At 40.9% G+C, this 71,394-nt stretch overlaps 3 protein-coding genes across 3 annotated transcripts; 2 read left to right on the top strand and 1 right to left on the bottom strand.

The window, feature by feature from the left end:
• The first annotated feature begins 44,105 nt into the window (after positions 1–44,105).
• CCNG1 (cyclin G1) lies at positions 44,106–49,653 on the top strand. The gene is made up of 7 exons (XM_059483676.1): positions 44,106–44,285; positions 44,693–44,950; positions 45,959–46,212; positions 46,801–46,879; positions 46,962–47,060; positions 47,306–47,500; positions 48,107–49,653. Exons 2-6 carry the CDS (start codon positions 44,693–44,695, stop codon positions 47,495–47,497), a joined length of 882 nt encoding a protein of 293 aa, XP_059339659.1. The 5' UTR covers positions 44,106–44,285; the 3' UTR covers positions 47,498–47,500; positions 48,107–49,653.
• Positions 49,654–52,290: 2,637 nt separating this feature from the next.
• NUDCD2 (NudC domain containing 2) lies at positions 52,291–56,520 on the bottom strand. The gene is made up of 4 exons (XM_059483525.1): positions 56,229–56,520; positions 54,898–54,946; positions 53,531–53,682; positions 52,291–52,626 (listed from the first exon to the last, which is right to left on the bottom strand). The coding sequence occupies exons 1-4, from the start codon at positions 56,415–56,417 to the stop codon at positions 52,543–52,545; spliced, it is 474 nt and encodes a 157-aa protein (XP_059339508.1). The 5' UTR covers positions 56,418–56,520; the 3' UTR covers positions 52,291–52,542.
• A 261-nt stretch (positions 56,521–56,781) lies between these two features.
• Positions 56,782–68,937, top strand: HMMR (hyaluronan mediated motility receptor). The gene is made up of 18 exons (XM_059483477.1): positions 56,782–56,836; positions 57,297–57,395; positions 57,994–58,070; positions 58,633–58,713; positions 59,387–59,575; positions 59,812–59,898; positions 60,179–60,279; positions 61,341–61,415; positions 61,549–61,727; positions 62,485–62,633; positions 62,924–63,138; positions 63,749–63,865; positions 64,662–64,820; positions 65,950–66,102; positions 66,212–66,311; positions 66,551–66,727; positions 67,221–67,383; positions 68,014–68,937. The coding sequence occupies exons 1-18, from the start codon at positions 56,782–56,784 to the stop codon at positions 68,031–68,033; spliced, it is 2,196 nt and encodes a 731-aa protein (XP_059339460.1). The 3' UTR covers positions 68,034–68,937.
• Positions 68,938–71,394: the final 2,457 nt, after the last annotated feature.

The raw sequence follows: 71,394 nt of genomic DNA, 5'->3' as shown, positions 1-71,394 counted from the left end.
ACAGCAGCTCATTCTTGGGCAATTTACCATCCAACCAGGCCATGACAAAAATTTGCTTCATCTGCCAAGTGACAACCACTTATATTCCTAAAACCAAGTACTCAATTTCCACAAAGGCAAACAATTTGATAACAGAAACCATCTGTCTGATTTTTCTGTCCAAGCACTCAGCTCTTGCACAGCTTTAGCAGTTTCACAGGTATGAAGAAAGGAAGGTGGTGGAATTTTTTTATTTTTTTTTTACTTAAGGACGAATGTTATGATAAACCTGAGGCACATAAGCCCAGCTCTGTTCTTTGGAGGGCAAGAAGGCAGATGGCCAGTCCTAGAGACAGAGACCAGAGAATTTGGTTCCAAAAATCACTTCAGCAGTCATCTAGACCAAATGAAGAGCTCTCAAAGCTGTGAGAGCTGGCTGGCTGTGCTGCTGGCCCTTGGGAAAACGCAGCTGGGATTACCTAGAAGGTGATCAAGCTGACAGGACATTTGCAGATTTTACCTCTCCAGTTTGCCATCAAGATGGTTTTCCAAATAGAAGAAATGTCAAGTTTTTACACATTATGCCTTTAGTTCTTTCTCTCCAAGTTGCAAATGCTGTTTTTGTCAAAAGCTTTCAAAATCTACCAAAAAATTAATTCTGAGCTCATAACACCTATTTAGAAGGTAACAACCTCTTACTGCTCACATTTTTTAAGTTTTCACTGTATCTCCACAAATACAAAAATTTTTTTTTTCCTTCTCATGGCAATTTAGCAGGAAGCTGAGTCACAGTACCACAATGTGAACTAGTTCCTTCCTCAGGAGGAACTCTGAAACACCACTCCCCCTTTTGGTTCTGCAAGCAGACAGCAGTGCTAATTGCTTATTAAGTAATTCTAATTAAAACCAAGCAGGTTCATCCTAGATTCCCTCAAGTTACCTCTGATTAGTGGCTTTACACAGACTGTACATCTCTGCTGAAATGATCAAAAGAGAAAATCCCTTTAAGCAGTTACAAAGTACATTCTCCACTCAGAGGCATAAAAGCCACTTATATTTCACTTAAATACTACCTCTAACATCCAACTTCTGCTGTGTCATTTCTCCTGGCTCTTGCATGGGGTACTTTAGTGCACTCCCAACACCTGCAAGCATGAAGCAAGAAGAATTACAGCAAAAATACTCTTATTCTGCAATGGTTTAATATGGGAAGAACCCTGTATGATATGCATGCTACCAAAACCTGGGACACTTCCTAGAGACATTCAGATGTTCCTTTAAAAAGCTGACTTTTCTCTCAAAACTGAAGAGTATTCTCTTGCCCTCAAAATTCACACAGACTAACAAATTCTAGATGCAAGGAAACAAACAACTTTTCAACTCTAACTAGTGGGTAGACACACACCATTTTGTCAAGCCTTCTTATACCAAGTAGGTTTTTTTAAGATAAACCACAGCATTTCACATACTCTTGTGGCTTTTTCCTCTCAGATTAATCCCTCACATTTATCCCTTTCAAGCATTCTGCTACAGAAGCAGATTTCTCATTAAAGATATATTGCCTTGTAGGATATATTGCCCTTACTCAAATGCCTTCCTTTATTTGGCAAATTGCTAGAATTCCAGGGGAAAAAAAGCAAATCACTCACAAAAATGCAACAGCTGGTCTAAGCACGAGGCACTTAGACACCCTATCACATCCTAAAAATAGAAGCATTTCAATATAATTATTGCACATTTTCTGCAGTGGAAATATAGCTGGTGTGCCATTAGTTACAGCCCCTGGAGCCAGACTGGAAATTCTGAACCAATGCAGGGACCTGCCTCTGTCACTGAGACAAACCAATTTCAATTCTACATTGCAAGTGATCTTTCAGCAACACCAGCAAAGAGGGGATTTTTCATCTAAGAAGTCACACCTATCTCAAGTAAATAGTCTAGAACAACAGAATTATAGCAAGTAAAAACCATCTTTCCATCTGATTAGAGCACAAGAGTCTTTATAGTTTATCAAAGGTATTTTTCTAGTTCAGTTTGCCAATCTCACTCCTAACTCCAAAACCCATCACAGAGTGTTGTGTGAACCCAGCCTGATTGAGAAGGCAGCCAGGGCAGCTTCTCCCTTCTTGGAACAGCTTCTGGTCTTGGAGAAAGAACACATTGAGCCTCAGGTGGATGCAATGCACACACAAAGATTTGTCTGAGCAAAAGCAAGATACACACCCAAAAGATACAAATGTAGAATGGCCTGTAAAAACACCCATCACTGCTCTCCTGCTCTTGTAAGGCAACACAACAGAATATGGATCAGGCCCAAAGAGGACCTGTTCTTACACAGGCATTTTTACCCCAAATCATTTTTTTTCTAGAGGATATTACTGAAAGTGAAAGCAATCAAATGAAAAGCATCAGACTACTCAATTACTTCCTAAATTTACATTAAAACAGTTAAGGTAGTAGAAGCTTCTGAATTTTCTGTATTGTCCTTGAACAGTCTTTTATGGCAAAGACAGTTTTAAGGAACGTGGAATGAAAAAGTAGAAAAGTACAATTTCCTCTCAGAACAGGAGTGTCAGCAGAGCTGTTACTCAGCCACACCAGCTTACATCTCCTCTTCTCCATCCCTGTCACAGAATATTTCACTTTGCAAGCAAACTCAAGGCAGAATCAGTTTTAAAACAAACAAAAACCTCCACAAGCAATTTTTTTCAAGTTTCTACTCAAATGTCTCCATAGCAGAAAGTGTCACTTCATGCAAGTGTTTGACACCTGCCATAAACTAAATGCTAAAATACACTTGGATCACAAAATGCTGGCACATATAACATTGCATTTTGCAGCAAAGAGCTCATTTTTTCTAAGACTGGGATCTCTCATCACCACATAAGAGCTGAGATTGGTTATACAAGAAACCTCACATGGAACAAGAACATGAGAACATTCCCCCCAAGACCAGACATGGAAATTAAGTGTGTCTGAATTGACAGGAACATACTAATTTATGCCACATACATTGAGCCATTTTTCATTATTCCAAAATTCAGCAAGTAGGACATAGACACTGGATACACCTCTTACAAACAAGGCCATATTTTAGTCTAGATTTAAAAAAAAAAAAAAAAAAACAAAAAACCTTGAGACATGTCAAGAAAAAAGCAGTTAATCTCATTAGATATGTTCTTCAAATAGTTATTATCTAACAAGCTCTTGTCATCATGGCAAATGCTGAAAAGACTGATCTGAATAAAATGTGAAGCTTTTAAATAGCAAAAATAAACTGTTTCGCTTAGATTTCATTTGTTGATTGAGTTGCAAAAAGCAGAAGTACTACACGACATGTACATACATCTGAAGCTATTTGAGTACTGAAACTTGATGCTAAAAATCTGAAAGGTGGCATTTAATGACTTCTCTGAAGCTTACAGTGGCTGCTTTTCATGAATTGTCAATTCCTGAAAGAATTAGTATTTAGAATACTCGCTCCACATATTACAAAGCAGCATTGGTTATGTAATCACAATTTATATTGATTACAAATGTCTACATCACCATTCTTTTAATTTACGTGACAATGTCTATTCTAAGCATTTCTAGCTACTTTAGAGATTCTATGAATACTCTATGCACATCTTTCCTTGAAATGACCAAATCAGCATCCTGTTGTCATAGCAGCAAGTTGATTTTTGAAGCCCAGACCAGGGAGGTGGCTGTGACTGAGTCCAGATAGGTAAAATTACATCATGCACCCATCTGCTTCTGCCATGGAAAAGCCTGAAGAGTTTCTGTTCCTCCCACACCTCCTGCATCTCAGTCTGATATTCATATGTCTACAGACCACAGCTACAAAAACAGCATCATCTCTGCTATGTTCCTTCACTCCCAGTTCTTAGAGATCCCAATTGGTGGTTAAAAAAAAAAAAAAAAAAAAACCAAGCATACAAAAAGAATGGAGCTCCACCAGCCCCTTATTATTCAAAGCACATATTTTTAAACAAGGATATACGTACGGTAACTATTTGATATCTATGCTTATACTATACAAGTTAAAAAACTCCAACAAATCCACTATGAACTCTTTATTGAACTAACCCATCCCAAAAAACCTCCTAACAAATACATTTTCAGCATCATTTTGCTATAAATAACATTTGCCCAAGTCTTCTATCTCCTAGGACTGTATAGAGATATTAAATTTTTCCTCCACTTGCAAAAAGGACTTGCACATTTTATTAGCTAAAACTTCACTCTAGTAATCAGATTTGATTTTCAGATAAAGTCTAGCTCATAGAAACCAGAAATACATGTATGTATGTTCTAAAGAAAAAAAAATAATCTATGTCAAATTCTGTCTCAGCTCCCCTTGTTCTCCTTTCAGTGTTTGGGTTCTCCCCCCTCCCTGGGGCCCATACACACAGCAAGAAGAGCATATCCCAAACACTCTATAGCCTCAATTTCAGAAAGAGAGGTGTTATAGAATGATTTAATTACTGTGAAGATGCTTGGTCCCATTAGGGTGACCCAGAGTACACAAGGAATTTGCACTGTCAACACAGATAAGAAATTTCATCAGCTCTCAATCAGTTAAGATTTCACCTTTGACTTAAATTTCCTTCTACTCTATTATCACAGCCAAGCATTTTATTCTACAGGGGGTCTAAACCATTCATGCAAATTTAATTTATGGCAATTTAAACTGTGTCAGAAAGTTAATAATGTAGGAATAATGCATGTGTCTCTCACTGAGTTTAATCAGTGCCCATTAACATGCCTGTTATTTTGCCTTTTTGTTATTCATGCGTTCTAATCTGAAACCACATTTACATTGAGTGGAAACAAACTTACCCAGCTCATCAGAGCTCAAAGTAAAAACATAACTTGCCCAAAAGACTGATTTTACTCAAGTGATTGATTTTTCTTAATAGAAGTAAATTACAAAAGTTCCCACACAGATGTAACAATTACAAATATTTGCAAGTGCACTTTGATTCCACCTGCCAAAAAAAATAAACATCACTCAATTGTTTATTTCAGCAAACTCAGTGAAATACAGCGCATTGCTAAATTAAAAGTATTAACATTAATAACTGCTAACAAAGGAGAAGAAAATCTCAGTAAACGTTTTTAACAGTGGGAAGGGAAACAGAGCATTTCAGTGCACAATTGTATTTTCAAAGAGTTTCTTCTAACCCACAATGCCAGAAGCAGCAGATTAACCTACTTTCTGTGGGCACAAGACTAGAATCTATTGCTGAGTGCAGCTGCCAGAACCACCTGCATATCTCTGGCTTCAGTCAAGTCTCACAAGTAAGCCAAAGGGTGATTTCAGGATGCTGCAGTGTCCATTTTAATTTCTTCGCAAAAAGCAAAGTGAAAAGATGACCAGTATAAACTGGGAATGTTGGAAGCTGCTAACCATGTCTGCCTAGAGGCTTTCATTAGACCAAGCTGGTTTATTTTGTGCTTGTCATGTTTTTCCAGAATGTGCAATGATGCCAGTTCGACCTTTGTTTTCATGTTTGCCTAAAATGGCCTTTCCCACCTGAAGCTGAGCAGATTTGGGCTAGCCAGGGAGGAAGCTGCTACTGCCAAGAGTTAATGGCAAGCAAAGCCAATTGTGTGGGGGAAATCCTAAATCTCACAGGTAGAGGTAAAAAAAAAGTTAGGGACTTCCAGGTACCAGCAAACTACCTTCAAACATTTCAAATGAGTACTGCAAAGTTCAGGTGCTTATCCAGACCCTTCCAGATATCCCCCAAATTTAAACTTAGAACAGTAATTAAGCTGACTCTTCCTGAAGGTAATCTGTTCAAACTCAGCATTCTCTGCTTTAGTGAGAGAAACCCCACTGGGTTTAGCTATGGACTATCTAGACTCTCTGCAGAACACACAAGAAGGACAAGTTTCCTTTATAGCATTCAAAAGACCTCCTAAGACTGTTTTGTTTCCACTGCTTTGCCCACTGACAACTCAATGCAGCAGCCACCAGGCTGAAAGGACATGTTCCACAAAACCTTCCTCAGCAGACAGGATCTGTTCCTGGGAAAATGCCTTTGTGCATTCTGGGCACACACAGAGAAACAGTAATTTTTCATTTTCTGGATCAGGAGTTCATGAACCCTGAGCAAAGGAAAGTTTGGCCAGTTCACATAGTCTGAGTAATATCAGAATATTCTGATAAGAAGAACTCCGATATTCAAAGTTCAAAAGTTAGAAAAACAATTAAGTCGTCTTCAAGTTTCCCAGATAAAGTGAAAATGCTGGAAAAAATATCCAGGATGACATCTAAGTCTATACCTACAAAGAAATATTAGAATGGCTCAGAAAGTGACATTAGAAACACTTCCATTAGTTGTTTTTAATATCCCACATCACTGTAGAAATCAAGATTGTTTCAATGGCTAAGCCCCTGCTATTTAATAATCCTGCTGAACCCTGCCCATTTCTTGCCTTGTGGAGCTGTATGACAGGACACAGCTCGAGGTGCTCACCCAGCAGCAGCCAATGATTCTGTGTGTGCTACCCCAGCTCTGCCACGACAGCCCCCAGAGGGGCTGAGCTGCTGAGGAGCTGCTGTCCCTGTGCGCAGCCCTGCTCGCTGTGACACAGCCCTGAGCACGGGTTTGGCATCAGCCCTGTGCTGCAGACGCTGAGCCAGCTTTGGGTACCAGCTGAGAGGTAAGAACCAGCACAACAGCTGCTCCTAGTACATATCAAAGTGAGTCATCCTTTTAAAAAACTCTTCAGGAACTTCCCACTAGGAAAATGAAGGCTTGTGTGCTCAGACAAGATGAGGAGCGTTCACACAATCCAGTGTGCCAGCTCCAGTTTGTGAGCAAGCTCTCAACAGGCAACAGCTCTGAAAACCCACAGGTCTGTTTCTGTAAGGACAGCCTGATTTTAATATTACACACCAATATTACAGCTCAGCAAGCACCTGTCTATTGCAGTGACTTGTGAGGGTTCCTCAGGGTGAGAGAGATAGACGAGAATCTTGCTTCATGATCAGAAGGCTGGATTTATTAATTTATGATATATAATACATTATGACTATACTAAAAGGAATAGAGAGAGAAGTTGCAGAAGCTGCTAAGAATAGAATAGGAATCTAAACACAAGGTTCTGTGTCCAGGCAGAAAGCAGGACAATCTTTCCTGTGAGTGGTCAGTAAATCCAAACACTCACAGAAGACCAATCACAGAGGCACCTGCTACATTCCACAACAGCAGATAATAATTGCTTGCATTTTTCTTCTGGGGCCTCAGCTTCCCAGAAAGGACAAATCCTAAAAGAAAGGATTTTTATGAAAAGATGTCTGTGACACCTGTCATTGTCTCTGTCTCCATGGGAGAGCCACAAAGGGAGCATGGAGAGAGCTGATCCCAGCTCTGGACACACAGCTCAGGCACTCAGGGGGCAGTGAAAGCTCAGTGCTGAGCCAAGGTAAAGCCACTGCTCTGAACAACCCAGCAGCTTCCTCCCAATAACCAACTCCAACTCAAATTCCAAGTACTGCCTCTGTTACCCTGGCTCTGGAGTACAACTGCAAATTCAGTACTAAAAACACATTCAGTACTAAATACACATTTGGTTTGCTTGCTCACACATTTATCTTTATTAACTGGACACCAAACCCTAATCCACATCAAGTAATTTGGACATGGTTCTACCCCAATCCATAAAGACACCATGCTGCAGTCTTCTACTGTCACAGACATCTTTTAGGAAAAACCCTTTTCTTTAGGATTTTTTTTCTCCTGAGAAGCTGAGAGGCCTCAGGAACAAAATGTAAACAATGGTTATCTGCTGGTGTGGAATGCAACAGGTGCATCTGTGGTTGGTCTCATGTGGTTGTTTCTAATTAATGGCCAATCAGTCAGCTGGCTTGGACTCTCTGTCCAAGCCACAAGACTTTGTTATCATTCTTTCTTTTTCTATTCTTAGCCAGCCTTCTGATGAAATCCTTTCTTGTATTCTTTTAGTATAGTTTTATTATAATATATATAATAAAGTAATAAATCAACCCTTCTGAAACATGCAGTCAGATCCTCCTCTCTTCCCTCAACCTGAGACCCCTGTGAACACTGTCACATTCTACTACTGCCATGAAAAAAGCTCAACATGTAAGCCAGATCAGAAACAAGCTATTCAGCTTTTGCTTATTCTTGTTGATCAGCCCTAACTTCTTAAAACAACAGGTTTATGGGGAATAAAGTTTAAGACATAACTTCTACTCAGGATTCACACTTTGCGTCCCACAGGGTGATTCTTCAATATTTTCAAAGCTGATTCACCTTGCTTCTGAGGCATTTGTCTTCATTTACTCTAACAGGATGGAGAAGCTCTTCATCTGATGCATCTTATTTTTACAGATAAATTTCAAGTGTAAACACAATTTATAATCTGAAAGATGTTCGGAGTTTTCTTATTTGTAACACCAGCACAAAATACTACTTGAGATTTGTGCTAATATGCACACATGAAATTCATGGTTTGTGGTTTTTTTAGATTTATTTTACAACTTCAAAAAAACCTAACTGAAAATAATAATTTAAAAATAATTAATTTTGTGTTTTGCTTACTTGTAAAATGATTGTGAATTCAGACACAGAAAAATATTATATTATTAAAACTACTGAGAGCTGTCTTGGGTGAAATAACTCATCTATTAGCCTGGGATCAAGGCAAGTTAATCCACTCAGCACCATGAAAAAGGCTGCTTCTGCTCCTTATGCTGTATCAGAGAAGGAAAAGGTCTGATAAAGAATGGATGAATAGGCAGAACAAATAATTTTTCATACAACTTGCTTTTGGCAGCACAGAGTAATTAATTTAGATAAATTATATCAAGTTTCCTGCATTTTATATGAGAATTTCATTACAGTAATGATGCTTTGATTAAGGCCCCCTCTAACATGCATTATCTACAGGAGGAAATTAGCATTTAGTTCCCCTTTTCTCTTCAGCACCATAACAATCCCTGGCTGTCACCAACTCAGAGGCATTGGCCAAAGCAATCCCTGCTCTGACTGAGCCTGTGGAGGATCTGTGACATTACTCCTGATGTGGTATCATCACAGAGCAGGGCACACCCACTGACATCTCTGCAAAGATTCCTACCCAAAGAAATTAGAAATTAAGACCTTTAGTAATGTCACAAAAGCATCACAGTCATAAGAGCTGGTTTGGATGTCACAAGGTTCCTACTTTGAACACTTATACAAAATTAAACTCTTGCTGAACCAAGACCTGAACTCTATTTCTGGAACAACTCCTGTAAAGGTAATGGCAGTATGGTTACAAGAGTCCATTTGTTTTCTACTTATTTCTTCATATGATTTCTGTGAACAGCGACAGATCCTTGGTATGCTAATGAAAACACAGAGCAACCAACCTCTCTGTGCTTGCTATGGAGGGATTGCCACAGCCAGGTTACAAATGTACAAAGCTTTATGAAACCAGAGTCAATGAATTCAGTCATTGACTGGAAACTCAGTCAGAACTAAGTCACTCTGAACATGGCACCCAAAATCATCACATCAGGCCATCAGATTACTGTCCAAAATCCCAGAATGACACAGTAGCCAGCACTCTGTCCTTCTCTGAAAGTTGATTTGAAAGCCTGAAATCATAAGTGTTCAGGTATGCCACCCAACTGAGAGAGTTCTGAGAATCCCAGATTACCTGTATGCCTCAGGAATAGGGAAAGCAGGTTTGGCATAATATTTTAAAGTGTGATAGTGTAAATAGCTCAGGCTAGTTTTCCAGAGGCCTGAGTTTGGTTTTGCCAGAGTATCACAACCTATAAACCCTGATCATTTGCAGTGCCATTTTCTATCATGATTCATGGCACAAGCAAAGAGGCGTCTTTCACTTGTGGTCTCTTTGCCTTCTGAAAGTAGAATTTATCTCCATTCAATGATGTTTGAAAATTACTTTCTTCATAATTCATTTCATGTTCTTACCTTTTTACTAGACCCTCTTCTGACAAGAAAAGGAAAGCTTGTTCCAGCAATAGTCAATCAATGAGCAGCTAAATTGCAAATGTCATTTCCACATCATTGAAATTAACATCTTTCAAAATGTAAACCACCAGCTAATCTAAAATAACTTAATAGAGGAGGGTAAAAAGCAAAGTTTTTTAATTGATTGCAACATCAATTCTGGGGTTTTTCCTCCCCAGTAAAGTGAGAAAAGCCACATTTAAAATAAATAAATAAAGACTACAGCACCATTAAGAAAGCTTTTAATCTCTCAGTAAGATAAAGGGCTATTCTTGCTCCCTACATTTTAAAGGAAAAATGTATTTATTTGGCCAAAAACTAATCTATCAACCTCAATCACTCCAATTACAGCTCACATTAGAGGAAATAAACATAACATCCAAAATTGGCTGTTCCATCCCGTTCTGCATCAGTTAAAAGACCTAAAGAGCACTTTGTCTTGAAGAAAATTGTGCCTTCATAAAATGGAAAAGTGAAACAAAACCATCAAACTGAAGAATAATCTAGATCAATCAAATGAGCTAAGAAACAACTTAGGCCAGAAAAACAAAAAAAAAAACAAACTAGCTTTAACATAGTTGCTTAAACAGTCACAAGAAATAGGGTGCAAAATAGTCAGGTTTTTCTTGCTATAAGCAAGGAGGCTCCCATTCATCAAGATGTTCCACTGCTCCCATGTAGAGCAAAGGCTTCTTGTCCCAGTTTAATTTGTGGGAAAAGGGAGAGAAATTACTTTTTTCATGCAAATAACTTCGCATTAACTTGACCAAATCCCACATCTTTGATGCCTCCTGGAACTTTCAGCACCATTCACCACTTCAGTACGGCAAGGATTTCAAACGAGATCAAGTGTATCAGCTGGAAGCAAGAAGTTACACCCCCAAATTTCTACCTGCTTTTAACTGAACTGGTTGTTGCATATAATTTTAATTCAAGTCAAATAAATAACTTAGAATTTTATCACAATATCATATGAGAGTTGCAATGTTTTTTCTTATTAGCTTTTTACAAATACTCTAGGCGTTAAAGAACTAATTCCCACATCACTTAAAATAACTCAGTTCAAGCTGACAATAATTCTGCTAGACCATTACAAACCAGATGATTTTGAACACATTTCTCCCTCCCTCCCTGATCCCAAGTACAGCTCACAGGACTGTTGGGTTTTTTTTGTTTTAAAGCTCCTTGAAAGACTGCAGCTTCAAATGCATCCATGGGTACAAAATTCTGCAGAACGTCCCAAAGCTCTTCAGGCAGGCTACAACATGACTATGGCACATGCTCAACAGAAGGATATCACTTACATTGAAGAAAAAAACCAACAAAAACCATAGAAAATCCAACATATATGTCTTATTAATAGAGATTGCTAGAGATCTAGTAGTTAAGACCAGAATTTGGATAGCTAAGACAGAGACTATTCCCCCTGTGTTGGTTTGAACTTTATTTTAAATCAATATTTATGTGCCTCAATGTATGAGGTGAAGGACTCCAGACACCTAGAACAATGAACAAGCACAAGGTCAAGTATAAGCTATTTCTGGATCCTATTCCCAGTTTTGAACAAAGCTAATTAGGAATTTTCTGGCAGAAAATGAGATGAAACCTAAATACCTTCTAACTTGGGCACTCAAATACCTTTGATTGGAGAAAGAAGAAAAAACCCCACAGTGTCTTTCACTCCTCATGTTTTCAATGAGCTTCTTTTATTTGATACTCAGAGAGAAGTGCAGGGAGAGATTTTATCTTGAAAAGATGGAAATTCTATTTAAATTATGGAGCCAAGTCGAAAGAATAAATTTCCCATAGCAAAATCCTGGAGGTTCCAAATGCCGAATCAATTAAAGCAAAAACTCACAGATTGATATTTTTCAAAATATTTTCAGTTTTTTCTCCAGTCTTAATTCCATTACTACTTTTTAGTTTCTTCAAAACTGGCTGCCTTCTCTGTGCCAATTTCTACTCCCTGCCTTCCCCACCTACCTCTTGTTAGAAACAATGAGATTAAATTTCTACTGCCATTAAATAAAACTGCTTTCTGTGGTGTAATAACATTTTTTAAACCACAACAAAACTCTAATTGTATTTGTGTGGTGGAAAAGCACTAATACTTGGAGCAGCACTTCTGCAAAGGACCATGGTGGCACACTCAGGCACTAAGAAACACCTTCCCTTTAGATCAGTCTCAAAACAGATGTCACATACTCAACATCTGAATTATTCAGGGTTCATAATTAGCCTGGTAGCCCTGAAACTGATCATTTGATTCATCAGTTGCCACAACATTCTTCCTACTAAGAGAATGAGGGGACACGTGTCTTCAAATATCCAGCTTTCCTATCTGTGGAGGGAATACAGTTCATCTTTGCAGGTTGCCCCGGAATGCATCCAGAGGTCAGCTGTCAGAGGTATAAAATTCCTCAGAGTACCAAACTGATTAAAAAAAACCCTATATATCAGTTTCTTATGCAGATAATTTATGGTACAACTTGTCCCTGATGCCTTACCAACAATATTGTCAGAAAGAAATTTATAAAAAAGTTTTAAATAATTTAAGCTATTGCTTTACCTGTCATCACATTCTAAGATTAGAGGAATTGGGAAAAGATGCTACTAAATATTGAAGACTAACTATCAGTTTACATTTGCCGTCTCCTCCAGAGACTGCCAGTGATTGACCAGACTGATCCAAGAGAAGAGCTGACACTTTTCCTCCTGAATCTGTGTATCCATAAGCAATTAATTAATGGAGCCTGAAATCACTACACTTAGTCTCTCAATTTAGGTCAAAAATAAAACCTTAACTTAGGCATGTCAGATTCCTTCAGTTATCTGTACCTTTCTTCAGGAAAAAGAAAATAAGAGTCCAATATTTTTGTCCAACACTTTCAAGGTAAGAGTAACTTCGCTCATCAGTAGTATCCAGTTTGCATAGTTAATCAGAAAATGTTTTATCATCCAGTAACACCTTCCCCCTGGGAAGCAGCACATGCACCAAGTGTGGGGCTGGGCTCAAATATATTGAGCAGCACAGACTGTGGTGTGGAGACAGAGGGATGTGATTAGAGGAGATGGGGCATGAGCACATCCTGCTCCAGCAATTCCCCCACTGCCCCCTAACCCAGCAGAGCATCACCAGCTGCATTTGGAAACCCACAAAAGTGCAACCACTAAAAGAAGTTGCCTGGACATTGCCTGGGCATGGCAGACCCCTTGGATTTACCCACACAGAGCAGTTCCATGTCCCAGTCTTTTGACAATGTCTGTCAGTGGGAGCTCTTGAAATGTTTTTCAACACATGTGTGACACTTGTGCAGAAGTAGGAACAATATAGGCTTAGATATTGATCTGCAAACATTGAAAAACAAAAACATTTTTACTTTGCTCTCACTGTACCCCCATCCCATCCCCCAAGAGCTGGTAATAAAACAGAGATCACTGTGCTGTAGGTCTGTTCCAGGAACAAACACTGGAATTAACATTAACACAAGTTGGACTATTGGAAACCCTATTTTAATTTCATGTGCCTCTTAATTTGAACTTATATAGAAACAGTAGACTGAAAGGATTAAAAACTCATTAAAAACTCAACTACCATTCCCCTACCACTTGCAAACATATAAATAGAAGTCACTTGTTGGCCTTCAATAATCCTCCCAACATCAACATATTCTCAAAGCCCATCATAAGCCAATATCACCCTTTAATTCTATCCCCAGAGAGAACAGATCCTTGATCAAATACCAGGCTGTAACCTTTCAAAAGGTGAGCCTGAATTCATAAAGCAGACAATTAAAAAAAAATGAAAACAGATTTTTTTCAAGAAGCTGGGCACCAGCATAACTCCATTTAGTCACTCCACAAACAACTTCCTCTCTAAGCTGCCACAGAAATCAATACAATCCAACTCAAAGCTAACATTCTCTAAGTTGCTGACTACTGACAAACCTTGCCTTCTTTTAGACAAATCAAACATCACACATATCCAAGTCTTCTGTTACTCAGCCCTATACCAGATGCTATCCTAGTGCTTTAAAATAGATTCTCCCTTCTGCAAGCACAGAACCAAACATAGGCTTGAGTTGGAGTTGCTTTGTAATAAATTCCCTGAATTGCTCTGTCTGCACATGTGTGCCAGAACATTCAACCTGCAGCATTTCTGCTTTCTTCTACCAAGGACCTCTAGGGAAGAATCCAGCGCTTTGCTCAATCATGTCAAATAATTTTTGACATTTATGAAGACCTGATATCTTTTAAAGAAACTATATTAAGTGTTTCACTATTATTCCTAATTTTTATCAAGAGCCTCCATTAGGAAGGAAGGAAAAAAAAAAAAAAAAAAGAAGAAAATTCTTGAGCTTCCATCAAATTTATTAGAAAATTAATAGAACTAAAGTTAAATCTAATCATCTTCATCTTCCAAAACCTGCATTGTTTTGGACATGAGAAAGGTGTTAATTTTTAGAAATTGGCAGTGCTTTCCACTCTCCAGTGGTTTTTGCCTGTGGTTCCCAATAGACACCAAGATTGCATATCTTATTTCTTCTGTACCACTTCACTTCAGGTGGGATTTTCCATTTTTCTTTTTTTGCTGTTTGCAGTAAGACACACTATCCAGAGAGACAACCCTCCAGTCCTTTGTAAGATACATTGTTTTTCCCTCACCTGACAAACAGCCACAAAATAAACCTTCTACCAATCTGCTAATAAAGTTATTTTTGACAAATTCTAGACTAAAAAAGGAATAAGATTTAATCCACAAGGAGTCTGCATATCAGAGAATCATTATAAGTTGAAAATAACTCCAAGATTAAGTACAACCTTTGCCTAAAACGATCAAAAAGCATCAGCCTGCCTTCAGCACCTCACAATAAACACAAGCACTGACCAAAGGTGGGACTGCAGCACCCCACAGCAGAGCACCAGAGGGAGGGCACTGCCAGGGTCGAGGAACTTCAGATGCCAAAACTTCTTCAAGCAAGTTCTCCAGATGGCCCCAATGGGCCAACCTCTAAATGCCACTGAGAAAGTAAAAATATCATCCCCAACTACATAAAAATGAAGAACAAATGCATTTTGTTAACCTCAGCACATACTTTTAAGTGAACTTAGAGCAGGAGTCCAGGAAGTTGCCCAGAGTCACACAGAACACGAGGTAAAAGTTCTTTAAGTCCTAAAAAAAGCTTTGCCGCAAGCCTAACCTCCTTTCCTTCAGTTTCCTTTTTCTCCCTTCCTTGAGTCACTGAGACATGAGCTGAACTTCAACCCAAACTTAAAAATACTTCAGGCAAGAAAATTACAGAGCTTGCAAGTTAAGGTTGCATTCAGATGGTTCTACTGGACTTAAAGTCTTATTTGTCCAACTGGGCAAAACTTAGGGACAGGAAGCAGAATAAGAAGGGACAATCAGCATTTGCAGTGTCCTAGAGCCATCTAAAAAAAAAAGTGACAATATAGGAGCTAAACAGAATGAAAACTATCACCCTGAGGCTTTCTTTGCTGTGCAAAGTTAGAATTGACATCTCCAACAAAGATTCCAAAAAGTTTCTTAGCTGCTTTTAACATGTGAACAGCTGTGCAAACTGAACCCACAGCAATAAACTGCAACAGGGTAACATCATTTACAGAACTCTGCAGGAGCTGCTTGTAAAGAAGAATACAGGAGAATTTTGCATTGCAAAGGCTGTTGGAAATCTAATAAATGGGTATTAACTGCCAGAAAGCAATCAGCAATTTCACAAGACAGAAATGATAACACAATGAAGATCCAGTCAAGGGGTTCACAAGACAAAACCAAGTTATCCCACAAGATGTTTGTTAGCATTGTTAATCACTTCCATCAAACAGACCAAGCCCAACAGCAACCACACATCCCAGAAAATGGAGACTGCTGGAATTCAGGGAAAATAGAAGGTACAACTTGACAGTCTAAGTAGGAATAGTTGAAGCATTTAGAAACTATCAAAAAAGAAAAAGCAAATTCTTCCAAAAGTTCTGCTGTAGGAACATTATCTGTATAGATAAATCATGAAGTAAATCACCTTAGCAAATTGTTTATTTCCTACCAGCTGCAGCTAGAACAATTTTATACATAAAAGACAGAGCAGTCTCTGAAGATGAAAATCAGAATAGGTCAAAGAAAGTTAAAGATATCTACTTTAAAAGACCCATTACAAGTCTTTTTCTTCACAGCATCTCAGAAAAATCAGACAGAAGTTTTTATTAAAATCACCATTTTCCCAAAAATTATTTTAAAAACCCTGTACTCTCATTTTATATTTGTGACCTAAAGTGCTCAGACCCTTAGGAAGTATTTTATAAGAACTAATAGATTGCATAAACGAGCCATAATGGCTCTCATTAACTGGTCATTACAGACACATTCCATCACTTACCAGATTACATGGCTTTTTTTTCCCTACTAAAAGACAGATGAACCTTCATGAGAACTCCAGTGTTATCACAGTGAAACAGAAAACATTTTTTTTTAAACCTACATCCATTTACAAAGAAAACACTGTAATACATATAATTGTGTTAGGTTATGATTTAAGCACACAAATTTACCAAGCAGCATTAAGTGGAAAAAAAAACATTTAAAAAAATGCCTCCAGCATATTTTTTCATAGCAGCTTAAGTTTTAAAGGTGCTTTAAACAGGAGCAAGGTGAGTTTTGGGTACACTCTGTTCCAGCTCCCCCAGCAGGCACTCTGCCCACCCCAGCAGCTGCCAGCTCTGCTCTGACCTCTCACAGAGCAGCCCAAACCCAGCTGCCCTTTCAATCCTGAGCCACTTTCGTGACCACAGAAAACTCATGTTTCCAATGGTGAGAGGAGTTATCACCAACTCCATGAGAGGATGAACAGAGCAAAAAGGGCACTGGCTTCTGTCACAGCTCTGGATTTATTTAAAAGCACAAGGGCTGAGTGCAGACCTGCTCTCCCCAGGCCAGTAAGGTTTGCACTGTTTCTGTCTGGACCTTGACTCCTTCCATTTACAGGTGACTGGCAATGAGCAAAAACCAAAGCCTGCAGCTGGAAGCAGAACCTGCACTGGAGCAATGCCAGGGCTGCCTGCAGCTGGCCAGGGCACATCCTTCAGTCCACAGGCACAGAAACCTCCCTTTTGTCAGAAAATAAACTGCTATAGCATCTCTCAACAAGGCAAAGCACCATGAATTACAGGGTTAACTACTTTCATACAGGTCTCAGACCTGAAATTTTCATTTCCAGTTCACGGACAATTTGCTTAGTTCATTGCCCTTTGTTAGATCCAGACTATAATTTTGCTTTAGCTCAGATTTAGTGTAATTCTTTGCATGACTGTAGGAGAAGTTTAAAATTCCATTTCAATGCCAGGCATGGATGCACTTGGACTACAAACACAGAGGGGCAATGAAGTTTCCCAGTCTAAAAGGACAAAGAATACTTCCTTTTCAGAGATCTGTGTGAAGACCCTTCCATTTGTGTTTTGCAAGACATTTCAGGCCCAGAATGACAGAGGTAGCACTAATCCACCCACTAAAAAGTAAATTTTTCTCTGTGTTTATTCAGTAACAAGGCAGAACTCTGTTTTCATCAAAGATATCAACTGAAAGAATCAAGTAAAGAAGTCATCCATTTTCTCTGGTGGAAACATTCCTATAGAGAGTATCTTTTAAAAAGAGAGAAACATATCATAAGAAAGAAAAATTAAAAAAAAACCTATTTAGTAAAGAACAGCCATTAGGAAGAACTCACTTAAGAACTGTTTCAGCTTTGAGTTGCTCAGCACAGAACAAACTGCCTGCTGTAGCACTCAAAGTAAAGCCTGACCTTTTCTTTTGCTCATTTCCTATGAAGGGAAAACCAAATCCATACAGAGTGTTTGAAGAGATCTTCTAGAAAAACAAGTTTCTTTAACAGGTTTATTTGGGCCTGCCTGTTGAGCCCTCCTCTAGAACATAGTTTATGCTGGAAGCAGATTTCTGTTGTGGAAGAAGAACAAGATTAAGAATGTCAAGCTTCACTAACACTTTAATGAAAAATTACCCACTCAGGCTTGTTAGATCTTTTTCCCTTCAATTGAGCTGTGCATTGGGATAATTCCTTGCATAGCTTCCAAAAAAGCTTTTAGTCAGCAGCACTTCTGTCCACCTTAGGGTAAGAAAAGCCTCCTGCCTCCATCTCCCATGGAGTTTTAAAAGCAGGTCTGATTTCTCTTCTTGTGGAGAGCTGCCATTTAACTTTCACTAAAGGCCAGACTGGGATTAGATCTGAATCTGTGGCTAGTCAAGGAAAAAAAACAACACAGGAATGAATAATGCCAGCCTGAGGGAGATGCTAAACAATAAAAACACTGCATCATGCAGCTTTCTTTCCTTCCTCCCAGTGCACCAGCCTCTCTGGAGTTCACTACACTGCAGATGTTTGTTATTGCATCACTTCTTTCCCCACTCTCATTCAAGGGGTTATCTGTAGGTCCAGATGAAAGTGACCACAGGTTATCACTTGTGTTGCTCTGATGCACACACCAAAGCCTAAGGTGTGCTGTCATAACAGCCCACTCCACAAAACCACTCTGCCTTCTCAAGGGAGGTGACATTTGTGTGACTTGGAAACAAACAGCTCCAGGATCCCACTGAAAGCTAATCACTAGTGAGGAAAAGCAAAGGTGGCCTGGACCAGTTAAGCCAGCTCACCTTAGGGCCAGACGCACAGCAGGGAAAGTGGACCTGTAACCACACTAAAATCCAGCTGGCTTAAATCACTGCAGGCTCGTTCCATCAGAATCCCTTTGCATGCCTAGACCAACTGCAGATTAAGGGTGCAAGTGGCCAGATGATTAGATCCTCATTTCATTCCAAACCTGCATCCCCATTTTATCTCAAAATTAAATCAGGCCCATGCTTACTCCCTTCAGGTTTTGAAATTCAAGTGATATACTGATATGAGAGCAAGGATGATGATCTTTTGCTGCATGATTTACATCCAGACAGGACTGCTATCCCTTATTCTGAGCTCTGAATTCACTCACTTTACTGCAACCACATAAATTGATTCCCTCTACTGAACTGAACAGAGTTACTGCTCTGCAGTTCCCAGTCACAGGTTTCCTCTCCCAGATTTCCCTGGTGTATTGAGTGTTCTGCTGAAATATGCAACATCAACTAAATATTTATTCGCAGAGTTGAGTCTAAGAGATTTTGGGGGTCTCTCCAGCCTCCTCACCCCCCCAAAACAGACTGGGGGAAAAGAAAAGACTATCCAGGGATATGAAATTCTAGAGTCAGGGAACCTCTAACATCCAATCATAGCTGCCAAGATTTTAATCCTCATGTAACCCTAAGATAGATATATAGTTATATATATAGAGAGAGAGATAATCACTTATATAATTACAGTAGTACATAAAATCCAGCAAAGTCAATTTTACTCTAAAAGAACATAGGCAGGAAACTACTTGCAAATACAGTGTTAAAAAGTCAGGTTAGCCCTGTTTCTCTTAAAACTGATCACTGAAATACTTTTTCCCCTTCTCTCATTTTCATCTAGAAAGTTATTACATTTTCCAAAGCATATTCTAAATTTCAAACTTTCACTCTTCTAGGTCCTCCTGATAAAGGTTAAAGATGAATAATCCCCAAACCCTAGAACTGGACTGGACCACATCCTCCTCAGCCATCCTTCCATGGAACAATTTCCATTGCACACAAGTTAAAGGAAGTTGTGAACTTAGCAAACATCAGTGCCATGCTGCATAAGGCAAAACAAAGCTGAGACACCTTTAGTGATCCCACTGGAGCCTGAAAAGCTGCAGGAGGGAGGTTTGGGTGCTGAGGCAGGGACAGCATACCCAGCCCAGCCAGCAGCCCCTCCCTGGCCAGCTAATGGCTGCACTGAGTCCTGGGCATTCACGAGTGCTGAGGAAATATTGAGGGATGCAAGACTTAAAAGATGAAGAAAAGAAGTGAAAAAAAAAAAAAAAATTCTCTTTTCCTCTGCTGCCGTCCCCTCTGTCTCGCCCTTAACCCGCAGGCTCCCAGCCCAAAGGGAGCGGCTGGAATCACATCTTGCAGACAGAACAAGATTGCCACCTGCAGGGCTCGGGGGCCAGGAAAATGGCAGAGAGCAGCTCGGATCTAAAGAGAAAAGTACGAAACAGGTTATATTTTCCATGAAAATTCACTCCATTTTCTCCTCTTTTCCTTCTCAATACTCTGCTCAGAACATTAATTTACTGTACTCAAGTGGAGGAAAAGTTGTGACACAGAGAGATAAAATAGACATGATAAAATTCTTCTACATATTTATGCTCCATTTCTTATCATTTTCTTATAGCTTCTGGAGATTGTGATATGCTCTTACTTTTTATTTTTTTATATAATTTTACTTTCCCTGTTCATATTTTGGTAATAAAGCAGAAGCTGAGAACATATCCACCAGGACTCTCGTACATGGCAGACAAGATAATAATAAAATTGGCTTGGTCCACACTGACTTTCAGAAGGAAAAGAGGTTTTTATTACTAGCTTTATCTTGGACTAACACTGAAATGATTTTTACAAAAACCATCAGCATGCCTGCTTCTGCAGACAAAAGCCTATATACCAGTGCACACACAGGGAATACCAATTCCACCTAAGCAGGAAGGGAGGAAAGACACTAGAGATTTGCCTCATATATGCTCTGGTTACTTGGAATGGAAAAAAGTTTGGAAAAATCCTTTTATCATTACACTTTTCTCTCTAAGACACTGTAGAAAAAACTGGCAAAGTGATGGCCAATATGTGGCTTGGTAGGAGGCATGTAGGAGTCAAAATGGCGATTCTACACACCTCAAACACAAGGAATAGTTAAATGCTGAACACTTTTCTGCTTCAAGGACCAAGCAAGCTGGAGGAAAAGCCCTTCACAGCAGCAAATCTAATCCTCAAGACAAGAGCTACATTAAGTTATGGCTCGGAGCATACACTGAAGCTCAAGAAAAACAAATGCTACAGGGATACCAATACCCTCTACAAACCAAGCACCACAAATATAAGATTTTCAAAACTAAACTAACTACATTTAACATGATCCAAAACCCTGTAAGGGTAAGCAAGTACACTGCTAATGCATCAAGCAATTTCAAACTCAGCCTGAAGCAAAACCATACCAACAGCTGGTGTTTCTGGATTTACAACAGTACTGTGACTTTCTGGAGAACTGTATTTCCTGTATTCTTGTGTTTTATGAAGAAAAGTCAATCAAGCCACAAAACCTACTTCTGGCTACCTCATTAAAATTCCAGAAGCTTGGCAAGTAAATGAAATCATCTCCATAAGGAACTCTTCACTACCCAGAGAAGGCAAATCTTCTAAAATTAAGAAATATGGAACCTAGACATGTAATTGAGTATATTTTCTATTTCCTTTTTCACTGCTTTTTCAACTTCTAACCAACCATTAGGGATTTCAGTTTACCTGGAGCACGGAAATAATTTTTTTTGCTCAACAATAAATCAAGTATCAGAAATCAGTGATACATGAGTAACATGGCCAATAGGATGATAACATGATTTTAAGAAAACAAAGCAAATCAAGTGTACTTCAGTGTAACACTTGAGCTAGTTTAGATTAAGCCACTTCAAGGATGGATAGAGAGATGCAATTCTAGATTTAGAGAGGGAGTAAAATGGTTTCCTTTACTAACCTTAGAACTGGGGCATTTTTCTGGATATGCTGGCTTGCCTGTTAGTGCCTTGTTAGCAAGAGGTGAAAAGCTCAGTGAAGGCTCCATGACTCCCATTTCACATTCACTTATGCTATAACTTGCTTATTTTCAAACAGATAAATAAACATTACCATGGACAGGAACAAAACAGGCCTTCCTGAGCACTCAAAGCTTCAGCTGAAATAAGTGGTGACTCTGAGCCCTTTTCAGTCTTTACAGTTTTACCTAGAGATAAAAGCAGGAAGATTTCTTTTAAAAAGCAGGAGTGAAAAGATTGTCACTAGCAGAGTAGGAGCCTTTCTAAAAGAAAAAAAAAAACCACGCACTGAGCAGTATCAGTGTCAAGAGTGAAACCAGATTGGCAAGAAGTCACCTGAAGTGAGCTCTGTGTCAGCACATAAACAATTGTTATTTACTCTGTATGAGTGAAGACTGATTCCTGTTCTTCCCCAGCCACCACCCACATCCAGAAAGGACAACACTAATCAAAAGGAACAAGCAGAAACAAGGTGCAAAGAGAAGAATCAAGTGATTGCTACTAGGAATAGCAAATGGATTCACAACAAATTAACAGGAGACAAGCCTGATCAGAGCCAGGCACACAGATAATGGAATGAAGTTACAGATGGGCAGAAAACCCATCCCACAGCCACAGCAGCAGATGGACAAAGCAAGTGACAGCACAGAGCCCTGAAACTAGGAAAGTCATCATACTTTGTTTGAGCTCTAAAAATAAAAAAAAATACCACTAATTTTTTTTTAAAGCAAGGTAATATTATGCTCAGAGGGATGAGAAAATTCTAACAGGGAAGAAATGTGGGGGTTTTTTGACTCAAAAGGAGGCAAAAAAAGAAAATGAGAGACCTGAACTGCAATCCCTGTGCCTTTTACCAATTCTTCCTCCTTCTAGATGCTGGGAATTGTCAATAGCAAGCAATGTCTTATGAGAGGAGAAGCAAACATTAGTACTTTGTTCTCTAGTAAAGAGGGCAAAGTATGCAAGAGTTCCTAAACAGATTGGATTGAAATACTTTCCTTATTTTCAAGCATTACCTGGGATCAGGTTTCCCTGCACTCATCATGAATAAGATGATTCTAAGCCCAAATGGAGCACGTGGCCCAGATTGCTTGTGAGTATCTGAAGACAAGCCCAGACCCTGGGGTGTGCCCCAGCTGTGGGCTCCCAGCACAGCCTCCCCAGCAGCTCTCCTGCAGGGGGACAGCTCCCCTTCACCCATCAAAGAGAGCCAACAGCTCCAGTCAACCAGCATCATGTGTGATTCATGTTTAACCACCACAGCAACTTCAACAGCTCTTTAATTTCCCAGTGTTTATCAGAAAAACACATCAAAATACCCAGGAATAACAGGAGCACAGGCTGAGACACAGACTGGGTAATAGTTAATACTTTGACAAAAGCATGACCCTCCTTTCACCCTAGATAATTCCCAAGTATTTTTGGTAAAACTGTCTTACATAATAATATATAAGGAAAAAATTTATTTCATCTACTTTTCTTCTTTTACCAGGAAGGGAGCAAAAAATTACACACCGAGCTCTATTTCTAGTTTTCTTTCAGAATATCAGGGACCTTTGCTCTTTTCTCAAGAGCCATAGCTGGAAATAATGAGGAGGGATCAAGGGCCACAGCAGTTAGTTACAGCTGGTAAACCAGCCCCATGAATGTCAAATCTGTGCAAGGCCTGTGTTCCTTACTCACAGAGGGTGCATAACAGATTTATGAACATTGCAGCCCCAAGGGAGGATCTCACCTGCCTCTGCTTGACAATTGCTTTCATTTCCTCAGCACTGGCTTGCTTGGCCTCTCAGTTCCTATTACCAACTGATCCCTACATCTCAGACTGGAGAACACAGGGTGGGGAAAATAAACAAAGCAAGAAATCACATGTCCCTTGCTTACAGGTAGCCAGCTGCCTTCTCCATATCCAAGGCTTCTGACCACCACCATTTTTATTAAATGTATTGACACACCTGCTCAGCTAAGGTTAATAGTATTTCCATCAAAGAACTTCATACCTGCCTCCTAATAAATCCCACAAGAGAGACTAAGTAAACACTATATCCCATCATAAAACCATCTCTGGACACATTGTGAGAGCCTGATGGGTTTTTTGCACTGAGGCACCCAACACTGCAGAGCCCTCAGGGTGGGCTCACATCAGTGCAGTGCAGTTATTGTCATATATGTTGGAACTTCACATCATGTCTGCTTCCAGAATAACATACCGTCTTCAAGACACATCAATTTTCTCTGTATAAAAGAAAACTGTAATATGCAAAACTCAGATGAAAAGCCACATTATTAGGACGCTTAAAGCAACATCTTCTAGACAACCTGCATAATTGGGAACAAGGCCCAAAAGGCACAGATGCCTTCCTAAAATTATATTCAACCAAAACTTTTGCTCATAATGTCAAGTTTGATCATAATTAATACTTGCTGGCACTGCAGGCTGAGAAATCCAAATTACATTAACTAGCTGTGAGTCAAACTGACCTCAGCTACATGGCTAGAGCTGCCAAGTGACCCTGGCCACACAAGCAAATAATTCCCACAATCAGAGACCAAAGTCCACTACACCTTCCAAGGAAGGCGAGATGGTCAGCAATAAATCATTCATCCTACAGTAGGATACACAGGATGACAGCTGCCTTGCTGCAGTGTATTTTCCTGCAACCATTCTACCTGTTGTCCTAGATTTTATTAGTCTAAATACCATGACAACCCTGTAGCCTTGTACTGACAGAAATCCTTTCTACCACATCAGCATTTTACATAATGTATTTTTAATTCAGAGTATAATATCAAATCATTTGGGGAAACCCTGCTCAGCTTTAATCTTTTCTGTGAATAATTAGCAACTTGACAACAAAGGACGCTCAGCTCTCTCTGGATTGACATGTACTCCAGCATCAAGATAACTGCATTTTCACCAAGGGCCTTGGTAATACTCTGTTCACTGAATTTCAATTTTTTTCAAGCTGAAAAGTAAAGTGAAGTTTCAAGGAAAAACCCAGGCCCAGTTTAAACCATGTTCATTTCCCAGTATATCAGATTGGTTTGGCTTCCTGACACCCAGCTGTAACACTCCTGACACAGAAGCAGAGCTGGAAATAACTACCAGGTGCCAGAGTTTATAGAAAACATTCAGTCAACTGCTGTTGATTTTGGGACACTGTGCAGACAACTGCACTTCTGTGAAAGGCAGCTACTCTTCCCAGACATCAGCAGGGCACAGTCTGGGACAGGTTTAGTGTACGCTGAATTCTTTTGGCATATCTGAATAGCATCTCTAGAGAATCCACCACGGGTGGGAATTTAAAAGCTCTCATTTGCTGCTCCTTATATGAAGTTGGGATTGACAAAGATGTCTGTGACTTGTGATGGGGATGCCTTATACCTCTTTTTAATTTATAGCAATGAGATGTCATTTTTCTTCCTTGTCCAGCAAACAGGGAAAGCTCCATCTTCTAGTGTTGTCCAAGTTACCATATAAACCACATACTAAACATAAAAACCTCTAATGGCTGGAGCAAACAATCCAAACTTCTGCCAAGTGCTTGTGGACCTGTGGTCCCAGAAGGACACAAAGTTCAAGAGAAGTTCACCAAACAGTTCTGAGTTAAACACCTCTCACCGTTAGCATATTTTATCATAGTATTCCCTGAGAAATCCAAATTCCTACCTTGCAGGTAGGTACCATCCTGCAGAAAACACCCTTGGCCTGAAAAGCATCAATTGAGTCATTAGTCTCTTACAAAGGTCAAGCCTGAAAATACCCATTTTAATATTTTTAGAATTTCCTTCTTTCCTGGAGGAAAAAAAAAGGATAAAACCAGAATCAGTCTTGGATAGAGAAGAGGTTCAGAATCACTGCCATGCAGGCTCTTTAACACAGCCATGGCAGGGAAGCAGTGAAAGTATTTTGGTTGACTGGCTTCAGGTGGGGTTTTAAACTGAGAGCCATTTCATGATGTGATAAAAACAAATCTGTAGCAGCTCTCAGGACAAGGCTACTGAAGGTCAGGTATAATTTAAAACAGCTGTCCATACAAAGAAAAAACCCCAAAATTCCTCTCCAATGTGACATAAAGATAGGAAAAGGAGGGTTTTTTTTTCCTTTTATACAGCATGCAGGAGTACTGAAAAGACAGCAGTAATAATAAGCTACAATGCAAATTGGTAAGAAAATGTCTGTGCTTAGGATACACCAGTGAGATGACTGAACTTCCTCCCCCACATCTCTTGAAGAAGGCTAAGATTTGAATAATAATAAACCAAACATGGATTCTAAAATTCCTAGAGGTACTAACCACCTTTCAGATTGTTGGGAGAAACATCAGGAACACCTCATCCCCCTGCATCCTGTTCTTCAGCTGGGGTGCCCTACAGCCACTGCTCAACAGGCAATAAGGGGAGACATGACAAATGTAATTCTGGGCAATTATACCTGAGGCAAGGGAAATGAAATTACCAGAGCTACACTTTGATCAAGTTACAAAGATGCCACCATTGGTAAATGTTTTGTGATAAACAACAAACAGTCTGAGGGTCATTCTCTTCAGCAGCAGCTCCCAGAAAATGTAGGGCAAGATGCAAAAAGAGAATAACAATTGCAAATAGCAGCAGTTGCTAGAAAAATGACAAGAGGCAACATGCCATGGATCACTGTGATCATTCACATTTATTGTGTAATCCAGAAGTCTGAAGATGAAAAATTATAGAAAGGCATCTTTTTTAATACCCTTTAGTATTCAGTATGTTCTCCAAAAGTACAAATAAACAGAATCAAGCTCCCCATTCTTGAGTATCTCCTTTAACCTGTGATAGCAAAAATTGAGTCAAAACTATTTAAATGAAGAAAGTACTACCTAGATTTGAAGCACCAATATGAAATCATTTCGTACACCACACTGTGTTTCTGTAGATGTCTTGCACTCATTGGTAGATGACACATGAAATTAATTTTCAGCCAAATAAAGGTACAGTGCAAACACAGAGAGAGAGAAGGAAAGGGGAAATAACAGTGTGGGAGCCTGACTTTGTCCTTCCCTTGGCCATGTGTCAGACAACCTTTGTGCAGTGCCTGAACTGTTCATGTTACACCTCCCTCAATCTTCTTTTCCAATGGTATTTAACCTGTAAAAAGGCACTGGTGTGTTTCTTTTGATTCTCAAAAAAAAAAAATCCTATGAGAGTGAACTTGTCAAGGCTTTTGTGCCATAAACAGCATCTTCCTTAACACTAGCTACTGCAAATTTTTCCACTTTTCTTTCCACACATCTAATGCTGCCTTCCTACTTCCTCAATTACAGATTCAAAAAAGGAAATCCTTTGTCAGTCTCTACACAGGCACTTGTAAACCCTCAATAATTAACTGACATAATTAACATAAAATACTGGGAATTCAGGACCAAATAATGAGAAAATTTGCACAAAAATCACTTTGAGACCTTCCTCGCCTTCTCCCTTCCATAATTTGATGTGTAATGTGGTTGATTTGTGTTTTTAACACACTTAAATGCTTGCAAAACATAATGACTAATAGTTTTTACACCTCTTTTACCCTTACAAAAAGCTGAAATTTAAACTGCAATCCTTCACTGCTCAGGAATTGTATTTCAACCATTGCATAAAATAAGCACCCAAAACTGATCACCACTGCAATTTCTCTTTGGAGTACCTAAAAATACAAATATGTCCAATGTCCATCTGAAGGAGCTTAAGTTAACACACAGTACCTCCTTTGAGAGCAAGGGGCTTCACCTGAATTATAGGTTAAAAGAACATGGACTAACTAAATGTAAGGTAATTTTTGGTGGTGGTTTAGTGTGGGTTTAAGTTTAGCCTTCAGTGAAATTACAGCAAATTTGCACTTAAGTATCAAATCAGAACTTCATCCACTATCTTCTACTGAATTCAAATGAAAGCTTTTGTTTCCAAAGACAAGCAATCACACTTAGATGCCACAGATTAAGTCAACACCTCTCCTACTCCTTCTGATACCATTTTCATTACCAAGATCTTCTCACTAAATATATAACATGTGGACACGCAAATCATGTAATCATTCCCAAATCCCTTTAACATTTTAAGTTTCTTAGTTCTGTGGTTGTTAGTCATTCATTTGTACTTGCATTATCCCTAGCCTTTGGAGCTCTGGAAACCAAATACAGACTTTCTACTGCCTATCCTACTACTTTTACTACTGAAATAATGAAACCTTATATAAGTTAATAATTTCATTATAAAAGTTTATTTCACTATATCTTCCAGAAAAGCCATTCAAGAGAGAAATATGCAGTCAATTATCCAATAGAATGAAGTGGTAATGCTAATTACCAAGTTAATGTTCAATTAGATTTAACAAAAATACTGCTGGGAACTTGAGAAGAGCCATAATACTGATGGCTCTTTATTAATAGAATGATAACATACAACAAAGCAAAACCTGCCAGCAATGAGATGTTAGACTATAAAAGAGTCCCAAGAACAGATGACTTTTCCTGAGATTTAAGCTTCCTACAATCCTCACAGCTCCTTAGGGAGCCATGTCAATTATACCATCATCAATGCAAATGGCATTTTAAAGAGTCTCTGCAATGAACAGGGAATGCAAACGCTGATCAGAGGTGCTGGTGTTCAGCACATTTCTCCCAAAAAGAAAAAGCTCTGGCACCTCTTGTGAGCCTGTTCACTCGGTTCTGATGGTGTCATTTTCTGATGAGCCACTGGTGCCCCCTGTGCTTTTGTCAGGCAAACATGACCATTAAGAAAAGCTCATTTTCCACCATCAGAGCAGTGTGGAATGCAGCAGGGGCAGCAGCAAGTTGAACTCCTGCACACAGAGTGTGATACTGTGAAGTCTGCTGGCTTTGTGCTTGATAGGCTGTTCTTATTAAGATAAAATGTTTTCTAAGGAACTACCATAAATAGAAAAATAATAAAGGAAAAAAACAAGTGGCAGAGCATGAAAACACTTAATATTGCTACATGGTATGGGCAGGAAATGAAACTCTGCCTGAAATTAAATTACCACTACTCAAAAAAAAAAAAAAAAAACCAACAAAAAACCCCAAATGCTCATTTTCAAAGGGCATTTGATCTGCATCCTCTTGATGCTCTACTCAGCACATAACAGGGCTCTTCTGGGAATAGATGCAAACAAGTAAAAGAAGGAGCCTTACAAGTCAAAAGGAAAACCCAGGATTAATGAAATAAACTAGCATATAAATCTGAAAATAAATTAGAACCCAGCCAGTCACCACACTGCAAACCCATTCACATGTGATATATCCACTTCACATTTACATATCAAGCAAAAGCCAAAGAAACTCTACACTTATAAACATCGAAGACTATTCTACAATCACTCCCATTTTTCAAAATCCAAAGCTCAAAAACTTTAGAAGCCATAAGAAGTGAACTTTGAAAGTCCTCCATGGAACAGGAATCCCTGCTGCAGATAGCTGATTTTAAATTAGTTTTTAAATTAGTGAGATAATCCCTATTTTTAATTTGGTATTTCAGTAAAGGTTTCCATCGATCTCAGTTTTCCAAGTGCACTTGAAAGCTTCTAAGTAACAGCAGTAGGCCGATTTTTAATTTTGCTTTCACACCACTTGATTGGATTCAAATTCTGTGAGGCAAAATGATATCTGGCAGCAAATGACACAAGATGCCACTTGGCATCGTATTTTGATTTTTAAGCAGAAACTGTTGGAACGCTTAAAATCATTTCCTTGTCTTACTACAGAGTATCTGAAACACAGGCCTAATTTATTAATGACTCCAATGTCAAACAGAGGAAGCCAGCACACTAAAACCTCCTTTTTCTGTAGATTGGAAGGATATTGATTAGATTAACTGGGGGAAAGTTCAAAATACTGCATGAAATGTATGAAAAAGAAGATCTACTACACAATCAAGCAATGCTACAGACAAATAGAGACTTTACAATGCAGGGACTCATGATGGTCAGTTCAGGAGGTACATGCATATTTTACAGACCACTGCAACCTCAAAACAGATTTTCATCAACCTATGGTTATATCATGAACACCATTTAAATCAGGATATTTGACTTTATTACATTCAGCCCACATAAACACTTATTCTATCTCATTTGAGCTGCAGTACCACTGTATACTACAAATGTTATTTTCATGCTTCCCCCATCCACATTGCACTACTCTTTGTTACCCTCTCTCATCTCAGTGACTTTGCCATTTGTATGGCAATTTCCTCTAATAGCTTTATTCAGATTCCAAACTGTACAAAATGCTGAACAAAGCAGAATAAGTAATTCAAGCACCTTTAAGAGGACTACAGAGCCCTTTAGCAAGCATTAGATAAGCTTCTGAACAAACAGCATTTATTTGGCAAATTATCCCTAAGGTCATTGAATTCCACAACAACCAGAAGCAAACCCAACAAAGAGGAATGCACAAGGAACACTTTTACTGTTGGGGAAAACCTCATCTAGTTGGGATACACAACCACACTTACATAAATGGGGTTTCATGCTTTAAAGCAGCACTAATTCTTATTAATGCTTGCTTCTGGTAATCAAGAAGCTTATGAGAAAGAGAGAAAAAAAAAAAAAAAGAACAAAGCAGTGACAACACATCTCCCAGAATTCCTCTGGTACTCCAGGGAAGGATCCATCACTAGAAACTCACATTACACAAGGTAGAAATGTTTAGCATCTCTTGATATTCACACAACACAGTGGTCAAGGGGTACAGGTTTTTGCATCTGTTTTTAGCCAGCATAGACTGGCTAAATATATATTGAAGATGAGACCTTCCACAAGCAGTAATGGAATTTGGTTCTGAAGCTCCAGAAGGACACAATATTTCTCTGCATTTCTCTGGTTCATCAGAGATTTAAACAAGGGATTCATCAGGGCTTTCCATCTCTACTTCAGAAATACCTAAATTGCCAAGGCTTTAGGCCAAGTTCTTCATAACTAGAAGTACAAGAGTAAGGAATATGAGCTGGTGATGTCTGGGGCTCATCCTCCAACTTCTGACCAGAAGCAACATCTCAACCTTTTCAAAACAAACTTTCTGTTGAAATTAGCCTATTATAAGAAAAGCATTTTGTCAAAAATATCTTAACCAGCTCTCATTCATCAGTTAAGCATTTAGTCTCACAGAGACAGATTATTTTGTTCTACTTCTCTTCCATAGAGCTTCAGTAAGAACACCCCTGGTTCACTCATGCAGTTCAAGACTAACACATCTTCCACACAGCTGCCTCAATTCAGCCACACATTTGAGCATTAAGCATGTTCACATGAAAGAGTGAGAAACAAGAGCCCGGCACTTGTTGAGTTTATAGACAAAAAGCAAGATTTCTTTTTGATAGCTGACAAAACTGTCAACAAACATAGATTTAGGAGCTTGAACATCACTAAATAAGCAGCAGGAATGAAAATACACCATCCGTTCAGACTTGCCAAACATCAGCTTCATTTGTGATTCTAAGTTATAAATCTTTGATAGTTTGGGGCTGTGGAAGTGCCCAGACTGTAGTGAAACACTGACTCATGCAAACAAAGCATGAAACAAACAAATAAAAAACCCCCAAACAACAAACCCTTGTGCCTACAAGTGGCTGGGATCCCATGGCAACTCAGCCTGTGAGGTGTGGAGCAGGAGCTGTTTTCCACATGAGAAGATGTCAAAGTTACACTGCAATGTTTGCTGCTGGATCAAAACCCCCTGCTCTGCTCCTTGCATTCAAAAGGGATGTAACAGTATTATTCATCCACTCCAGGGTTTGCCCAAGAGTATTGAGAAGTCTCTTAGGCTCATCTCCTGTAACTACCCTTTTGAACCCTGAGCAGAAGTCCTGGCTCAGACACACTGTGTTGAGCAGCACATTAAAAATAAACTTGGAATAACTGTGGAGAGAACAAGTGCAAAACAGTCCCAATGTGATTTTATGTTCACTTACTCTACAGCAGGGGCCTGTCTGCTTCTGTGTCTCAGGAAAAATCCTACAGAACCAACAATATTCAAACCAAGAAACAGCACACTTGAGTTTCATCATTTTCCCCAGAACAGCATCAAAAAGACACAAACAAAACATGGCCACTCACACACTTACATAGAGTCTGTGCCAGAAGGAGCTTTCAAAATGCTAAATTTCAGAGTGCTAAAATGATTGTTCACAGAAACAAAGCCAAGCAACAGAGGCACAGAGCACAGATGAGCCAGCACTGGAGCTGGGCAGGAACCCAGTATTTCATTACATTCCCACTCTGACTTTAGCCTCAAAAGACTTTTTGTCCTCAGTCCAGCTCCCACTGCTGCCAGCCTCTCCACTGGTTTCAGCAAAGGTTGATTGGGCCTCAGGGCTTAAGTTTCAGACATGCTGGATGTGTGTTGACCTCAGCTGTCGTGGCGAATGCTCAGCAACACATCTGGGAGAGCAAGTCCTCGGCATGCAAAACAATTCTGGTCATGTCATCACCTCACAGGACTCACAAAAGCATAGAACTGCTTTAACTAGAAAGACAGCCCTGAGAAGGATGGTAACAGAGAACTCCAACAAATCAGTCAAAAAGATTAAGCACAGGCTGCAGACTTGCAGAAGGTTTCAGAAATAAATACACATCCAATTCATCCAAATAAATACACATAAAATTCTTCTCTTTTAAGTGAAGCATTCAGTAAACTTCAAACTATAAACCAAAGCATTCTACAAACTGAAACAACATGAATGAAGAGGTGGGAATTTCAACATACCTTAAAAGACAATTCAGTTCTGCATGATTTGCAGTAAAACTTCTTCTTCCTTCCCCTGGTTTACAGGGAGAATTAAGGCAGAACTTACATTTTCTTCTCCAGCCAAAGATGCCTGTCCTCCATTGAAATTCTTGTTTCCATTAAAGCACAAGTCACTTAGGTACTTAAAATGTACTTCTGCAATATTTTGATTGCATTTATCCACAACACATTGAATAGCACATCGGTTTTATCCTTAAAATACTATTTTTAATACCTGAGAAGTTACACAAAGGCATGGAGGAGGCCATCCAGAAACAGTAGGTATTATAAAGATAATTTCTTTCCTGTTTCTTAAGTGTAGGACTTGAGAGAGCTATAATACACAGAGCAACACCAGACAACTTCAGAAGGCATCAAGCATCTGCCTTTTACTGCTCTTCAGCCCAGCCTTCTATCCCCTCCTGTTGATGCCCTGCACCTGTGTGCCCTCTGCTCCCTGTGTGACTGCTCAGTGCCCCTGGGCTCTCCATGCCTCGTTATCTCCAATATCATTCACCTGAGCACACAGCTGTAGACAATTAGGGATGAGGCTGGACCAGCCCCACTCCCAATCACCACAAACTGTGTACCTACATTTAAGTACCTCACAAACTCAAACTGCAATTTTTAAGGGCTAGGAAGATTTACAGGGCGTTTGGTTTTCCAAACCTACTGGGGAAAAGCAGCTCCCAATAACTACCTACTGTAAATAAATAATTTCTATCACATGGAGAAAAAACTTGAGATTTTTCTCAACAGTTCAGTAGTTCTCTGTTCAAAGACTTTTATTTTTAAATATAATAAATAAAATTTGTATCTTCCTTTCTAAATCCTTTTTTATTGCCCATAAGGAATAGCCTTTACAATTACAAAGTAAATGCTGTGATGAGTTGGAACTTAGAACCTCCCTGGAGCACTTTATGAAAGTGACTGGCTTTCAGTGCTGTCTCAGAGATCTTCCACATAAGAGTGATTAAAAAAATAGAAAGAGAGGCAAAGCATGATTCTGATGAAATACATTGAATGAGGATTTAGGGATTCACCAAAAAAAAGAGTCATTTCCCCTTCATTCATAGCTAAGCTTTGACTTGTTACCAGCTATTAAAGCTGGGAGCTCTTGCATTATGTCTGGTCAATGCCTGGTGCAGTGAAGACTACAGGTGCTGTTAGAAGGGTGGGGCTGCAGACATCAGTATCATAGCTCCTGCCTATACCCTACAGGGTTCATAACTTTCTATGCCCAGGAAAGAACTGAATATAAATGCTCAAAATGGTTTCCTTCAGTAAATTCTTCATTATCTGTGGCCTGGTAACAAATTGTGCTGTTAGCATTTGGACGTGCTGCTGCTTAGCAGAGAATCAGCAATGCAGATTTTGGGCCAAGGCCAGGGTGAAAGGGAATAAAAAGGTAGAGCTGAAAATCTTTGGCAGGGCAGAAATTCCTTCCACATTCCCAGCAGCAGCATGGGCCTTCCCTACAATGCACAGCAGCTCTTGACTGAGGCAAACAGGTCCAAGAAGCTTTATCAGCGCAGCAAGCACTGGAAATCACAAATGTAGGCAAGAGATTGAAAAGAAATCGGACCACGAGAGACAAAAGCAATTAACATTACACCATCCTGACTATCTAGTCCTACCAGAGGACAGAAGTTTAGCACCACAGGACCTTAGAAATTACAGGTTATATTGTTTGAAGGTCACATTAAAAACACTCAGATTATTTCTATTAGCCAGTGTTTCAACTCATTCTTTTCTTAAGTAAATCAAGACATTAGTTGCTAATGCCAAGTTTATGGAGGTAGCTGTTAACAGTCCTTTGATTTCTGCTTGAAGTTCTAAAATACTTTCTAACAAAACCATACTTTTTTTTACAAGACAAGCAAGAAACACATTTTCTGTTTATCTACTGGGATAAACAAAGCAGTAATTGGTAATTCATATCTTCCTTAAATTATTTTCCTCAGTAGGAACTGAGACACACAATAAGTGAGCATTGAAAGGAAGAAAAACAAACATCTGAAATGCTGCAGGTCTTTATCTCACAGCAATGATTATGAAGACAGCCTTTATAGGTCTTCCTCTGTCAGTCTGAAAAACGTTCCATGTTACAATTAAATCAAATCAGATGTAAGAAAAAGAAAGGTATGAAACACTGAAGTGTAAAGATGCTCATTACCCTGAAAGAAAAATGAAACTGCATACAGAGTAACTGCATAAACCACACATTCTTGTGTCACCAGCAAAAACAATCTTATTGATATATATTTTTATATCTGACATTAGCTTGTAATAACATTTTCAAACAATAGTTCTTTCCTATTGATTTTCTGTGCAATCCATTAGAGAGAATGCTATCACCTTTGAGTCAGCTACAGGGCTTTAACCTTTCAAGAAGTCTGGGAACACAAATATGACAGTTTTTCTGAGCAGCATTGATTGCTGCATATTTTAAGTTATTCTGTAGAGGAATACCAGAAAAATAGCTTCTAGATGCATAATGTATAAGCTCATTTACAGGAAGCAAGGAACAAATCAAAAAGGGAGAAGTGACACCTAAGAAACTGATAGAAGCAACAGCAATTTTGTCAAGATAGATAACAACATGGAAAATTTAACCTTATGGAAAAACTCTCTTTATTCAAAGCAGGCATTTTGACAAACAGCCTTTTATTTTGCAAACTGTACTTCCAAAAGGTAATGAAGAGTACCCAAAATGAAATAAAGAGCATTGCCCCTTGTCTCTGAGACCTCAGCACACAAACTGCTAAAGCTCCAAAATGTAGATTTCCCTCCCACAAACATCCAGTGACATGGAGACAGCACTAAGCTTCCTGTCCAATGCACATATTCACAAACCTCGTGGTAAATGTGAAATAGAAGGTTTGCAAACACAGTGTTACCATAATTCTCCATTCCTCTGCAGTTCCTCAGACCTAGGCTCGTGCTAGATTCAGATCAGCAGCCAGCTGATCTGTAAATGCCTCCTAGGGAAGAGTTTCCCAAGCCAAGATCAGAATCAATTTTACTTCACAGCTTTTACCTGAAAACCATACTATGTTACAACATAATACACATCCAGCCAGGAGTCCATAAATATTTAACTAACTAATACTAATCAGTATTGGTTTTGTTTCAGGCAGCTTGAGAATTTACAGCTGTGTGCTTAGTGAAGCACAGGTTCTCCAGGCTCAGTAGAACACAAGAGGGGTGTTTTCCCTGTCCACATTCCAAGAAGAGATTCCCAAACTCCTGTCACTGACCACTCTGTTCTAACCATGCATGTACCAGTGGCCTCAAAGGAAGGAGCCAGTCCCTGCTGGACCCCACTACTTGAGGCACAGAAAGTGACCAGCAAGGATGCTTTAACCTCAAATTCCTTACAAAGAGAACATCTGCAGAGTGCCTGAAGACATGCAGGTGCCAAAATGGCTCCATTCAGCACACAAGGTATATTTGTACTACAAACAATCCCTGCACAAACGTGCAAGTTCAGTTGGAAAGTGCCATTGCTCCTTTTGCACATTGAGAAGGCAGCAGCCACACAGCACAGCACATTTAGCCTGCAGTTACCCCTTGGACAGGGCCTGTCTTCTTTCTCTGAGGCCACTGGTAAATACAGACCTACTCCTCCAACATCTCCCTCATCTCATCAGAAGTTTGCTGCCTACATACTTTGAAAACATGATTATGTTTTATACAGGTTGAGTTTAGACTCCAAGGCCCATCCATGCCATTGCTTACCAGGCATAGAAAGCAGGAAGCATTATTCTCTGGTACAGACTCCATTGGCATACTAGAAGATAAATCAAACAAAAAAAAATAGCTGGATAAATTTCTTAAATTACAGTTAAAATTATTTGCAAGCAAAGCTAATATACTTGATCTGCAGCTTAAAAGCTTTGCGTAGCAGTTAACACTCAGACCTGAAGTGTGGATGTGCTCCCTGTCACCTCAAAGCCAGTGACTCTACCACTTTGCACCAACCAGGGATTAGATATCTATCTTTCACATTGCTCTAGTGAAGCCTTCAGGAAACTCTCATCATGAGCAGTGGTGTTAGCAGGCACATAAATACAAACAACCCACCCTTCATCAGCCAGCAGCAGTTGTTCTTGCAAGGAATTACTCTTTCAGTTCATTTAATAATCTGCCAAGTCTTCTGCAGAGACCTCAGCTCACTGTTCTGCACCGTTATTGGCTTGTGACTGCAGAGATTCCAGACTCACTGGAGCACAAGCTTATGCAAAGCTGTGCAGACACAGAGAACAAACAAAAGCAGACTGGACATAATATCAGCAGATTCTCAAAACCATAATACCCAATTACATAATTAATTCTCTCATTCAATCCAGTTCTTCTGCCACTTCAGCAAGCTATCTGTCGAGTTACAAGCTTATCTTCATTGCTACACTACCTGCCCCAAAACCTGTGTCCCTAGATGTCATGTCAAAAAATCCTCAATTGGTAGAGAAGTCACACTTCAAAATACAACATCCATCAAAACCCCTACAACAACACATTATTCTCCTGCAAATCCCTTAATATTACTCAATACTGAAAGCCAATTAAAAAAAGCATGATGGGTCTTATGTTAAGGCAAAGAGAGGAGAAATTACTCATCTAAAACTTCCATAACTGCTGCTGCAAAGCAGCCACACGAGGATGTAGCAATTAAAAGTACAAGATTTAAGTGCATGTAAATAGATTTGCTGGGTATCGAGCTAAATGGTAAAATGAAACACTGTGTATGGAAAACAATCCTTCAGAAAAAATTACTTTTCATTATTGTAAACTTGATGATTTGAAAATCTAGAACACTTCAGATATAGATTTGCAAACTCTATTTGTCAAGTGAGTGCATCTTATTCCCTTCAGCAAGTTGTCCTGATTTTCTTCAAAATTCAAAAATCCTTCTGGCGGGAGGTTAAGTTGAAAGTTCTCTATATAAAAATATCTCCCTTCACATTCTTTTCTCGTATTTCTCAGCCCTGAATTTATAAAAGTAATTCCACAACACATTCGCTGAAACTCCTAATATAAATACAGCAAATCTCGCAGTCTGTAATGAGCGTCACGTGAAACATGAGCAGGGACTGTGCTATCTGTGAGCCACCACTGCCCTCATCTGGGAGAAGGCTGAATCTCCCTTTCTACCAGGACAGATTTTAATTTTCCACATGATTGTTTGTTTCATTAGTTTTGGTACTACAGATCTGAGAATACATGCTGTCATTTACATTTTCCTTCAAGTTTAAGTGTCCTCTCTCAACGAAGAGATTCCTTTTAGATCCCCTAGCAAGACAAGGAGAAAAACCTGCTAGTACACCTGGGCAAACGAACAAATCAAATCACCAAGCCAAGAAAACCACAGCACTTGCTTCCACACGAGTGGTAACAAGTGATTTCAGTGCTGAATCCATCTACATACAAATGCAAACACCAAATATGCAGTGCAAACAAATCAAAAGCTGAAAACAACTGGGATTGAGATCAAATAGAAAGAGGTAACAACAAAAATAGTGACAATGGGAATAGCTTAAACATTCTCCACTGTTATTCATAAAGGAATAACTACTCAAGGGTGGATGAAAAACCAACCTAAAGGGGGCAGAAGGACAAGAACTGCTATTGAACAGATCTGATTTCCAAAAAAGGCAAGGAAATGGAGTCATGACAAGAAAAAATTTATTAACCATAATTTAAACCAATCAATGTGTCAAAAACAATAAGGAACCAGATCAGTTTAAAGGAGCAGAAGGACTCACACAGCCTTGACCCAGTATGACACAGAAACAGAAAAAACCCAACTAACAAACCAACATTATTTTGCTCTCCTCTTAAGTAAATCACAGCCCTATTGAAATAGCATTTTAAACAATAATTTTGGCTGTTAACCTTTAATTAATAGCAAAAAACTATTTGAAATGCCTCTATTCCACAAGACATGCATTCATAAAGAGCATTCTGTGCCATTTAAGTTGATTTTTAAACACTCCCTCCAGAAGCTGAGGTCAGGATGATATTTTTAAGGAAAATAATTAGTTAGCTGTTTAGTCTAAATCAATCCCTAGCAGTATCATTAAATATTTGCCTATTTATGCCTTCAATGCACTACTCATTTGGCCCTTTCCACAAAAAAAAAAGCTAAGTCATCCCTTCTCAGACTGGAAACCCAGTCCCTAAAACTGGCAGCAAGTTCTGAGGCTCACAAGCTAAATTTTAACTGTTCAGTAATCAGTGCTGGTTTCTGCAGAAATTACTTCTCTCAGCTGTTTCAGATCTTGCAGTGGGAGGGTGACACAAGCAGAAGTCAGTGAGGCTGCTCACAAGCATTTCTTTATTTAAGCAAGAAGGAATGTGTTCCATGTTTTCAGCAAACAGCTTTGGCCAGCTGTGAGCAGGTTGCAGGGCATTTGGTCTCACTACAGGATTACTGAGTAGTTACAACACTGTTTGAGCCTCCACAAAGTGGTATCAGAGACCACTGACTAAAAACTTGGAATTCTATATGCCATAGTTTAAGAAAACTATAAAAATAGTAGAGGCACGTACAGGTCAGAGGCAAGGTGAGAGCAGCACTGAGGGGACTGCAGCATCTCTTTCAATTACCAAATTTCACAGCACCTCTCTCACCCATATATTAAAAACTAAAAAATAGACTTTCTTCATCCTCCTCTGGGATCTGCTTTTCAAATGTGCAGCACCAGACAAGCAGCACAACAGGGCTCATGTTCCCCTCAGAGACAACACTGTCACTCCAGCTACATTTGTCTGACATTTTACATTCACACATTAGGAGACTATGACTATTTCTGGACTGCAAAATACTATCTGAAGGACAGATAGATTATATACCCTGCATTCTAAAGTGGCAGGTTGCTATGGTTTCTCCTTGCAAGAACAAAATTCACTTCATTAGGTTATCTGAAGATCTGCACTAAAACCAAAAGGGGCCATCAGGGAAGCAGCCTGTCCTTTAATCACAGCTCTGCCTTCCTGAACACCAGTCCATTTTTCTTCTGAAACAGCTTTTGAAAAGAAGGATGTAGTTCTGCACATGAACTGAAATATCCTGATACTCCATATTCTGAGATGAGCTCTAACCACAGGGTTGGCACAACAACATGGATCCTGACTGAGTGGAGACTGCTGTACTGAAAACCTATGGTTTAGAAAAAGATATTTAACTCCTGGTTGTTTAAATTACTACATGAACTACTTAAGTCATTTGGTAAATCACATTAGGAATTAGCAGAACCTCTTTTCTTGAAAATAAAACACAGATAACAGGACAAAATATTTATTTTTTAAAAAGATACAAACCCAGCCGAGGCAAACTCCCATGATCAGGTATCACCCTGCTTCTGGAGATTGTGGCAGGAATAATGTATCCAAGTTACTTTTTTTTTTCCCCAGCAATCTTTTCTGTGTATTTTTGCTTATCTCCAACTCCTATGTGATCCATCAAACAAAAATTACTTGCTCATGCCATCTCTTTGGGCTCTTTAGCCAAGCACAGTGCCAAAGACTCCCAGTACTGCTTTTAGCAAATTGTTTTCAACCACTGAGATCTCCTGAGCCCTCAATTAGTGCATTCTTTTGGGATTTATTGAAAAGTTGACTTTCTAAAAAAGAAATAACATCTTCCAAGTGCAAGTGATTGACTTCCTATTTTTTTTTCTTAACAAAAAAAAGACAAACCATGTATTTCCATCTTGCCAAGTCTCAGCTTAGAGGGCTCACCAACTGTTATTCCAGAGTAGTCAGGAACAATGAGCCCACTATCAGTAAGCCTAAAGCAACTGTGCAGCACCCACACAACCATTGGAAACATTCAGTCCATAAGCAAAAAAAATTAAAATATTGAAACATGAAGCATGACTTTGTACTGTCTTGTAATGACTCAAGTATTTCTAACAGTTCTCTCTGAAGGGAACTGACACTTTCCCCAGGCTGCTCCTCCCAGGGTGATTAACAAAAACACACTTTTGCAGGCCTCTTAATCACCACAAGTGCCCAGTCTCAGCTTTCCCTGTCTGTTCAACAAATTACTCTTTGTTCCAAATCCAGCTGACATGACACTTCCTAAAAAAGCACTCCTGAATCTTCTCAAAGTGGGAGAAAATACCTGGCTGAAAATTATCAGGGGAAAATATGTAACCATGAAGAGCACAGGACTGCTGCTAGTTTTTAAGTTTACACTGCAGATCCATGATTTCATACCTCATCCACACCCTCTTCTTGTAGGGCAGCTAACTACACTCCAGTCATATTCATAATGCTTGCTGATGCTCTTAGCAAGGGCTGGGGGAAAGGAGTGTGAAACAGCAAAGGATTTTCCGGAATGGTGTCAACAGAAACACCATGTCAACACGGGAGCGTGTCTGGCCAAGCAGGAGAGCAGGCCAGCCACAGTCCTTCCTGGACCCTGAACTTACTGAGGCTCCTGGATCCTTGGGTGTATGGGTGTGTGAGAGCATGGGTGTGTGAGAAATGACTGGTCACTTTTAAAATTTCAAAGGTTTATTAAATCTTAACAAAAAATACAACAGAAGGATCAAATACGGAAAAAATACAGCACTGAGAGCCCCTGTGACTCTCAGCCACGTGCTTGTCTTTGAAACAGATGCTCTGCCTTTTATACCACTAGCCCCTCCTAAAGTCTTGTCAGTCAACTCCTTCCTTGCTGTCCAGTGGTGGAGATCACTTTCTTACACCTTGATTTGGGGTCAGGTGTTACTGCAGTAGAGAGCCAACCCTCCCCTAATGCCCCAACCACCAAGGCCATCCTGTGCTAATGCAAGGGTGAGGACATATTACAGTAACATTACATTTACAAAACTTCTCTTAGCATGCATATAATGTTCACCCCCTAACTGTGAGAACCAACCATGTCATTACTCATCTATAACAGGTGGAAATCTCAGGTGAGCCAGTGCACATATTTACACCCTGCAGGTGCTGACTGTGGCAGTGAAGATTAAACAAATAAATTTCTGAAATACATCTGACATGGGTTAAGCAGACAAGAGGTGAAGATACCACTCCTGCAACTATCCACTCTGCTTCTGTGGCAGGCTCCCCACCCAGCCCTGCAGCACTGCCAGCGCTCCTCAGCTTGGCACAGGCACTGGGAGCAATGGGGGAGTGCCCTCAGCTACCAGACCAATCCACAAGAAATGTGTGTGTCCTTGTCTCAGGCATGACACCCACTGAAGAGGCGGAACAGACATCTAGGAGAGAAGAGGTAGCATCTTTGCTATCCAGTCTGAATCCTCCATCTCATCTCTGCCCTCTCTTGAAGCAGCCTGCAGAGCAGATGGACTATGAGCACTCACTGCAGCCACTCCAGTGAGAAGTCTGGCAGCTCACAGCAAGACACTTCTCAAGCTGCTGCCCAAGTGCCCACAGTAGCCCCACAAAGGTGTTTTGGGCTTCTGTTTGCCAAATGCCTAATCCCAAATTTTAGAATCATAACTTATATGTTATATTTAATCAACATGAACTGCTTTTCCTTGCTGTCACCTCAGTCCAGAATCCTTCTGAAAGAACAAAAAGCAGTGTTGATGAGTTTGCCTGCTGTCAGTGGCTTCAAACCAGATCCATGGCCCTCTGCTTTTTACAGCACTCCCTTAGTCTATTTTTAAGAGCAGTTTGAGAAATAAAAAATAAAAGCTATTTAAAACAAGCAGCATGAAAAGAAGTATCATTTGCTTCACATGATTATTATGTGCATAGTAATGACAGGAAGAATACTGCAAATGTTTTCCAACTCTTAAAAAAAAAAAAAAAGAAGAACACTTCCTTTGCAATATATAATTTTGAATTTTAATTTAGATAACTCAGACTATTTACTGGCAACATAAATATCCATATTCATGACATCTGATTTGCTATAATCTTTATTTCTGATGTGCTGCATCTGTGAATACTTGAAGTACTTGAGTTTGCTTTCATGGGCAATTATATGGGAATGTCATCCAATAGCAACAGATTGATTTACAGTTTAGACTTCATAGCACCAAAAGACAATTCATTTTCTCTCAGATGGGCTGTGGCATGAGACCTGGGATTGATGCTTCAATTCTCATTTTTTTAACAAATTACTTTTTCTTGTCCAATAGACATGCAAATCAAGGGCATTATAATGAAGGTCAAACCAGTGCCTTTTCAATGCATTCTCTAAGTGCATCTCAGTGGTTTGCAAAGGTCAGAGGAAGGAAGTGAAATGGACAGCAAGTAGAAGAAATCTTAAGTTTCTACTTCAAGTGTTTTGGAGGGGAAAGAGGCACAGGTATGGTATTTGGTCATTTCACCTTCACACCCAAGGACTCCCTCATTCTGACTTCCACTGAGCCTTCCAGAAATCCAAGCTTTTGCTATGAAAAACACATTTTTCTTAAAAACTTCTGCATCTCTAACTATATTTCCTTCCAGTCCTGCCTGCTGGAAGTTATTCTGAAGTAGAAAGGTTCTTCCAATAAAACAAATTTTAATTAATTTCCACAGGTGACAGGAAGAATTAAACAAACCCACAATAAATCCGCAGTAAGTACAATAGGAGAAAGTAGTATGAATATCACTTTTGATGCATATATTGTCAGAGGGGCTGGAAAGTGTTAAAGACATGAACCCTTTAATGCCTTGTACTGGAGAAGTTTCAGTCATGCAGGAGGTGGGAGCAGTAAAGCACTGAACCTCACCAGCCTTCAGCCCTGGGGCACAGCATTTGCCCTGGCCTGGAAACCCAGCCAGGAGCCACCCCAGGGCTGAGAAGCCATTTATGCTTTAAGAGCCATTTGTACTGATGCCTTACCAAGGCTGGCCTAGAACAGAGGCTAGACAGACTTAAAGAGTAAAGCGGGTATTTATTAAAAGGCCTCAGTGGATCCACCTCGAGCAGCACAAGAGCCCAGCCAGGACTACACTCAAGATGAACCAAAGTGGCCACAAAAATATGGATGACTGGTCACAAGATCTCTCACTTTTATAAGTTCTGGTCCATTTGCATATTGGAATTAATTGTGCCATTACAGCTTTAGGTTATGAAGTCCCATCCTTCTTGTTTTTTTCTTTGTTGTTTGGCCACGTTGTTGTCCATGCTCTTGGGCCTGAAATCTGGGTGGCTGTCCTTAGTCCCAAGCTAGAGAAGGAACTGTTTTGTCTCCCTACTCTGTGAAGAAATCTTACCAACACTTAAAATGAAGCTCAGAACTACATACTAAAGCAGCACAGAACCTGAAAAATACAAAAGTTAAAACCTAAGCGTTTTAACTCTAAGTTAATACCGCACGCTCGGGGAGCTCCAAGCGCCCCAACGAGCGGGACTATCAGAGCGGTCGGGCCGGGCTGGGCCGGGCCGGGCCGGGTCGGTCCCTCTATGGCCGGGCCGGTCCCTCGATGGCCGAGCCACACCGGGCCAGTCCCTCAATGGCCAAGGCCAGGCCGATCCCTCAGCGGCCGGGACACACCGGGCGGCTCCCTCCCGGTCCCTCCCCGCCTAGGGGTGAAAGGAGCGCGGGCACGCTCCCCCTTCAGGCGCGGGAAGGGGCGGGGCCAGCTGGCGGGGGCGGGGCCTGGCGCGGCGGGGCCGCCAGAGGGCGCCACTGCGCGGGCGGGGCGCGGCTCGCGGGCTGGGGCTGCGCGCCGGTGCCGCGGGGCCGGACAGAGCCCGGCCCGACCGCCGGCCCCAACCGCCCGGCCCTGCTCCCCCTCCGGACACTCCAGCCCGTCCGGCCCTGCTCCCCCTCCGGACACTCCAGCCCGTCCGGCCCTTCCCCTCCCGGGCAGGGAGCGGGGCCGCACGGACAAGGTAAGGGCGCGCGGCCGGCTCCCGTCCCGCCGGCTGCGCGTTTGGCGTCTCCGTGCCGTGTCTGTCCCGTCCTCTCCCGTCCCTTCCGTGGGGGGGGCGTTGTCCCTCCGTCCCTCTGTCCCTCTGTGTTTCTGTCCCTCTGTTCCTCCGTCCCCCGGCGGAGCGCGCAGGTCGCCCGTCCGCCGGCAGAGCCCCGCGGCAGCGAGGGCAGGCCCGGGCATGTCCCGGGAGGCGCGGCCGGCGCGGCCCCGCCGTGCCCCTCACAGCCCCGGGCTGCGGGGCCGCGGGTGCCCCGGCGCGCTCCGAGCGTGTGCCCGGCCTGCCGCGCCTCGCCGCAGAGTTTGTGCGGGTTTGGTGAGTTTGCCGCGTTCCAGCTGTTTGACCGGCCGCGCTGTTTCTCTCGGCAGATGATCGATACCCCGGCGAGCGCTCGGGACCCGGTGCTGGAGCTGCCCGCGATGCTGGAGCAGGAGCTGCGGGCCCAGCCCCGCGCCGCCGGGCTCCGGCTGCTCGAGGCTGCCCACGACAATGGGCTGCGAATGACAGCACGGCTGCGAGACTTCGAGGTGAAGGATCTCCTCAGCTTGACTCAGTTCTTTGGCTTCCACACCGAGACGTTCTCTCTAGCCGTGAATTTCTTGGATAGATTCTTGTCAAAAATGAAGGTAAGGCTTTTTAAAGGGTAAGCTCTCAGCTTAGTTCCTATTCGAAACTGGAATGTCTTGGGTTTAGATAAAGGTTAAGCTTAAGCTCCTTCCAGAGATTTATGATTGCGCAGAGCTAAAAAATTGTGTTCTCCGTTCAGATTTTGGTATTGTTAAGAAAGGTTTCCTCTGGAAAAGAAATAACTGAAGGATGTCCATGGGCTGGGAAACAGGACATGTTAATGACTTAGACCAACACAGACTGCTTGTGCTGCTGCATTGATACAGAAAAAGTTAAATTACTTCTTATTTAACTGCCTTTTCAACCTATCAATTTACCCTGTGTATATGAAGATCCTGTTGAACACTTAAAATCTGGTCAGACATCAGTTAGCACTGCACTCTCCTGTGCAGATGTGACATGCTGACCTGAGTTGTTTTAAATTGTCGAACAAGACAGGATTACCATTGTACAATTTGGACAAGGACAAAAGCTTGTTTTGCTTGTGTGTTCAAACAAAAATGAGAAAGCTAGATGGAATGGATGGGAAAATGATGATTTCAAAGACTTGTGAATCCAGATTAGGCAGTAAAAATCAGGGAATAAAATAAGACCATTTATATATACATGTACATATATATGTTTGTGTACATAGTTAAAATAAAGTTGTAATCCCCCAATATTTTACTATCACTCACCACACAGAACACTTTATGTCCTAAAGCCTTCCTATTAGGCTATTTTAGAACTTTATTAGCAAGTCAGTTCTACCTCAATCAAAATTGCTCTGCAGTCTTTGCTTTTTAGAAGAATGAGACGCAATTTACAGTGCATAACTGTTTATTTGTTCAGCTAAATAAAGATAGTAACATAGAGTAAAAGATTTAGTTTTCAGTCTCCAAAACAAAACAACCCCTCATCCCTCATAATTTTTTGATGAAATAGATTGGTGCCTACAGTTTGATACTTGCATGTTGTAATAACTGATCAGAGGCCTTCTTCTCTAAAAATAATTCACTTTTCTTTAGGTACAGCCTAAACACTTGGGCTGTGTTGGACTCAGCTGCTTCTACTTGGCTGTGAAGGCATCAGAAGAAGAGAGGAATGTGCCCTTGGCCACTGATTTAATCCGAATCAGCCAGTATAGATTCACTGTTTCTGATATGATGAGGATGGAGAAAATCATACTGGAGAAATTGGGTTGGAAAATCAAAGCTATAACTGCCTTCCAATTTCTACAGCTCTATCATTCATTCATTCATGAGAATTTAAGCTGTGAAAGGTACAATAACTAATGCTGATTTTGCTATAACTGCCTAAGACCAGAAAATGTAGAATGTAGAACAATAAGCAGGGAAATTGCTTGAGTGCTTGGCCTTTCTATACTTTAAAAATTCCACAGACTTTTCCCCCTACTTGTAATTGTCATAAATGTGAGCATCTGTGGTTTAATATTATTGTAACTTTAAATATTATTTGTATAAATGGAGTATTGCTCTCTGAGCCGAAAACCAAACTTGCTCAGTAATGATGGTATAATAAATCTCTGCTTATGCTGCAGTGAAGTATTGCCTCATTGTAAAGATTGCAAAATCTGGTTTAAAAAGATTCCTTTTGCTAGTAAGCACTGAAATTCCTTGTTAAGCCTGCTTTGGTAATGCAACTCTTCCCCAGTGTAACACAAGATTTATTTTTGGCATTGAGGCTGCCAAAACTGAACACCTGTTTGAATGTAACCCCAGAAGTTCTGGGACAAATGAGGCCTTTGTTTAAATAATGAACATTCTTGCTGCTTCTCTGAGTTCCCAGAGTGATGTTGCCTTGATCAATCTTGCATTCCTCTAGATTCACTTATCTGTTCTTATTACAGGAGAAAATACCTTAATTTTGAGAGACTTGAGACCCAGCTTAAGGCCTGTCACTGCAGAATCATGTTTTCTAAAGCCAAGGTAAAGATCTTCAAAGTTCAGAGAAAATTAAACTGCTGAAACTTAGCAAAGCAGTGTCTAAAACCATCTTCTCTCTCTCCAGCCTTCTGTCTTGGCACTGTCTATTTTGGCACTAGAGATAGAAGAGCAAAAACTGCTGGAGTTGACAGAGCCATTGGAATTTCTACAGTTACATTCCAAGGTATGTGCAGATAAAGTTTCAGGGGAGGGTGGAAGCAAAGTGCATGGAAAGGTCTACACAGTGGGGAAGGAACAGGTGCATTGGCATATTGGTTTCTTTTGTGGCTTTCTTGTGATGTTTTGTTGGGTTTTTTTCATTTGGCCTGAGATATTTGGCTGCCTGTCTTGTTGAAGAAGCTGAAAGTGCATGTACAAAGTAAAGATTTAGCTAGCTGTTAACACAGGACATTCTGTCTTGTTATGTAGATAAGCAACAGAGAATTGACCTTCTGGAAGGAGCTAGTGTTGAAGTGCCTTAGAGAATATTCCTCAAGCAAGTGTTCCAAACCAAATGTGCAGAAATTAAAATGGATTGTGTCTGGACGTACAGCTCGGCAGCTTAAACACAGCTACTACAGAATAGCACACCTTCCTACCATTCCAGAGACCACCTCATAATAGGTAAGGCTTTGTAAAATCAACTTCTGATAATGTAGAAGTAAAATTAGCTGTTAACTACCTCCAGGGTTTTACAGGTTACCTCCTGGAATCATGGAATAGAAGTGTAGTTGCCTGTTCTCATGTTCATGCTTAGACCATGCTGTACCTAAAGAAGGGACAACCTAATCAATGTATGAACACTGGAGAAAGAACTGATGTGTGTTGTGGTGCCAGAAATGTTCTACAGACATTGGGACCACACTCACACTAAAATGTGAAGTAAAGCTTGGAAAAGGGGAAAAAAACCTTTGCCTTGTTCTTAGCCAAAAATAAAACCAGGCTGTTAGAATGAGTTTCTTGTAATTGTTCACTTAAGCCACTTAGACAGTTTAATACAGTTTTACTTGTAGAACTGCTTAGTGAAGGCTAAAATCTGTAATTCAGTTATTCCTGTTACTGTTGTTTTACTCTGTAAAATGGTAAACTTCTTACCTGGACTTTACTTCCAGAGGCTACACGTTTTTCTCTAACAGCCATCTTGCTGTTTTGCTATATTAAGATCTCATGCTTTGCTTGGCTCTTGTAGAAAGCATTTCTGTTGACTGGTTTGTTTGGGTTTTTTTACAGGAGTACAATAAAATGGGAAGACCATCCTGTGACCTTGTCAACAGGCACACAGATATCTGAGAAACAGTCTGAACCGTGATCTTAATAATGAAGAGCTCAACTCATGGAAAGAACATGTAACATTTCAGACTAAAGATCCTTCCAGCAAATACCAGTTCTTTTCATGATGAATTCAGTATGTGGTGTCAGTTTTCATTCTTACTTGGTAGACTGTTCACTAGTCAGTGGAATAACACAATCCCAATACAAGGGATTTTAACACCTTAGAGTTTGTAGAGCAGTTTGTGTAATCTAACCTCAGTTTACAGTAAATGCAGGTGCTGAATTAGGTATTAATTTTTAAAACCTGGTTCACTTTCTGAGGATTATGCAATACTAGGAAAATCTGATGTGCAGTAGTGCAGTGCTGCAGTGTGTTAAGAAAAGAAAGACTAATCCAACTCAATCCTGATGACAACAGCAAATGCCTGCCAGCTCACCTGGTGTGCTGCTTGGGCAGTACCTTGTGTCCACGTGTTCCTGCCAGGATGGGCACTGGCCTCCTACCACAGACACATTAAACAGCAGCCTGTGATACCCACTGAATGTGTCAGGTAGGTAGAGCAGGAGAAAGGAGGAACTTTACTGTGTTCCTTTAGCAAAGACAGTCACTAGCACAGCATCAGTCATTGCAGTATTTGGTAAGAGCTGTAGTTTGCTGATGCCACTCATTGAGTGTAAAACTTGGTGATACCTGATAAAGGACTAAGGCAAAGAACTGGGTCACATGTAACCCTGTCATGCCCTAAATCTGACATTAGTTTTCCAGAGTTTTGCTGTACTAGAGGTAAATGCTGATACTGAACAGGCACATTGTTACAGGTACAGTAGGAGCAGGGCTAGTTCCCCCCGTGGCCTCTGTGTAGGAGTAATCCAGATGAGAAACACTGAAGATTGCTTCAACTCTGATCTCTTTCATGGTAAGCTTTGTAAAACACAACTGTTCTGAAGACCAGGTCAATATTTGAGGCATTCATGCTTCTAGTGCTACCAAGGAAGTGAATAATAAGAGTGTATTATTGTATGTTAGATGAAAAGGGGTTCTGGGAGAGTTGCTAATGTCCTCTTGAATTCTGCATCACTGTGGGACAGAGGCTGTTGGCAACAGGCTGTTAAAGCTAATTGTTATATGGACTGATGGAGTGGAGAAGGAGAGATCAGAGTGTGGGATGAGGTGTTGGCCAGCCAACCCTTCCCTGTGATGGTACCAGCTGAGGTGGAAACCATTCTTTGCATATCTCAAACTAGTTAAAGCTTTCACAGAAGACTCCATACCAAAGCTCTCTATTGGACAAATCAAATCCTCTCATGAGCTCATGGGAGTGATTGCACTGCAAAACATGTAAGTGGCTGTCACACCTGTCAGTGCTGCCTGGGCATTGTGCTGACCTGTGCAAAGTGATTCAAAGGTGTGGTCAGCCTGCTGGGAGAGGATGCAGTGTGCAATTCTAATTGTCCTGTCTCAAGATATGTACCTTTAAATTAAACATTGAAATGTGCTTAACTAAGTAGCTTTTTTCCTGTAATGTGTGTTATGAAAGATTAGTAGGAAGCCTATAAATGTGACTTAGACCTGAACAGAACCTGGAGAAAAATTTTCAGGCAGGAGGTAAGACATAATGCAGATTTTTTTTTCCCCCAGTTTATTTTTATAAGAGGTTGAGGCTGTGTAGGAGGAACCATATGAGAAAATGCTAAATATATGAAAATATCTGTTCTTCAGCAGTGAATCACAGAATGGTCAGGATGGAAGGGACCATGGGTGGGATCAGCTGGTCCCACCTTGCTCAAGCAGGGTTATCCCGGAGCACATGACACCAGATTTTGTCCAGACATTTCTTGATTAACTCCAGTAAGTCAGACTCCATACCATCCTAGGGATGGATGCCCTGACACCTCAATTAAGCCATGGCACTGAGTGCCACATCCAGTCTTTTTAAACACATTTGGGGGTGGTGACTCCACCACCTCCCCAGGCAGGCATTTTTAATTCATCATCACTCTTTCCATAAATAACTTTTTCCTAGTATCCAACCTGTATTTCCTTTGGTACAGCTTAAGGCTGTGTCCTCTCATTCTGTCAGTTGCTGCCTGGAGAAAGAGACCACCTCCCACCTGAATACAGGCACCTTTCAGGGATCTGTAGAGAGTGATGAGGTCACCCCTGAGTCTCCTTTTCTCCAGGCTGAGCACCCCCAGCTCCCTCTGGTTCCTCAGGTTTGTGTTCCCAGCCCCTCTCCAGCCTCGTTGCCTCCTCTGGATGCGCTCAAGCATCTCAACATCCTTCCCAAGCTGAGGGGCCAGAGCTGGACACAGCACCCAGGGTGTGCCCTCACCAGTGCGCAGTACAGGGGCAGACTGACCTTCCTGCTGCCCACACCATTCCTGATCCAGGCCAGGAGCCACTGGCCTTCCTGGCCACCAGGGCACGCTGCTGGCTCATGTTCAGCGGGCTGTCAGCCAGTACCCCCAGGTCCCTTTGTGCCTGGGCACTGTCCAGCCACACCGTCCCCAGCCTATAACACTGCAGGGGGTTACTGTGGCCAAAATGCAGGACTTGGCACTCAGGTTTATTAAATTTCATCCCACTGGACTCTGCCCATCCATCCAACCATTCCAGGTCTCCCTGCAGAGCCTTCCTACCTTCCAGCAGATCAACACATGTTCCCAGCTTAGTGTCATCTGCAAATTTACTAATGAAAGACTCAATCCCCTCATCCGTGCCATCAATAAAGATACTGAACAGAGCTGGCCCCAGCACAGAGCCCTGAGAACACCACTGGTGCCTGGCTGCCAGCTGGATGCAGCACTGCTCACCACCAGTCTGGGCTGGCCATGCAGCCAGCTCTGAACGCAGCACAGAGTGCTCCTGTCCCAGCCCTGGGCTGCAGCTTCTCCAGGAGTGTGCCAAAGTGCCAAAGGCCTTGCTGAAGTCCAGATACACAACATCCACAGCCTTTCCTGCACCCACCAGGCAGGTCACCTGGTCATGAAAAGAGACCAGGCTGGTCAAACATGACCTACCCCTCCTAAACCCCTGCTGGCTGGATCTGATACCCTGGCCATCCTGTAAGTGCTGTGTGATGGTACTCAATATAAAATGTTCCATTTCCTTACTGGGTACTGAGGGCAGGCTAACTGGCCTGTAATTACCAGGATCCTCCTTCCCACCCTTGTGAATGAGTGTCACATTGGCCAGCTTCCAGTCATCTGGAACATCACCAGTGAGCCAGGACTGCTGGTAAATGATGGAGAGCAGCTTTGCAAGCTCATCTGCCAGCTCCCTCATCATCCTGGGGTGGATCCCATCTGGCCCCACCGATTTATGAACATCCAAGAGGCTCAGCAGTTCTGACTGCCTCCTCCTGGATAACGGGGACCATTGTGCATTGCTCCCTCACACCATCTACCAACCCAGGAGGAGAGTTGTCTTGAGGACAAGGCATCTTCCCACTACAGACTGAGGCAAAGAGTGTGTTAAGCACTTCCTCCTTCTCATCTGTGGGTACTGAGTTCTCTCCCACATCCCATAGGTTGGTCTTAACAAAGGTTGGTTGGTTTGTGCCCATTGTCTCTTGTCCTGTTGCTGGGCACCATGGAGCAGAGTCTGGTCCCTGCTGTGAGCCCTCCCTGCAGACAGGGACAGACAGGGATGAGGTCCCCTCTCAGCTCTATCTCCTCTGGAGGCTGAACAGCCCCAGCTCCCAAAGCCTTTCCTTGTAGGGACATCCTTCAATCCCTTCCACAGCCTCTGCTGGACTCACTCCATGTCCCTCTCATCTTGAGCAGCCCAGCTGGACACAGCACTCCAGATCTGGCCTCACCATGGCTGAGCAGAGGGGCAGGATCACCACCCTGACCTTCTGGCAATGTTGTTCTTGATTCACCCCAGGATATAATTGGCCTTCTTGCCCCCAGGGCACTGCTGGCTCAGGGACAGCTCGTTGTCCACCAGGACTCCAAGGTCCTTCTGCACAGAGCTGCTCTCCAGCAGATCAGCCCCAGCCTGGTGCATGGGGAGATGCCTTCCCAAGTGCACATAAGCAAGAATAAGAATATATCCTTGCATTAAGACAAGTGGTAGATTAATATCTGACTTGTTTACTATAGTGTTTCTAAAAAGAAAAAACCACCCAAACCAAACATTCTGCTTAAAGGCATTACTTTTTATGTACACCTTTCTCTATAGATTGTGCCTTAGTATCATAAAGTTATCACAGCTTATAAATCAGCTGGTAACATTTTGTCTTCAGTCTGCTGGAAAAGATCTTCTTTCTCTTCACTGAAGTAATTTTGACAACAATCCATTGAAGAGATCACTGAAGTCTTCAACAGTTACATGATTCCAGTCCTTAACTGTAACATGTAATTTGTCTAAAGGGTCACATATAAAAAGTTCACTTTTCAAGACTAGAAAAGTCTGGTCCTCCTTTGCTGTAGTTTCCAGAAATTTCTGCCCCACTGAAGTCAAATCCAGGGTTCTGATGGAAGTAAAATTAAAAATTGTTTAGTAAGTAAATTATGTAGAATAAAAATGCCTTAAAAAATCCCAGACAACCCACAAAATAATATTCTGCCATTGTAACAAGAACATACAACAATCAACTTGTCATACATTTATCACAGCACTGAAATTCTTGGAACATGCATCAACAAACACTGAATTGTCATGGGTTGGTTGCCTGCTGCTGAAGTGACTTTGTAATGCTGTTCTTGCTTAGCAAGTAGTCAGATCTGTCAGAAAAGAATTGTTAAGGAAAGTTTAAGAACAAGATATGGCTTTTGGTGTCCTTTGAAACTGCTTTTTGAAAATCTAAGTATGTGTGCTGATGGATAGCAAGGTTCATAAAACTGCTGTTCTCTGCTGCAGTACAGAGCCTGCTGATTCAGCTGGTATGTAAAATGTAATTGTACACCTCTGCAGACATGTACAGGAATAGTTGTGTGCCAAAGGTAGAGCAAAAGAATTTAGGCAATTTTAGTAAAAGTGCAAGGAACATCTTTTCCAGCCAACTATTGTACTCCATCTTACATCATAAACAAGCATATCCAGCAGAGTTGATGTTCAGATTTTATTGTAAATATGGTTTTGTCACAATTCTAGATAATAACAGAAGCTGTGTGGAGCCTAACAGGTGAAAAGTTGTTAGGAAGATGCAATTACTAGAACAGCAACAGCACCTCCAAACTCACCTGAACTTATCACAAACCCTGCAGACAGAGTGCAAACAGAATAATCTCTTCAAAGCACAGTGATAAAACCTTGTAAGCATTTTATAGATATTTAACTAAAACATGTATTTCCATGGCATTTGCTCAGCTTTCCTGGCCATAACCTGTGTGCTAACAAAACATCTAAGGAGTAATTATGGTGCTTTAACTTACTTCTCTTTGGAATCTCTCCAGTGTAAGTTTCCTTTGCATCTGGTCCTGTACCCAAGGGTCAGCAGCATATTCATTTTCTAACAGAGAGGTCCAACAATTTCCAGCATCTCTATTTGTCTTCATTAGAACAATTCGTATCAGCTGCCTGTCTTCTGTTGAATGAAAACACACAGAGCAACTTTAAACTCAGTCCTACCTGCTGGTTCTTTTCTTGGTTTGGTGAATTCAACATTAACAAGCACAAGATACGAAGTAATTTAAATTCTTAATGCCAGTGCCAACCTAGTTCTTGATAAATAAATAAATAAACATTAACAAAAAAAGGCTGAGGCAAAGACAGCCTGTACTGTCATCTCTCTCCTTCTGGCCTGTAAGATGCTGAAGCTGTTTTAAGGGATTAAACACAGTTCATAAGTGCTTCTATTGCAAACATAAAGTAACCTTTTGGAGATGTTCACAACAAAGATTTAATCTACTAATACACACAACTCTGCTAAGGCAATAATGAAAAATTTAAGGTCAGACTGTACAGAGAGTTATTACCAACAAAAAGCCAGAACTAAGTTTAAGCAACATATGAACAGATGGTGTGTATGGCCACAGAGAATATACTGAAAGTATGTTTCAAAATAAATGTGCAGTGCAGGGTGTTCAGTTCTACTGAAGTGAATAAATACAGCATTATAAATGTATTTTGAAGATTATTTGTGTACTGTTAAATACTGGGTTTCACTTCACAATGTGTATTAACACTGTAAATTTTATTGGCTTAAATTACTAAATTATCAATAAATATTTAATATAAATATTGAATGGAAAAGAAAACCCTTCACAGAAAATCACTGAGAGGCACAGTCCACAAATATGATTGTCAAACCCCAAAACATTCAGAATACTTTACAGTATTTATGATACAATGGCCCAATATGCTTTTTTTTCTCATTATATGTAGGAACCTTAGTGTGATTTTAAAATTTCTTTCTGATTCTCTTGGACTGTAGATTTTGTCATTCATTCAAAAAATGTAATGCATAAAGAGTAGTAATTATGGGGAGTCATAGACCACACAGCTCTACCATAACTGTTTACCTTCAAATAAAGGTTTGCAAAAAACTTCTCACTTTATGGAAATGTTGGCAACCCATTGATTAAGACCTTCCAGGATGTGGCATTTTCTCATTAACCTTAGTCTCAAGTGCTTTTGTAAAACCTCAGTTCCTTAATCCAGCAATAATGACTTTGCCTTTTTACAAAGCTAAGGGAAGGAAGTAATCTTTTCCATTAATAAAGAGGGGGTAAATTATTCTGCAGTGTCTACTGGAAAGTTTTACTGTCTTTATAATGTCACTTCAGATGTAGATTATTACCTAAGGTCCACGTTCCTTCATCAGTTACTGTAGAGTCAAAAAGTTTACCCTGCAAAAGACAAGTACAATATTACAAATCAGTGAAACTTTTTCAGCATCCAGTTCACATTAAGAAGTTTTACTCACAACTTAACCACCATGTATTCTGCTGAAAATAAACAGGGTGACCTAGCCCTACAAGTATACACTTGTCAAAGAATTATTGCTTATTACACAATTATTTTTTTTTTAACTGGAGCATTTAATACCTTGTTTCAGTATCTGGAGTCATTGAAAAGGCTTGTGTTTCTCAGCAGGAAATGCCATTTTTAATAATCTTGTCATGAAAATGCAAGGGTTTTTGTCAGGAGTAACATCTAGCTCTGGTGCAGGATACAGGTAGCATAAGCAGTTCATTATAAATGTGAAAGTAAATCTGTCTTTAGGCTGGGTTTTTTTGGTTTTTTTTTTTTTTTTTTTTTTTTGTTGTTGTTGCTGTTGTTTGGTTGGTTTTGGGGTTTTTTGGTTTTTTTTACCTTCTGGAGCAATTAAAGCTGTACACTGAAATGCTGTCCATATTCACAGTAAAATCCATGTGAATTAGTATTTTTATTTTTCATAGAATCACAGAATGGATTGGATTGAAAAGGACCTTAAAGTTTATCTAATTCCAGCTCCCTGCCATGGGCAGGGACACTTTCCACTATCCCAGGTTGCTCCAACCCCTGTCTAACCTGGCCTTGAACACTTCCAGGGACGGGGCATCCACAGCTCCTCTGGGCACCCTGTGCCAGGGTCTCCTCACACGAAACAACTTCTTCCTAATATCCAATATAACACTGTATTCTGACAGCTTAAAGCTTTTCCTCCTTGTCCCATCACCACATGGCCTTGTAAGAGCCTCTCTACAGATCTTTCCAAGTACTGGAGAACAGGCACCATCTGTAAAACCTCGTGCAAGTGAACACAATTGTTTCTAATAAATGCCATTTTTAATGTATCAAACCTGGCATAAAGAACAGAGAGGTGCCACAGGCGTGCCAACCTTCTCCCAGGCGACTAATGACAGCACATGGGGACACAGTCTGGGCTGTGCCAGGGCAGGTCTGGGCTGGACATCAGGAAGAAATTTCACAGAGTGTGACCAGACCTCGGATCGGGCTCCGGGGGAAGTGGCGCGGTCACAGTCCCGGGAGGTGTTTAAGCAAAGCCCGGCTGACACAGTGCTGGGTCAGGGGCTGTACTCGGTGATCTCAGGTATTTTATAACCCAGCTGAGCCCGTGCCTCCCCGGTGCCCCGCGGCCTACGCGTCGGACGGGCCGGCGCCCGCTGCCCGGGCTGCCCGCGGTACCTGCAGCAGCTCCTGCCCGCCCACGGCCAGGGCGATGTGCCGGCTCCGCAGGCTGCAGCGCACGTCCTTGGCGCGGGTGCCCGGCGGGACGCGCACCTCGATGAACACCTCCTCCAGCGTCTGGTACCAGCGGCCCCAGGGCGTCGCGCAGGGCACCACCCCGCTGCGCTCCTCGAACGGAGCCGACATGGGACACGGCGGCAGCGCGCGGCTCCGCGACCCGCACCGAGCCCCGCACACACGGAGTGAGCGAGTCCCACACAGCGAGGGAGCCCCGCGCGGCTCCGCGACCCGCACCGAGCCCCGCACACACGGAGTGAGCGAGTCCCACACAGCGAGGGAGCCCCGCACCGCTCCCGGCCCCGCTCCCCGCGCCCGCCCCGCGCACGCGCACCGCCGGCCACGCCCCCCGGCAAGTCCGCAGCGCGCGTGCCCCGCGCCGGGCGCTCCGATTGGCCGAGGCGGGCGGGGCGGCGGCAGCTGATTGGCTGGTCGGCGCACGCCGCGGCCGTTGGCCCCTTTGAACGCCGGTCCGCGGGGTCCCGGCGCCGTCATGGCCTCCGCGCGCGCGCCGCTCCGCCGCCCCCTACGCCGCGATGGCAGCGCCGGTACGTGAGGGGAGCGCACGGGGGGAGCGGGGAGACCTTCGGCGGGACAGAGGGCCCGGACCGGCCTCCTTTCCTGTGGGCAGCAGCCCGCAGCGCAGTGCCCCAGGGCTCTTGCAGGGGTCCGCTTCTAAGGCAGAAGGTGCCGACTTCGTGTCTAGCCTTGGCTTGCCGAATACAGCCGTGAACGTGTATAATGTTCCGTGTATTTAGTTAGGTGTAGTAACTAAAGCGGTGCCAAGCCTTGCTGACCTCTGGTTCCGTAGTACAGCGCTGTAAGAGGAGCATGCAGAGCTTGCCACGGCTGAGGCATTGCTAGCCAGAGTGTTTGCTGATGTACGAGTCTCTCACAGTGAGGTTTCGGTTGTAGATTTACCCCAGATGTGTGATCAGTCTCATCGAAGCTGAAAGCCCTGTCGTTTGCCTTCATTGTTGTCTATTGTTCTGAAAATCTCATTTTTAGCACGTACTCCCTTGCAAGAATCCCGTAACGTTAAGCCATCAGGTGGAGGGGGAAGTTTGCTGTCCTCTGAAGCATGCCAAGGGGTTAGGAAACAGAAAAGTAAGTAAACATTGCACAGAATACACAATGATAAGGTATCTTTAGATGCTGCAGCTGTTAGTGCTGTTGCTGTTCTGCTGCCCAGAAATTGGTTTCTGTTGCAGAGACTCGCTGCCTGCTTTCCAGCTCAAAGGAACAGCTGTAAAAACATCTATTGGAGTCTACCAAAAATAGCTTTATATGGGACTTCTGCTAATTAGGGGGGCATCTCTGGAGGTCTAATCAACTACTTATTAACCTAGGGTTTAGAGATATTTTCATGCCTATTTAATATCTAAAGCATCCCTCAGTTTAAAACTGACTTTATGGATCTGGATCATGGCAGGGAATTTTGGCAGAAATGGAAATATCAAAGCTAGTCTGGTAGTCTCTTAACTTGGTCAAGTACCCAGAGGAACAATATTGAACTGGCTGATTGCAATAGAAAAGTAGCTGGTATTGAGTTGTGAAGTTGATGGCCTAACAAACAGGTGGAATGCTGTGTTTTGTACACAATTAACCTTGTGTAGTTTTTGTTGCATTTGCCTCACACTCTTTTTTCACCATTTGTACATGCACACCCTCTTTTTTCACCATTCCCTTCTACTTCCTTCTGCAGGTGAGACCAATCTGAGCAGTGAGAAGAGTGTACCCACCCCAGTGACTGCAAGGAGACTCACATCTCTTGGATCAACAGTAAGACTCTGCTGTGGTGTCTGTAGCTCTGTTAAATCCCAGCTAAATCTCTGACTGCTTAAACAATGCAGCCTCTTCATACAACTGTCATTAATCTGCCAAAGTGGAATATGGAACATATTGTTTTATCTGTGTTCCTTAAGACCTAAGCAGGAAAAATGAAGTTGCTGCATTCTTGGGAATCATGTGATAATTAACTTGGGACTAGAGAGCAGCTTGCTATTTTTGATGCTACACTCGTGTTCTTTTTCTGTTTTTCACCATATAAGTATGGTGTGACTCCTTTTTAAGGAGATGGTGTTCCTGCTCTCAGGGGATGGGCAAGGCAGAGTGGAAACCTGGTGGTGAAAGGAACAGGGTACTGCATGTACAGGTTCTGAATGTCCTATGCTGGCATATGGATTTCAAGATTAATAGCTTAACAGGCTGAAAAATTATATCCCTGACATGCTAATTAGATTCATGAGTATTGATGATGTAGGATGAAATTCTGCAAATTCTTGTATTTAACTGTGTTCAGCTACTTGAAGCTACAGATTTCTAACACATCTCTCTTCCAAAGCCTGCTAATGGGATTGGGAAGACTAAAAAAGATGTTCTCCTTATGAAGGAGAAAAAGAAGCAGAAGGCACTGGAGAAGGAGGTATGAATCCATCGTCTGAGTCAAATCCTGTCATGTCTCCTCCCCCTTACAATAACAATAAATATTAGCTGATAGACAGCATGCAAGTAGTTTACAAACAGCTCTGTGCAAAATAAAGATTATCAGATTTTATGGGTGTATAAAGCTCATGGAATTGCATTAATTCCTGCTGACTGTGATCAACTGTTCTGTCAGTGTTTTCAAAAACAGAACTAAGTCCTCTGTTTGGCTGCCCAAAAAAATTCTGTTTTATTGAACATTGTCTAGCTGAAATTTTTTGCTCACTAATTGTCATACTTTTGATGCTGAAGAGGCACCCTGAACTGTATCAGTGCACTTTGGTGTGCTAATTAGTGCCTTGTGTCTCAAATGTCACGTTCTGCCTTTTTGTGTCTCACAGCCAAAAAAGAGAGTTGGTTTGTGTTGCCCATTAAACCGAAGACTATTCTAATTTTTACATTTTGTATTGGCTTGGAAGCATAAAATAAGTCAGATTAAATGTTGCTGTTGTATGCTGTGTGATAATGGGGAATTGTGGTGATTATTTCCTTCCTGTGAATGAGTTGCAGATACATATTCTGAATGAAAGTAAACACAATTTGGATACCTATGCCTGTGGTTTACTTGACTAAACTAAAGATAGTAGGAAATAAAGAAATACCTCATATTTTAGATTCGTGCATTAGTGAGAGAACGTGGAGAGCAGGACAAAAAACTTCATGCTCTGGATGAAGATCTTGTAAAGATGGAAGCAAAGCTGAGTGCTGCATTTCAGGAGAAAACCTCTCTTTCAGCAAACATTGCGTGCCTGAAGAAACAGCTGCTGGAGTTAACAAGAAGCAATGAGCTACTAAAGTCAAAGGTATTCAGACAAATAAATGCAACTTTGCTTTGCCTTGGCTGTTATTGAGCTTCCTGTGCAAGAGGAGGCTTTACTTGCTGATCAGCAGGTGTTTTGATGTAAAGCCTGTCTGGTTTGGGATCTTGTGCCCCCCTGTCTAAACACAGAGTGGGAGGGGAACACTTGGAAAGGGTTGTGTGAGCAGCAATTCATAGAAAGGAATTACACTGAGTGATTTTATCTTCTTTTCTAACAAGCTGTCGGAAGATGGTGTGCAGAAGAAAATGAGCAGCCTGTGCATGGAGTTGATGAAGCTCAGAAACATGAGGGATGCTAAGGAAAAGGTATGACCATTTGTACAGGACAGTAATTCTGAGCTTCTCATCAGGAATAAAGCCAGTGATCCTCAGTATAGCTTGAAGCTCTTGGTGATAGTAGTTGTTTAACAAGTGGCTGATATCTTTACAGAGGGATACCTGCAGTCACATTTAGCATTGTAGCTGGTGCTGTCATAAAATTTAATCATCACTCCTGTTTAATTTCACCACTGTTTCCCACGATGCCTTTTTATTTACTAAATCTCATTTTAATGTTAATATGGTGTATTTTGTTTGGTTTTTTCAGAGTGCACTGGCAAAGCAGGAAAACATGGAAATGAAGCTGCAGGAAGTGCAGAGGAATCTAGAGCATTCAAAGGGCAAAGTAGCTCAGTTACAAGAAAAATTGTAAGTACTATGAAGGGAATTAGATGATATGATATGACTTGGCCGCATTTCCATGCGTATCCTTAGTAGTAACCAAAATCAACGCTGTCTCTCTACTGAGAAGGAGCAAACATTATCAGTGTTTGGAATAAATACAGTGAAATGAAGTTCTAACAACTGCTGTGGTGTGATAAAGCTACCATTAGAAACATTGTTTCTCTAGTGTATGTAGCCAGTTTTGAAAATACAAACTGTATCACATCAACCCTTTGTCTTCCAGTGTGGTATGGGTGGGGTTTTGGTGGGTATGGGGTGGGGAGGGAAGACATAGGTTGTTAGAAAAGAATGGTTATTGAGGTTGGAGGAGAATGTTTGTATGGATGGGATATTTCTGGCCCTTCAGACTACTAAGTCAGCCATAAGCAAGAATAGAAAAGCATTAGAGCAGGAGCTGAAATCCTAATTAAGCAGGCATTTGGCTTGGATTTGATGAACACATTTATGTCCTCCAGAGAAGTGCTCTGAAGAGCCACTGTGGTGCCTTCAGAGCTGCTTTGGTGTAGACACGTGCTCTGTAGAAAGGCAACTGCAGGGTCTCTTGGTTCCAGCAGCTCTAGGTAGATAGAGTGGATTCTAACTCAGCACTTTCTATTCTGCCCAAACCATGTCATGTGCTGCACAGCAACAGAGCACTAACATGCAGCCTGTTGCTGAGGACAGTGACCTGGGATCAACTTCCAGCCTTGTTCAATGTAAGGTTGGCACAATTGGCACTGCGGCACAAACTTGGCTGTGAAAATACACAAAGGTAATAATGCAGGTAGTGCAGGTCACAAAGGGAGGAGGTGCTGATTTGCTAAAAAACTGCTTTATGTTAATGCATTATCGTGCTTGTGGCAAAATGTGGCACAGCATCATTACTACAATGAGAAGACAATCTGGAACAAGGATGAAAAGAGGGTAGAATCACCTCTTAGAGCCAGTATCAATTTTTCAGCTAAACTAGGAGATGAAAAGTATGTGTTACTGCTTAACTCTGGATTTGTTTAAATGTATCTGTCATAAAAACTGTCTGGTTTTAGGTCTGCTACTGAGAGAGACAAAGTTGAAGAAAAGTCTGACACTGAAAAACTCTTGGAATATGTTACAGAGCTCAGGTAAAAACAAATTATTGTCAAGAAGGCAGTTTTCCTCTTGAAAACGAACAGTCCTAAGCGTTTTCCTTTGTGTTGGTGTGGAAGCCTGCAAACAAAATTTAGTGGTCACAAGTGCCTGAATTTTCTTCTACAGTAGCGTTGCAGAAACAGCAGAAAAATACAAACTACAAGTTGCCCAGATGGAGGAGACACTGAGTAAGAAAGACCAAGATATTGAGATCCTGAGGAATACCTTCAAAGCAAAAGAGGAAGAGTCAGGTAAACTGATGAAAGAACTTAATGAGCGGTGTCAACTGCTTCAACAAGAGAAAGGTAATTGTTCTTGTACACTGTTCCATATGTGGGATCACTCCCATGTCTTAAAGCACCTCAAATAGGTGTTTTCTAAAATGTCAATTTAGACTGGTTTTTCTACATGAGAAGTCAAATTTCTGAGCTCCAGCTAGAAACACCAAGGCATGTTTTTAACAACAGGGAAATCACTTCACATCTGACATCTCTTAAGTCTGAATTGGTGTTTCCATGGAGGGTGACTTGGGTAGTATACAATGAAAATTGTAGGAGTGGCTTTCATCTGAAAGGTGAACACTAAGTTCTTGTTGCTTACTCTTCACTGAGAAGCAGTGTAATATTGTGTGAATTCACTGCTAGCAGCTTGTTCACAGATTCACTGAGGTGTTGGGAATGTGGCAAGGATCCTTCTTCACCTCCTTTCTCCTCCTCTCCCAACTCTAGCAACTCTGCAATCTGAGACATGTACTCACTTTTCTGTATCAGCTGCTTTCGGTGTGCTAGCTTGTGCAAGAATCTTTGGGGAACTCATGTAGTTGCTTTTCCCTGCTCTTCTGGTGGAAAAAGCTTGGTCCAAACACTCCTGCTGTTAAAATGATTTTGAAGTGGTTACCCTGAGCCAGTTTTGAGGAGTTTTCAGATGAGTTGTAGGTATGGATTTGTTTCCCTAGATAGGCAAGGGAAAAACTAAGATAGAATGGCAGTGTTATGATTAATATATTGTAGCTATTTGAAGATAGAAAAGGGAATTTGTTATATTGACAATTTTTCTATGCAGAGAAGGAGTCATCTGAGGCCAAAGGACAGTTCCTGAGTATGAATGCTGAAATAGAAGACCTGAAAAAGAAAATTGATTTGGTGGAACAAGAACACCAAAAACTCCTTCAGAAACATGAGGAAGTCATCTCTCAGCTGCAGCAAGAGAAGGTAAATACACACTATGAATTAGTCTAAAAATAGATTGTAATCCCAAGGACTGGCACTAAAAATTGTTGTTTGCACATGAGATGTGCATTCCACAGATTAGGTTATCATTAATATGGCCAAGTGGGAACTGGCCTGCAGAACTTATGTGATCTAATAGGTCTAAGAACCATTCCTGGTGTGATGGGGGGTTTGGTTCTTCCCATAGATTTGAAACTTAAACACTGCAAATTAACCCTTGACTACTCAGGAACTACTGGTAGTTTTAAAATCTGTGGTATTCTGGCATGCAGGAGTCATCTGCATCAATGCAGCAGAAGTTACTGGAGTTTGAAAATGAAGTAACAAGTGAGAGACATCTTCTGGAAGAAGAGCTGAAAGGTACCATGAAGGAGCTGAATAAATTGCATGCAAAGGAAAAGAAAGCTGAAAAGTTGGTGAAGCGACTGGAACAGGAAATCAAGTCTCAAGGTCTTGAACTCACACAGATGGAAGAAGAATTGAAAGGGTTTGTGGAAGAAACTTTTTAATTCAAGCTTTGAAAGGAAAAATGTTAGTTAGTAGTGTAAGCAGAGCTCCTGAGCGCAATTCAGGTTTTAGAGACCTGAGCAGATCTGAAGTGATTTCTTGCTGATTGTTGATTATTGATAGTGATGAGATCTAATCACTTGCACTAGTAACTTGAGTCAGTATCAATAGTAATTTGAGTCAGTTTTACGTTGTTGTAATTTAAAACAAAAAAAGCCAGTTGGGATTTGCTTGGAAGGCTGGTGTTGTAGTGCTCTGGCTTTGCTGTGCTGGACAAGATCTGTGCATGTTGCACTGGCTATTTCTGTCCTGGTGAAGGCTATGACAAAAGTACTTTCAAACCCGTTCTTTCTTGTTTAAGTTTACTATTAGGTTTTTAATCTATTCTATAGCTCCCTTAGAAAACAAAGGGAGGGGGAAATCCTTAGCAATACCTGTTATGAAGATTGTGCTTTAGTATGTGAGAAGTTACTGGTTTGTCACAGTTAATTTATTGCTGCTGCTTCAAGCTTTCTGTAACTGATGGCAGCATTTGGTGATGTGTTCACACATGCTTCTCTGCAGAGTGCAATGCTGAGTTTTTATTTCAGGAAGAATGCAGAGCTGGAGCAAATCAAGGCAATGCATAGCAGTGCTGTATTGAAAATCCAAGAAGAGCACAGCAATACACTGCAGGAACTTGGAAAGATTATTGCTGACTTTGACAGGTATTTAGGTTTTATTAATGTATAGGAGAGGCATTATCTCTAAGATGACAATAAAATGTACTGTTCCTTTATGTGCCACATGTGAGTGTTGGCATGGTATTTGAGCAGAGAATTTTGTGATGGTGTTTGGTGGCATTAAGAATTTATTTCCTGAGTACTAGGCTAGTATAGTGACACAGTATCACTATCTAGTTCAACAAGTTGGATATTTCTTCTTCCAAAATGTAACCAGTTGGAGGAGTTCAGTGGTCTTGAATCACAAAGACTTGTAACTAGTGATGGTGTTCTTGATAATGAAATATCTTACAAAAAGACTTATATAGACTCAAAATTTGCACTGAATTGAATGTAGTTTCCTACAGTTACTGCAATTATTGTACCTTAAAATACTCAGGTAGAGAAAGGATATAAAAAGTGATACTGTTATTACTGAGTATGTGTGTCACCCATGAAGGATCCTGTGGGATATTTCCAAATGCCAACTACAGACAGTAGGTGCTTTACTGTTTAAAATAAATTTCAGAGGGAGTAGGCCCTTTGTTTTAAAACACCTACAAAATATAGTAATATCTGTATCAGAGTTTGTCATAGTGTTACTGCTTATGGCTTTAGGGAGCTGTGTGTGGTTTCTTTCTTACCTTTGGATTTATCAGTGCCTGTACACTGCCACATCTTCAGGTTATACAATCTTGATACTTGCTAGCACAAGTTTGTATTGCTCTTGTAAGGTGTGAAGATTTCCATCTGTTTTTTGCCTGAAGTAACAAGGTTTTTCTCATTTGTACTGTAATACCAGCTACAAGAAAACATCAGCTGAAGAAATTTGCAGTTTGAAACTGGAGAATTTCTCTCTGCAAGAAGAAGTTGCCAGCCTGAAAAGAGCAGGCCAAGAGAATCTGCAGTTGCTTCAAGAGGCAGAATACACTAAAAACAAAGCAAAGGAAGAATATGCAAGGTACTACACAGACAGACTTTTTCTTAAGCTAAAGAATGCAAACTGAGGCTAGGCTTTCTAACTAGAACCTCATGTGATGCTCTAAAGATCACATCAGTAGCTGGTGTAAGCTGAAGTTTCTTGCTTTTCCCATTGGAAAAGGTTGAAAATACTGATAGACAAAATTCGTTAAGTTAATATGCATTAGAAAACTGGTCTGTCCAATCAGTTATTTTGACTTTTGTTTATACATGGAACATGGAGGAAAAGGGAAATACTTGAATGAAATATGTAGGAGTATTGTCTGTTCCAGAAATATCAGTTACAGTGGCTTCTCTGCAAATGAGATCCCCAGGGATGACAAGCAGATGGTTAATGCACAACTCACTCCCTGCCACTCCAGTCTGAATGATGTCAGCTCAAATTCTGCTCACAAGCAGATGCCAATTAATCATCCATGAGATGCTGCACTGTGATAATATAACTGAGGTCCTTTCTCTGCCTAATATGAAGCATCACAGTGCAGCTGATGAGAAACAGAACCCAAGAAGTTGTGTTAGGCCAGTAGCTGAGAACGTGCTTCTGACTGTCTAGCAGTTTAGTGATCCATGTTCTCTATGCTTCTGTGCTGTTAAAATGCTGCCCTTTCTTTCCTCCCACCTGCTTAATGTCTCCAGTTCTGATTAGAGCTGGTAAAAGAAAAACTGAAGAGCTGTTTGCTGGCTGAGGTGGCAGGGGGGGATGGAGCAAAGCTCTTCAGCTGGGGCTGAAGAGAGGGTCAATGCTTTTTTGATATATCCACACTGAACAGTATTGATTAGTTCCTGCTTGAGCAAATCTCTCCATGAAAAGCTTAACTACTAAACCATCCCTGCTAAAAGCTGTTTGGCTTGAACAACCTTAAATGAGCAACACCATCTTTCTTTGCTTGAAAAGGACTGCTTGCATCCTTATAGAAAAAGCTTAAAATGTTGTTCGTCTTAAACTTTACTGCTTTCTGTACTTTTGTTTTCTTTGTGGCAGTTTTTGTGCAAACTTTTATTTCAGTTCTACTAACAGCTTTTCAACCATGGTTATTTGTGGGTTTTAGATTTAGTGTAGTGGAAAAAAAGTAAAAATCAAAGGCTCAATACAAAATGATCTTCCTCAGGATGCTTTCAGAAGTCCAGACCAAGCTTGCACTAAAAGAAGCAGAAACAGAGAGAACAAAAGAGTCTTGCCTTGCACAAGTGACTAAACTTCAGGAAAAATTTGAGGAGCAAACTGAAGATCTGAAAAGAGAACTTGAAGCAGAAAGAGCAAGGTGACTTTCTCAAACTTAAACTGCATATGATGGCATAGCCACGTTTTATTGGGAAGAAGTGCTGAGAGCTAACAAGGAACATAACAAAACTCTGTTCCTTGCTTTTTAGGGAAACCATAAGTGAAGATGTGACCTCTGCCTTAAACAAAGAGATCCAGACCTGGCGTAAACTGTATGAAGATTTACATAACAAAGTGAAGCCTTTTCAGGTGTGTTGTGCAGTAGGTGTTTGTTAGTATCTCTTGACATAAGACTTTTGCACTTGGCTCAAGTTGTACTCTTGAAAGGTAAATATGCTTCTAAGGCATTTATTCTGCAGTGGTTTCCTAAGTTACTATCCAATGAGCCAGCTATTCCCTTTGCCAAACTCATCTTCCTTGGTAGATTTCAGTTCAATAAAAAGTTATGCTGAGTTGCAAGATTTCTAAAACATTCAAGTATATTTCAGCAACAACTAGATGCTTTTGAAGCAGAGAAGAATGCTCTCCTAGAGGAGCAGGGGGCAGCCCAAGAACAACTGAATAAACTGAGTGATGCATATGCTAAACTACTTGGCCACCAGAACGTGAAGCAAAAAATCAAGCATGTTATGAAGCTGAAGGAAGACAATGTCCACCTGAAACAGGTTTGTGAAATGAAAAATTAGAAATCTGCATGTTACTAATGTGCTTGATACCTTTGTTAATTACTCTAAATATTTACAGACTAGTCCTGCAAGCTACTTATTTCTTGGTTTTTAAATTCCCTGCACGAAACAGATTACAATAAACCACCAGACTCCAGAAATGCCAAGAGTTTTATTTTTGACAGGATTTACAACATACAAAGGGATCAGCAGTACAAATAAGTACTTTTACTCTTAGCTTGGTTGGCTTTTCTTAGTTTTTTTTGGGGTCTTAGACTTAAACTATCTGCTGAAAGTTTGAGACTGCCATACTGCTTGTTGGTGTTACACAGTACCTGTATGTGCTGTTGGTTTCTCTACACCTGCATGTTTGGGTTGTTTTAATGCCACCAATAATTGTCTCTATGTTTAGCATTAGGCAAAATGGCTCCCTCAGTAAATGATGAAGCAGAATCTTGTCATGTTCTTTATCTAACATCCAAGTTTTGCCTAGGATGTGTCCAAGCTGCGTGCACTGCTGGCCAAGGAGAAGCAAACCAGCAGGCAGCTTCAGGAGCAGCTGTGTGCAGTACAGGGCATCAAGCGCTTTGATCCTTCCAAAGCTTTCCAGCATGACAGCAAGGAAAATGTTCCTCCAAAAACACCTCTAAAAGAAGGTAAGTGTGAGCTTGATGTAGCCTTTGTACCTCTTAGCCTTAACCAAGGCAGGTATGAGAGCCTTGCATGGTCTGCTGCATCTGAGGGAGGTGAATGGCATCTCTGGTTCCAGAGCAGGTGTTGGAGGCTGCCAGCAGTGGGGCACTCCCAGGGTACTTTCCAGCCCAGATCCCTACAGCCTGGCAGGAATAGGTGTTGTGCCAGGTCAGACAGCAGAGCCATTCTCCTTCTGTCACCAGCTCACATATATTCCTGCTGATGAGGTGACAGGAAATGTCTCCTGCACAGGTGATGGGGTACAAGTGGCTCAGCCAGACCCCTTTGCACCCTGGTTCTTTAGCTGCTACCTGGCAGGACCTTACACCACTGCAGGTGTCAAAGTAAGGTGCAAAAGGTCCTCAGATAAATGTGGAGTGGAAGAACAGATGGAGAGAACATGGGGACACACCAAGGGAAGCAGGGTAGGGGACGGAGTTTCATTATAGGATCTGTTCCAGGGTCTGAAATCCTGGCTTGCCTGCATGGTTCAGAGTGTAGGGCTTTCTGCCCCCCAGGAGACAAGAAATTTACTTACTGTGGTGGGAGCAATAAGTGAAAAACTGAAACTTATTAACGTTTTTCCATTGCAGGTAATAAAAACAAAATTTGAAGTTTTCTTGTTATCAAGAAAATAAATCACCCATAAATTTGTGTGCTGCAGGAGACTTCAACAGACTGCTGCTTCAAGGTGAAATTGGATGCTCTATATAATGCAAATAAGTACGAGCCCTAGAGAAATGATCTAAAATTACATGTATGTCTAAAAACTGTTTTACTGAGAAGCAACAGGTGACAGCTCATTCCTGACTCCTGGTAACATCCTTACAGGCATGAACTCTGAAAAGTGTTCACTGTTGCACATTTTGGATATGCTGAGGCTGCTTAGTTAGGTTTTGAACAGAGCATTTTAAGCACCGGAGATTAAGATGACAAATGAAATCAGATTTTATGTGAGTTTTTTAATTTTTATGTTTTTAATTTTTTTTGCATCTATCCAGTGTATACAATTCTATGATAAATTAATTTTGCTGTTTATAGCTGCTTTGGTACCAATACTGCCAAGAGACCTTTTTACTTCTGTGGCCTACGCACTATAGAACCTGATTAGAAATGGGACTGTACACTTAATTTTGATATTTTACAGGATCTATATTCAGTATGTGTGAACTTAAATCCTGGGGCTAGGTGTTGCAGCTGTTGATCTTCAGAAGAGCATTTTCAGGTCAAAGTTGAATTGACTGCATTTATCTGAATGTCTGTGCACTGTGACTAAGATTAGTGTCTGTCTCAAGAGCAGTGCTGTGTCCTCTGGACTCTTGAACTGCCATAAAATCTCTGTAGCCAGCTGTTGTACGTGATCAGTGCCACAGTCAGGGAATAACAACACAACTTCTCTCACTGGGGTGGGAGGGCATCACAGAGCTCACATGCATTGTACAGACTGGAACTTGGACAGTGGGGAAAGAATCTGTTAAACTGCATTGAAAATTAGGAATATTTTGGCGCAATAAAAATTTTAAATTCATGAATTTGTCCTTTTCCTTTGCAAGCCAGTTATAAAACCCAAAATTACATTACAGTGGGATTCATCTAATGTTCTTTTTTTCTAGTCCGGTCTTCAAAGCGAAGCCCAATGTCAGTCTTGCCTCAAAAACTACGTGTTCTCTAGTCTTAGGCAAGTTATTTAGCTGAACTGTACAATATATAGAACGTGCTATTCTCTGATTTCTCTTAATACAAAAGCGAATACTGAATTTAAGTCAAAGGTGGAACTGTGTTTTTGTTATTGTATCTCTGTGCAGCTCCCTTACACAGAGGTGCTGCAGAGGCAGCACCCAAAGCTTAGCTGGTAGAATTTGTTTGCATTTATGCTGACATTTTGAGCCTTACAGAGATATCATAATTCCTAGGAAATTATATACAGAAAATGCAAATTAAGTCCAAGGAAAGAAGTTGCTAAATGATTTCTCTTAATGTCATATTTGTGTATTTGCTGGATTACTTAGTCCTTTGAAGACTGAGGGTGAGGATTACTTTGTGTTTTAATTAAGAGAGCACTTGGTGTTCAGCCTGAAGTGTTGAGAGATTTTTGATTAAGTTGCTAGAAGTATTTTTTTATTGGAGTTCTCTCCTTGTGGAGAAAAAAAATTAAGGTTTTCTTGTCTAAAGGGTGTAAATGGAGTAAAAAATTGTAGAGGAAACGGGCATTTGTCTGAACATTGATGAAAGATTCCACCAAACTCAAAACATAAAAATGGGGATGCTGATTTAAGGTTTTGGTTTTTTTTGACTGAAGGTACCAGTATGCCAAGGGAAGCCGAGAATGGCAGGTGTCACAGGACTGGGCTTTTAGGGATCCTACATCGTTTGATACAGCTGGCAGGAGCAGGCTTATACTGACAGAAGACAAACTCCAGCAAATAATTCTGCTAGCCTTACAGCAAGGGGCATCCTTGAGCTTTAAAACATTGATAAGTCATAGAGGAGAGTGGGGAGAGAAGCAAAGGATGGAAGTCAAGGCAAAGTTGAGGGCTTTTGTCAACTTCAGCCTAGGAGGCTTTTTTGTTTCATGCACTATGAAATGAAGTATTAAAATCTAAAACCTTGACACTTATAGCTCAACTGACATTAGTATTCACTGCAGGAATCCATTATTTTCATGTCGTGGAAGACTTTTAATTGCAAAATCCATGATTTAACATAAATCTCTGATCATGTCTTGCTGTATTGTAGCAAGAGCTGGGCTGTGCTCATTTGAAATGTAACATGAAGAGCTCCTGGAATTCTCAACCTGCCTGACCTAATTAGAGCCCTCCTCCTGTTTGCCATAAGAGACAAACTGTCTAACACTCAGTGCCAGTGCTTTGACTGGATCTCATGCACACAATGGCTGTGCCTGCTCATGCTGGCTGTTGTGAGGTAAAAATTTAAGCTCATACTGAGCTGCTTAAATGGTACCAGTGGGACCAGACCAAAAGCTTACCAGGAATCAGAGGCACACGTGATGCAGGCTTGGATGTGTGTTGTGGTTCCAAAGGTCAGCAGAGCCAGTGCTGCTCCCAGCCCATGTGCTCTCTGCAGGCACAGCACACAAAGGGACAAGTGCACAGTTGAGCTGCAATGATTTCCCAGGCTGCTAATTCCTCCTGTGCCTTGGCAGTGCCTGAAATGCTGCTGGAAATGGAGCAGGTAAGGCTCTGAATATTTGCACTAACAGGTTACTACCACACTTCGGTTACAAAATCAAGGGAAAAACAAATGGGGAGGAGAGAGAGACTTAATTATGCTGTATTCTCTGTGAATTACAGTCTGAAATGTGAATTTAATGAGTGGTCCATTTAATCACCCAGGGATGCATAATGCTTAAGGGACTGTGATCTAGACAACAATACAATTCTTATTGTAAAATCACGGTGTTTCACAAAGTGGATGTAACAATAATAAAGAAATTAAAAGTATAGGTAGAAGACTACAGAACTTGAAGTAAATATTTGAGGGAAAAATAGATTCTATTATATAATTAATATACAAAAACTGTATATAATTAATCAGGTGACAAAGATGGTAAGATCTTTTACAGGCTGATTGATGATTGTAGGTTGAGATTTCAGTGTTTGCTTTTGGCTATTTTTCTCTTGATCTGAGCCCAGATGACCAACTTTTTATTTCTCTATCATGGTTTTTGTTAAAAAAAGAGCCCAGGGAGCTCATCCAAGCTGTGCTGGGAGGAGATGGTGTGACATCAGGTGTACTGGGAGTTCTTGCATCCATGCTGCTAAACAGTTTGGTATTGCTTTGTGGTTTCTTCTTGATTTCAAGTTATGAATTACTGATTTGGAATAGAATTCTGAGGTTAATGGAAAGGGATTAAATGGGAATAGCTTGTTACAGGGGAAAAAAGGGCATCCGTATGAAGGCAGAAACTGGCTGAAGTGCTTTATTTTTTTATGAGTATACACATTTTTTACCTT

This window comes from Ammospiza nelsoni, chromosome 16 (assembly GCF_027579445.1).
Source record: "Ammospiza nelsoni isolate bAmmNel1 chromosome 16, bAmmNel1.pri, whole genome shotgun sequence".
In the NCBI taxonomy this organism is placed as follows: Eukaryota; Metazoa; Chordata; class Aves; order Passeriformes; family Passerellidae; genus Ammospiza; species Ammospiza nelsoni.
Note: the sequence above shows the minus strand (reverse complement) of the source record. Positions and strands in the feature narration are given on the sequence as shown.

Excerpts from the sequence above, each read along its gene's own strand:
- CCNG1 (XM_059483676.1), top strand. The coding sequence starts at position 44,693 with ATGATCGATACCCCGGCGAGCGCTCGGGACCCGGTGCTGGAGCTGCCC. Across the intron at positions 44,951-45,958 it reads GATTCTTGTCAAAAATGAAG|GTACAGCCTAAACACTTGGG; the intron begins GTAAGGCTTTTT and ends ACTTTTCTTTAG. Across the intron at positions 46,213-46,800 it reads GAGAATTTAAGCTGTGAAAG|GAGAAAATACCTTAATTTTG; the intron begins GTACAATAACTA and ends TTCTTATTACAG.
- HMMR (XM_059483477.1), top strand. The coding sequence starts at position 56,782 with ATGGCCTCCGCGCGCGCGCCGCTCCGCCGCCCCCTACGCCGCGATGGC. Across the intron at positions 58,071-58,632 it reads TCACATCTCTTGGATCAACA|CCTGCTAATGGGATTGGGAA; the intron begins GTAAGACTCTGC and ends TCTCTTCCAAAG. Across the intron at positions 60,280-61,340 it reads GCTCAGTTACAAGAAAAATT|GTCTGCTACTGAGAGAGACA; the intron begins GTAAGTACTATG and ends GTCTGGTTTTAG.
- NUDCD2 (XM_059483525.1), bottom strand. The coding sequence starts at position 56,417 with ATGTCGGCTCCGTTCGAGGAGCGCAGCGGGGTGGTGCCCTGCGCGACG. Across the intron at positions 53,683-54,897 it reads TGAAGGAACGTGGACCTTAG|AAGACAGGCAGCTGATACGA; the intron begins GTAATAATCTAC and ends TTCATTCAACAG. Across the intron at positions 52,627-53,530 it reads TGGAGAGATTCCAAAGAGAA|AACCCTGGATTTGACTTCAG; the intron begins GTAAGTTAAAGC and ends TACTTCCATCAG.